General features: G+C 34.8%; 1 protein-coding gene across 1 annotated transcript; it reads right to left on the bottom strand.

Moving 5' to 3' along the window:
* Positions 1–24,648: 24,648 nt before the first annotated feature.
* On the bottom strand, positions 24,649–25,110 carry LOC141619835 (uncharacterized). The gene has a single exon (XM_074436857.1). The coding sequence runs from the start codon at positions 25,108–25,110 to the stop codon at positions 24,649–24,651; it is 462 nt and encodes a 153-aa protein (XP_074292958.1).
* Between the last annotated feature and the right edge of the window lie 46,979 nt (positions 25,111–72,089).

Below are 72,089 nucleotides of genomic sequence, written 5' to 3'. Positions count from 1 at the left end.
AAGTTCATTTCCCTTTGTAGTATAGTCTTGTATATATATTATTTTGTATATATTGTGTTTGTTCATCCTTGTTCACATTGATCGACTACGCCACATCCGAGACATGAGGATATTGAAGACCGCATGGTATGATATTTCCAATCTCCTTTTTCCTCTTTATGTTAATGACTATGTGGCTTTATTTTGATTGATGCGGTATAAACAATGTGAATCTAGGATTTGCATTTAGATTATTTGGCATATTAGTTGGTAGAAGCATATGCATTAGGTTGTATAAATGTTAGTTGCATTATGGCATGTAGTTTGCATGGTTAGAAAATTTTGCGAAACCGTCTATTTGGGAAGCTTGACAAGTGTACATAGGCCCTAGTAGATGCTTTTTCTTCTTAAGACTTTACTTGTTAGAATACTTGTAAAACACCCTAGGATGTGTCATGCTAGTATCCTTTGACCCATGGATTAAGGCCTAGTCAAGAGTACCTTGTGGTGTGATAACTCCATGGCTACCGTTTATTCCAAGGCGACCCTTGAAACCATGAAACCATCATCCATGTTCTACCACAATTTTGTCATAAAAAATTTGAGTTCAAGAAATGAAATGAAAAGTAAAAAAGTTTGCACAAATTGCATAAAATGCAAACAGGAGTAACAAAAATAAAAACACATATGCTTCAAATATAAAGCACCCTCGTTACTAATTGGGGTGACTTTGAAAATGTTCAAAAGAAAATGTAAAAGTTGAAAGTTATCAAGTATTGAAATGCCAAACATCAAAAGAAATGGCAAAAAGAAATGTTCTCAAAATGTTAATGCCACAAGAAGTTGGAGGGAAAAACAACAACAAAAGCAAACTCCCAAATGAAACTCAAATCCTATTGATCCCTTTATCTATCATATCATTTTTGTGCATGGTAGAGAGGGGACGAGCCTTCTTCTTGTCTAGGCAAGAGGGGGAATTCCGCGACCCTCCAGTGTTTCTAACACCATAGGGAGTCTATTCTTGACAAAAGCGTTTAACGATTGAGGACAAAGGTACCCTAGCTTGACACAATTTGGAAGTGATTTATTGGTATCCTTCTAGGCTTAGTAGTTTGAAGAACCATATCTATGAAGGAGTGTGTACCCTTGAATCGCTTCCCCTTTAGATAATTTCCGCCATTTAGATGAGGAAAGTGGCTATTCCTTTTGTAGATACATCCATTACTTGATTTTGTGTGCTTTAATGATTGGATGTGTCGCCATTTTGGCAAGACCCACCTTGCCTTACAAGAAGACATCCTACCTCATGGTTGTCTTGTTGTGAGTTGAAGGGGTGGAGTGAGACCCGCTAATTGTCTCATAGCGGCTATATTAGTAGGTTAGTTTAAATAATGGTCCTAGTTTTACCACCTCTTTACTCGGGACGAGCAAATGTTCGGTTTGGGGATATTTGATGTGACCAATATTTGAGCATATTTAGTCCCCGAATTAGCCTCGTTCCTATGCTTTTTAGTGCATATTTGGGTCATTTACTATCTTTAGTCCTTTGTTTTGCATATTCTTTGAGGTTTTGTTTCCTCGGTAGTAGAGGAGTGCAAACCTTGCATTTTCGTGGCAAAATAGAGCTAAATTGATCGAATCTAATGACCAAGCATCAAAGTGAAGACAAGACTAGAAGACCTTTGTAAATAATGAAGTAGATGGGCAATGATGAAGAAGATCCTTGCATCTCCGACAAGATCCCGGAGGATTGTTGGAAGACGAAAAGAAGGAAAGAAAAAAAAGCTCACTAGACTGGAATCCGCTCGTCCCAGCATCGGGACGCTCGTCCAAGAGCCACAATCCGTGCGTCCCACCTACCAAGCCGCTCGTCCACCGCCTTCACAATCCGCTCGTCCCGACCTTTTGGACGCTCGGATTATTCTCCAGTGCAGCCCGGCTTCGTCTTGTTCTACTCGGGATGCGCATATTTTCGAAAGACTAGCAAAAAGGAGACTCACATCTTTCTTCGAGAGGAGCATTTCCTCAACTTTTCTTCAGGACTTAATCGTCATTTAAGCCCTTTGTAACCCTAATTTGTGCACCTAATCCCCATTATAAATACCCCATTATACTAATTAGATTATCATGTTTTTCTTATCAATCTTTAGTGTAGTCTATATTATTGTAATCTCTCTTTAATCTTGTAATCAACTTTTAATAAAGTATTAATACAAATATCATTTCCTTAATTTCTCTATTTTTCATCCTTTATTTTGGGTAATTGAAGATTATTTGGGTTTATTTGGAGGATTGACAACCATCAAATCATTCATCAAGTACTTCTATTATTCTTTGCTTATTATTTTGGAATCATCATTAGGTATAATTCTCTTAATCCTTTTTTAATTATTGTTAATCATCTTTACTTATTCATCATGTTTTGCTTTGTTGATATGATTGACAACCTTGTTAACATGTTAAACTTGATAATGAGTGAGTAGTTTTCTTAACTACGGTTAACGGGGAATTAGGGGAAACCAACATGGGGGATGATTCATGCTTAATCTAATATGTTCACATAATTTATTTGCTTGCTTGTTGTGATCTCAACTTATGCACATGTTATGTTTGATGAAATGCGAGCCTATGAATCCTTGCATTTTTTACACATCACTTACCTTTTTAATGAGACTTGTAAGACATAAACCAACTCGAGTCTCGTTAGACCATGCATATAGTTGAGTAGGGAGGATTAAGTCGACTTGTAAGTGTTGTACAATCTAATCGATTCGGCTCCGGGACCCAAACCTTCCTAGGATTGTAAGATATAAACCAACTCGATCCTATCACAACAATAATTGCTTGCTTATAATTTGAGAATATGTTTGTATGATCAATTCCCATGAATCCCCTATAAACCCATGACACCCTAGAGCTTTTAATCAATTTTTTGCACCTCTTTTTAATCATCTTGCTTGTTTACTTTTATTGTTATTTAATTTAGTGATCTTCTTATTTCAACCCCAATTGTGACACCCTTAGACACCACTACTTGCAATCGAAAATCCTACATCAATACATGTCCCTTGGGATCCGACCTTTACTTACCTCTTTACTAATAGTAGAGTTGTTTGTGAAGATTATAATTATTGTTTTGGTCTAGGTACTCCTAACGACAAGTAACCGAAATATAAGCTCAAAGCGGACCGACTAGGACTTTTGATGAGTTGGGACTAGATAAAGCATCATAATAAGTTACAGGTTTGTTACTTTTTTAAAAATAACATGACTCCTGTCTACTTAGATTTTCGAAGAAATAATTACTGATTTTTACCAAGAAGGAACAACTTCCTACGTCTTATTCTCAGTTTGTGGCTTTTGAACATTTTCTCCCACTCTATCAATAAGAAATAATCCTCTTTTCTCTAATAGACCGTATCACAAGCCACAAACCCTTTGTTCTCGTGATTATGTAGGAGAAGAGACCATATGTTTACTATCGAAAAGGCTATAATTTAGGTACCATGCCTAACCATATCTCATATGAATTGTAGATAATTGCTTTAATCATGATTTGAGTTAGTGGAATAAATAAATACTAGACAAATTGTGATAGAAACTACTTCCAACTTTATAATAAAGACTCAATCATATCGTATAGGATTTTTTGTCACTTTCAATATTATGAAGGTGAACATGTGATACCATATCACACTCCTTTTGGTGCATAAAAGTCTTCACTTTATTGTTCCCTATTTTAACAAAGTACCAATACTTTGGTTTTAATCTCTAGGTTTTGATACTTTAAAACATTCATTTGAACGTATTCAAAGAATTTCTCTTCTTACCTCATTAAGTGGATACCAAGTATCTACCTAGTTCATTGGTAAAAGAGATGAAGAAGTAATAACCCTTTCTGATTGAATTGTATTCGACCATACACTTCAAAGTGTAAATAGGGCGAATATCTTGTTATATTCATAATTCTTTTCTAGAAAGAAGTCATGAATTAATATTGCTTTGAATACAAGATTCGCACATACCAAGAGATTCCCAATCAGATGGTTGGGACACTAGTCAAAACTAGTCTCTAAATGCAATTTCAATCGAGAATCGAGAAATAATTGGGGTCACCAATTTGAGTCTTATACAATGAGTACACTATAACACTTATATGTCTATGGATGAAATGGCAACTACCCTAGTTCCATTCATGTAAATTTCTAAATTTATTCTTGCTAGTCGTCGTACGATTATTCAATGTTAGGATTCTAAGGGTTTAAAAAAACCCTCGGATTGTGTTATGAACACATCCTCCTCTAAATACCCATTTAGAAAGGTGGTTTTGACAACCTTTTGCCATATTTCATAATCATGAAATGTGGGATTTACTAACATTGTTCACAAATTTGTATCAAATACTCATGACGCGATAATTCGCAAGAAGGCTATGTCAATGTCATACATATTAAGAAGGAATATGTTGGTGTCACACGACCAACTTCCTTGATCTTTACTTATTTTGAAATTTGTCTCTATTTTAGTGTCTAACACCTTCTCTTTCGAGCCTAGTACTATCCTTAACAATTAAGATAGATACTTTACTTCTTATTGCTCCCACTTATTTCAAGAATTTATACTCAATGAAGACTTATCTTCATATAAATTCCTAGTTAATCCTTCACAAGGATGAACTTTATAGTGGTATTTGGTTAATCAAAATTTCTAACAAATTAATTTACCAATTTTATATCGTCATGTGCTTAACAACTTAAGTGTTTGATGACAAATGATTGGTTTGAGCAATAAGACTTTTGAACCATGGATGCATAGAAGACATTATCAAAATATATTTTGACTAATCATTACTTCTATTCACATTTCTTTATAAGAAATCATAGGTATGTAAGGAATTTAAGATGTTAATCTTATATTTGCATAGGACGATTCCTATCGAGTTATATGGAATAGAACGATTCCTATGGATCTAGTCCACAACCTATGATACAGTTCATTTTAGAAAGAGATTCTATTTGTCGTAAGTAGTAGTGGTTTACGGAGACTCGTGTTACAATCGAATTGATATCATATATGAGTAGGAGCGATAATAAAAAACAACATAAAACAACGAAATAGTGGAAAAATCAAACATTCATCGTTATATTTAAAACATTTAAGAATGTTTTAGCATTTATATAGTGACCTCTACCCAACTATTATAAATGATCTTGAGATCCAAATTCATATCAATTCGAGCACGAAGAGCCGATTCATCCCTAATCAACATAACTCGGTGGATTAACTCTTTAATCGATTCTACTTCTAGAACTCTCGGTCGATAAAATTACTTTAATATTTATCTTTAGCCCGGAACACTTGTGACTACGGTTACGAATACTTCCGTTGAGCTCAATCCAAGTTTCGATGTAGTAACAATTTACCACCCACTTACCCAACGTAACAAGTTTAGCAACCCGGTGAGCCGAGCCTACTTCCTTATGAAATTAGGATTCATGGTTCTACTATTTAGTAAGGCTAATGCTCAATTATTATTTAGTGAGAAGTCATGTCAATTTATTATCTATCTCGTTTTAAGTGAACTATAGCGGTGAACTACGATAATCATAATTGACACGGTCAATGACTCGATAAAATAATATGCATGTGTAGTTGTGGCGATTTGGATATGCATGCAAACATATAAAACAAATGCAAAGCAAAAAGATAAAATCCTAGTATGGCCTTCCTAAAATAGTATATCAAATAAACTATTTACAAATTCGGAAACCAACTCCTTTGGTCCCTTGAACTTCATTTGGCACGCACTCCAAGGCAACATCGTCTTTGTCAGAACGGTTTCTTGAATGGCACCGTCTTCAAGGAACTCCGGGATAAATAAATTACATAGCTTTTCTTCTTTATACATTATAAAAAGGAAAAAATTAAAAAATAAAAAAATAAAAGTGATACGAGATCACATTAATTACAACCGAATCGATATCCCCATTCATTTCGGGAAATACCAATTAAAAACAAAGGCCATACTAAGTACAAATTACATAATTCAAAATTCTATAAAATAAAATATGACAATCATAACAAAAATGCAGCATTAATATATGTATGAAACATGTCATGTGATGTGCCAAATCGCCCTATTTAAGCTAATATCGTATATTCGGTCCGATTTTATGGATTATGGTGACTATTAACTTATTAAAATCACACAATATTACATAAATCAAATCTATGTCCAAGTTAATTACCCCAACCTTCTTAGGACTCAAAAAGTTTAGTCTTCACTAAATATTTGACAATAATTCAACTTGATATTTTATTATTGCTCTTTAAACACCATTATTCATAATAATAAAGAAATAATTCCCATTTCAAAATCATAATTTTGTATATTCTGGAAAATTTCCAACATTTCAAAATTTTAATAAATATTGCCCTTAGATAGTTTTAATTTATTTCACAAATAAATTGTATAAAACATAATTTTAACCCTTTAATTCCAAATTAAACATAAAATTATGCAATAAATCAAAATAAAATTTTGAATATTCTAAACAAGTTTCTAGAACCTGGAAATGACAATTTTTTTAAAGTCCAAAAATCGAATTTACACCTATGACTATTAAAGTTGCTATTTATCAATTTTTACAATATAAAAATCAATAATCAAACAAAATTTAATATGCAACTTTAGATCTGATGTTCATATCATATATACAACATTGGAAAAAAAATTCATGCCATAAAATATATCTTAGCTATTTTTTACTAAAATAGTCACTATTTATGAGATTTTTACATCTAAAAATCATAAATCATGCAAAATAAAATCATTTTATCTCAAAATTTACATACAGTGTGTAAATATTGCATGTGACAACATACTAAAATTTAATGGGTAGAGACAAAGTCTAACCATTTTTATCAAAATACCTCCTTTTAATCAATTTTATCAGGTAAAAATCATAAAACATGCAATATAAATCCGTTTTATACGAAATTTTACATACAATGTGTAAACTATGAATGTGAGGTCATGGAAACATTTCATGGTCAGAATCATAGTCTAACTAATTTTAGCATTTTAAATGTCATTTTATTCAATAAAATGTAATAAAAATACTAAAATCATATTAAAGAGCAATAAAATACCATAAATCATCAAAATGACCTAAAATCAATTTATTACCAGAATGTTATTCATGGAAAAAATTTTGTGGTGATTATCCACATAAAACACAAAATACAAGTTTTATATGATAACATTTTAACTCGGAAAAACAAAACCGATTATGCATGCAACAACTCTGCTCTGATGCCAATTGAAGGAATCATATACCTCTTATTATACACTTTTAATAACTATGTGATTATTAGTTAAGTCATAAACTAAAAGGAACTTATGCATGAATAAAAATTTAAATAAAAATAAGAAGAAATCGATTAATCTTACATTGATGGCTGAGTGGTTTATACTAATCGGTCTCATACCAAATTAGTCTTCTTTAAGAAAAACCAAGTGTTCCAACAAAACCCTTAGATTCAATAGTAGAATCTACTACTCAAGGATTTGTACCAAGGAAATCACTCTTAAAACAAATACTAATTTGTTACTAGAAATTAGTATATGTAACAGAAAATAACAACTAATATTATTAGTATACTACTTCTAGTAATGAGAGAATAATATTAGGGATTTTGTGAGTTTTACTTCATAAGCCTTCTAAAACAAAGTTAGAGAGAATATTCAAATTATCAATATAATTTCTTTAGGTAAGAATGAATGAATGAGAAAAGAAGAGAAAAACTCTATCTTTTTCTTATGGGTGGCCGGATGGCCTTGGGTAGTATGCCCAATCCATGCTCATTTTTGTTCTTCTCAAGATGTGGAGTGTAGGGCTAGTAATTAGGTCTTTTAGAGACATGATCATTGTACTTAATTCTCAATTAGAGCAACAATTAAGTCCTAAAACACCCCAACCCCCTCCACTCACACGGCACCCTTACCTAATATGGATCCATTTTAACTTTGTCAATTGTCAATTTTGTGTAATGTGACATATTGGACATGTTACTAGACATGTTAATTAAATAATGCATTTTTAGCTCATTAAAATCATTATATTAATAATATAAATCACATACAAAAATTAACTAATAAATCTTGATTACATGCACTTAAAATGGGTCATATAATTATAAATTACAACAACTTGTATTTATAATAAAACATTCATTCTTATTTTAATTGTTTCATAAACAATAAATAAATCTAAGTAATAAAACAATTTAAATTACTTAGACCGAATCTTATTTAATCAAATTATAATAAGATACGTAATCTAACTCACAAAATCACTTGTCGAATTTAAGGAATTAATTAACTTATATCAGTATAAAATTAATTAATTATCTATTAAGAATGTTTCCCTAGAGGTATGACCTTAAGGGATCAACTAATCACCACCGTCATACGACAGTAATGTCAAACTCTAGTCAGCCAATCATTACCGATTAATGTGGATCAGTTGACAATAAAATGTTACATTCCCTTATATATTCTTAATATGAGATTTAAACATGTGATCGCATTATTGTCGAGGACACATGCTCCAACAGTTTGGCTCCTTAACAATCCGCGGGGATCGTGTTGGGGATGCAAGGATCTTTTCATCATTGCCCATTTCACTTTATTTATTTGCTTAGGCCTCTAGTGTCGGTCTCCTCTTCAATGCTTGGTCATTAGATGCGATCCATTTAGCTCCGTTTCGCTACATAAATGCAAGGTTAGCGATCCTCTCCTACCAAGGACACAAAACCTCAAAGAATATGCAAAATGGGAAACTAAAGATAAGAAATGACCCTAATATATGCTAGAAAGCATGGGAACAAGGTTAATTCGGGGACTAGATGTGCTCAAATATGAGTCACATCAACTTGAAGACGGGATTTCAAAGAAGAAAATAAAAGAAAAATAAATTTAGAACTGAATATACTAAAATATGGCAGACTAGGTGTGATAATACGAATAATAATTGATTTAAATCCTAATTAGGAGCTACGTCAAAGCGAGGAAGAGTTCAGGGACAGAAACCAACCCAGAACAGGCGCCAGATCTACTGCGTCCTCTGGAAGAGGTGCAGCACTTCCTGTGTCTATTCTAGAGCTGGGCTCTGGATGTGAGGTCAGAACCGCAATAATGTTATCGTTTGTTGGTAGATTTAAGATCGATTATTGATATTAGACTCGAGTTGAAGTGTTTTAACCGATTATATGCATCTGGACAAGTCATAAAACGAATTAAAAAATGAGAAATTACAGTGGTTTACATGATTATGATTAACTCGTGTCGGAAATACAAAAGGGAGAAACTTGAGATTAAGAACGGAATAAACAAATAAGACTCGAAAGAAAACTTATGTATCTAGTTAGGATTCCAGAACCTCGACATGAATAAGTCGAAACCCTAAAGAATCGATTTGAATTAAAATGGCGAAAACCCGCAAGTATTGAATTACTCGGGATTAAGGACGAATTGAACTTTGAAATAAAAAGGATTGTTAAAAACACGATTTCGGTAGATATACACTTCCTTATTCCGTAAAACACAATATTGCGGAAGATATTTCCTTAAAATATTAAATTTAGATAGGAATAATTATCCAGAGAACTCTAGAACATTCCGGAATATTCCGACTCGGCATTTAAACTGTTTATAGAAAATGAAGCGGTTTTTGACCCGGACTCCAAACGAACTCTAATTACTGTCAAAACGACCGTATCAGTGCGTAGATGACGACCAAGGGATTGACTCGGGTGTTTGAGTAATCACTTGTCGATGAACTTACGGACTGTCATAAATCGTTCCGCGTATCAAACATGCGGCCCAATCATCACTGGGTGGTTGGCGGGATGTGTAGAAATGAGGTATCTACAAGCTTGTTCTTCAATTACAAGAAGCAGTTTGGTCATCGTGAAGAGAGAAAGAAATTAGAGACAAAAATTAAGAGACAACGTAATTTTGTTAAATGACTGAGGGTTGGACGGAGATCTGGTATGATCTCAGGCATTCATTTATTTAAGATCTAAGGGCTGTGAGAGGTTCTCACGGTTCTCATTATACTAGAGGTTCTCACTGGATTCCGACTATATATATATATGCAAGATCCGGTGAGTCCGCCTATATATTTGAGTCTATGAGTCTATAAAACAATATCACGCACTATATAAAACAATATTACTAATTTATTTTTTTCGAAATTTTTTTTTTGAATGTTTTTTTGAATGTTTTTTTTTTTTTTTTGTGTGTGAGCTGTGATATTATTTAGTATAACGTGTGATATTGTATTATAAAACCATATCACGATTTTTTTAAAAAAAAATTTTTTATCAGTTGTGATATTGTTTGGTATAACGTGTGATACTGTAAGCTGTCATATTGTGTAGCATAACGAATGATATTATATTACAAAATAATATCACGATTTTTTTTAGGAGTATAAGCTGTGATATTGTTTAATATAACGTGTGATATTGTATCATGGACTCACGGACTCAAAAAGATAGGATGGACACATGTGATCCTAATTTTATATATATATTTACAAAACCATCATTGTGTTGTTATTGTGGAACTAAGCAGATTCATACCTCTTCAGTTTCTTATTCTTCTTCATCGTCATCCGAAGGTGGTCAGTCAGCAAAAGGAAGGTTACAAGTTCGGTTGTTGTGGTGTACCTACTTTTTACAGTTACCGCACCTTCTCTTTCTCTTTTATGGCTTCCTTATGCCCTTTTCTTTTGATGTCATCAATCTTTTTCCACTGCCCTTGTTCTTTGCCTGACGTGGTGGTTGTATGTTGATTTCATTTGAAGCTGTGATTCCAAGAAGATCCTCTATTTCATTGTTTTTTGTTTTTGGCTCGATTGTCCCTGTGATGTTCTCCCTGAATTATTTCAGCATTTTCTCTAGTTGTTTCATATGTTTAACTATAGCAGTATTGTCCAGCACCCCCACAGTTGCATAAATTTCAGACCATACCTTTGACATCTCCATTTTCTTGACGTCAGCTTCATTGTAATCTTCCACGACCTTCCCATTTTCATCATGGACAATAGGCCTGTACGATTTCTTTGTCCATCGGGAAGCACGTAGCCTTTAGGTATCTTGTATACCTTTCTCCCGTTCCATACCCACATTATATGTCTGCAAACAAAACCAAACGTCTTAAATAGATTACTTGCACATTTGGTGTTGTTATTTTCACGGTTATATTTGACGAGGAATTTTCTGTCTTTCAGTTCGTTAATAACCTCGTGGTAATATACTACTCCTTTTGTTGTCAAATCTCCGACTCCCATGGTGCAGATGACATGTTTTACTTCTTTTTGAAATTCATAAAAGATAGCATGTGTGTATACCAGTGATGCATGCTCCTCTATCTACATTGGGCCTACTTTCTCAAGCATACTATGCTTATTGGTAGTGTCCAGCTGCCTCTGTGCATATCTCTGCTGTTCTATGGCAGAATTGAACCTCGTCCAGAACTCAACAAGTATTCCAAAATGGCTTTCAAACCTTTTCAGGTAACTGTTTGAAGTTTCAGATCTTTAAGTTGCCCTAAACAAACATCCCAGAGGCAGATCCCGAAAGTAGGCAGGTATCCACTTTTGCCTTAATGAAAAAAAATGTATTTCAACTAGCGGTTGTTCTGCAGCTCATGCTGTGAAACCACGACATTCCAGTTTTCTTCAAACTCATGGGGTTCTAAATCAATATCCCAAACAAAAGCATTTAACTCAGTCATAAAATCTGCTTCATTACAGATTGTTCTTCCTACCTTTTCTGGCACTTTCTGCATTATGTGCCACATGCAGTACTTATGGATTGCAATTGTGAAAGTTTTTGGGCATGCTTTTTTAATGATAGGGCACTGATCAGTTGTGATACATTGTGGTTGCTTCTGGACATCGCATATAAAAACTTTCCAAATATCCATTCAAAGGATTCTTGACTCTCGAATTCAAGTAAGCCAGCTCCGAAATTCACGGTTTTTTTTTGTTGTGGCCTACTCCTATGAATGGAGTAAAAACCATGAAGTACTTGTTTGTCCCGTAAGTAGGGTCAAAGGAGATTGTGTCTCCAAATATTTTGTAGTTGCGTTTGGCTTCCTGATCAGCCCAGAAAACTTTTGTCAACCATCTGCTCTCATCCAGGGTATAAGCAAAATAGAAACCTTGTATGGAGGGTTTATATCACCTCTGTAAGAAGCCCTACATACCCTTTTCTTACTTTGAAGTTCTTGAGTTCGTTTAAGTATGATGTGGGTGAAAAGTCCGTCCGTTTTCGTCTCATGAACACCGACCATTCTTTGATCCTTGACCAATTTGCTGAGCATTTGGGGTTGGAACCCGAAGAGGAGGGGTAGTTGAGAGACGTAGTGACTGAGAGCCGGGCTCCTAGTTACCTTCCTTACATCACAGGTCGAACCGACCCTACCTCTAGTGCCATGTTTATTAATGATGTCCAACACGCATTTCTTCGCATCTTCTTGAGGATGATAACCTAATTGCTATATGGCTGGCAGGATGTGAGAAAGGTTAACACCCTTGAAGTAATGCCCTTGATGTTTTACCTCAACCCCCTTTGGAGGGAGTTATTTTAATACAACGCTCCCGACGTAGTTTGTAATTGTCTAGCACTTATGGTCCGTTCTAAGACCCGTTACCTTAGCTGCGGAGCCATAGTCACCCATTTGGCCTAGAGATTGACCGACTTTGTAGCTCCTGCCGAGTCGAACTCCGTCTTTTTTAGACTGCCCCTACCGTAGATGAGGCTTACATGTGCCACACCAAGTGGTTAAGGACATTGGATGACAGAACCTTAGCCTGATGGGTGAAGGGAACTAGGTGGATGAGATTGCCTGATGCTGAGAACCTACATGTGATTGACCACTTGCGGAAGTACGACCCGGGAAGTGGGGGAACCCGAGCCCCAGCCACAGTTCTATCTTACCTCCCCCGAGATCCTTATGGACTTGCCTGAGCCGATTATAACTTCTAGTAAGCAGAAGTTTGTCTTGACACCTCGTGATCCTCGTGGAGTGAGGGTGACTGGAGAAGTAGCGACCGAGCCTCCTTACACCTCCCGAAGCTTCTACCCGTACCGGTACCCGTCCTATCCTATGGTTAGGGTCCCTTTCCTTCCCCCTTACCCGGTTTTTCAAAGAGCAAGGCCAAGGGTCTTTTGCTCTATAATTTATCTTATACACTACATCAAAACATAGTGTATTATCATTCATTCAACATCTAAAACTAAGAATTTTAGAAAGATAAAATCTTTCTTCTCCTCCCCCTCTCTTAACCGAATTATTGAGAGACCAAATAATATTTTGGGTCAATTTTTATACAAAATTAATATTGTTCTAGTAATAATAATATTAATTTTATTAAGTTGTTACTTTGGGTATAAATTCTTGGGAGGGATTCTTTACTTGAATCCTTGTTCATCCACTTAAGGAAGCTCAAGAACAAGTGAGTAGGAGAACTCACTTGTGCCCATAAAATCCGAAATCCTCAATGTATGATGATGATTTCTTCTTTAAATATTTTATTGTTTGCATGCATAAGATTATCTTTTAATTTTATGACTAAATTAAATCTTACATATATGAATATGTCAAGTAATGAGATAAAGATTTCTAACAAATATAAACTCCTAAACTCGAGTTCGTATTCATGACGAAAACCCGCAAATATTGATGTGAGTTGTATTTCCGCACATTTAGTCCCTTAACTAGCCTCGTTCCTATGCTTCCTAGCATGAATTAGGATCACTTCTATCTTAACCTTCCTACTTTGTATATTCTATGAGGTTTTGTGCCCTTGGTAGGGAAGGAGCGCTAGCCTTACGTGAACGGAGCAAAATGGAGCTAAATTGATCTCATTTAACAACCAAGCATCAAAGAGGAGACCGATACTAAAGGCCTAAGTTGATAGAACAAATAAATGGGAAATGATGAAGGACCCCAACGGCTCCTCAATGATCCCCACAGATCATGAGGCAGCCAAATGAAGAAGAAAGAAATCTGCAAGGAAGGACGGGTGACCCAGAGCCAGACCGGGTATCCCATTACTAAGAACGGGCGTCCCACAGCACAGCCCGGGTGTCCCCAAGGCAGGGTGAGCGTCCTTTGAAGCAACATGAGCGGGCAACAGGAACATGTCATGCATCCTAAAGTAGGACTTGCAAGGCGTTAAACTCATTTAAGGGGCTTAATCGTCATTTAAGACCTTAGTTAACCTAATACTTCTACTTAGTATAAATACTCTCTTGTAATAGAAGATTAGCATCAAGTCATTAGAGTAGATTAGGGATCAATTAGCTTAATTATATCTTAATCCTTCCTTAATTATTGTTCAAGAATTCTTAGATCTAGTTGGGTAATTTGAAGATTATTTGGGATTTATTGGAGAATTGACAACTCTTCATCATCAATCAAGTTCTCTTCTATTATTCTTTCCTTTCCATTTGTTCATCATAAGTTTGGTACAATTTCTTTACTCTGTGCTTAATTATTATTTCTGCTCATCCATCATGTTTACATTTGTTAAGATGATTGACACCATTATTGAAATGTTTTCCATGATCATGAGTGAGTAGTCTCCTAACTAGGGTTAGTGGGGGATTAAGAGAGTTAATCATGGGGTAGATCTTTACTTAATAAGTTTATATGATTGCTTGCTTGTTGTAGTTTCAACTTATGCACATGTGATGCTTGATGAAATGCTTGATTGACAACCTAGCATGATTCTCTTATCCTTTCAACAAGACTTGTAATACATAAACCAAATCAAGGCTTGTTAGACCATGCATATAGTTGAATAAGGAGAATTAAGTCAACTTGTAGGGGCTGTAAAGTCTTGACCGACTTGGCTCCGAGACCCAAAACGTCCTAGGAATTGTAAGATATAAACTAACTCGATTCCACTACAACAATAAATTAGTTGCATCTATAAAACTTATTTGTGTGATCTCATCACGATTCCCCTACGAACCCATAATACCCTAGTACCTTTAATCAGTTGTTTACCCATTTTCTTTACTTGCTTTGTTTCTCACTTGTTTACATTTCCCTTGTTAAGTAGTGTAGATAACAATCTCAACCCAAACCAAATTGTGAATTTAAGGCATAACTACTTACATTTGATAGCTTAATCTAATACCCGTCACTTTGGATCCGACCTTTACTTATCGCTCTACTAAGAGTAGTTTGTTGAGACTATAAATATTTTTTTTTGAGAGCGTACAATGACACGTTCATCAAAATGGCGCCGTAGACGGGGACGATGTTCAATTGAATTGTTATCGATCTTAGTTTTTAGTTGTGTCTTTCTTTGCCTTGGGCAAAAACATTTCCTTAAGGTACTTCTTACCTTTTTCTCTTAGTTTACATTGCAAGATGGACCTTATATATTGTTGTGTAGAGGACCATGCGGGTTTTACTCACATCAAAGACCCTTTGGAAACATTGGAGGCATTGGAAGCAAGTGAGACAAACGGTAAACATTGGGCATTGGAAGTAGATCTCCTTGAGGCCGGTCTAGCCAACAAAGAGCTCACCTACGAGCAATCCATAATGATAGATGGCATCATCAAAGAATCATCACAATCCATCAAGGTGGAACAAGCAATGAGGGGTGATAGGCTAATCGTGTACCTATGCAAAGATAATTACCCTAGACACTAATTAATGTAGCAATAGGGGTCGAACACAAGGAGACGGGAATTGCGTTGCGAAATGCTATGGAAAGATTTCTATCAAGATCGATTTCGTTTTGGGTTTTTTGTTTTTTGGTTGATGGCTAACAATTATAAAAATGCAAACTATATGATAAAAGGGAGTCTAGGGGAGTCGGGTCGCACATGCAAAGGTAAATATACGATCATGTTAAACTCGGTAATGATAACATTGTCAATTGTTTAGGCTTTGAAACACCCACCATACGTTATTCGTGTCAACCATAGACCGGGTCCTAGAGAAACTCTCGTCCATGACTAGGTCGTCCTACTACACATGCTTAGTCTAATTTAATTCCATGCCTCTCGACTTTTAGAACGAATGAACAAACTTAATCGATGATTAAGGCCTTTAAACAAAGATTAAACGTGATGATGCAAACATGTGATAGATTCAATTAGACAATATTATATCAACCTAATTTACCATTTTACATATTTTGATTTTGTATGGCTTCCCTAGCCCCTAGACTAAGGGAAATTAGCTACTCATATGTAATGTAAACTATAAACTTTGTTGTAAGAAATGCTAAACATGATTGAAGAAATGATATGCACTAAATGATATAACATAAAATAAGAATATTACTAGTGTGATATAAATAAGGTGCTAATGATAAACTATGTGAAAACTAAATAAAAATGTAAAATAGTAAACTAGAAATAGAAATACCGTAATGGAAAAGAACTTGCAAGGAAGAAACAAAGTAGAACCAAATGCTTAAATATATAGAGTAACCAAATGTTTGATAATTAAAAGCTTAACAATATTGAAAACAAATATGAAAACTAATGAGAGAAATATTGCTTAAGGCAATTGTAGAGCATATAAGACGTGAGAATAAGATGACCCTAATGACGGATTAAGGCCCCTATTTATAAGAAAATAGGGGCATAATCTAAAAGAGCTAGAGAGGGTCAACCCCGATCGGGGTTGCCAGCCCCGATCGGGGGCGTGGTTGTCCGGGTATTTCTTCTTAATTCCTCCATTAATTGCTCGAGGAATCTCTATGTTCATTCTTTAATACTCCTTAATCACCCGGTAATGCTCTATATTCTTAGCATCCAAAGCTCCTTAGCATCCAATGGTTACACCTTAATATGGACCTTCATTTTGGGCTTGACTTTGCATTTGACTTCATTTGTAATTTCTCACTTCAATCCATTAAATCTTCATGCAAAAACACATGCAACTTCATACACTTAGTCCAATACTTGGTCTTGCTTAGCCTTTGCACTCTAGCTTCCAACTTTGTTAGATTTTAGCTCCTAAAAGCTTAAACTCCTACAAAACATGTGGAAACAAGCAATTGCAACTAGAATAACAAATATTAGCTCAAAACACTATGATAAGTGCTAAATGACATGTAAAATGGAGCTAATAAAAAGGGGGTAAAACAATATAAATTATGCACTTATCAGAGGGTAGAAAGTGTAATAGAGGTGGAAAGCGTAATGGATATGGAAAGTATTCCCAATGAACCGTCAAAGGTAGAAATTGAGGTATAAACCCCATCCCCCAAATTTGAAGTATGCTTACCTTGATGAGTCTAAAACCAAACTCGTGATGGTCAATGAAAAACTTGATTAATGTCAATTGAAAAGGTTGCTTGGTATGTTAAAAGAACATGAAAAGGCTAAAGGTTATAGTCTAGATGACCTAAAATGAATAAGCCCAGACTTTTGCAAGCATAGGATTCATTTAGAAGAAGACCATAGACCTACAATTCAAGGCCAAAGGAGACTAAATCCCCATATGCAAGAGATTGTAAAAGCGGAGGTTATGAAATTACTTGATGCAGGAATCACTTACCCTATATCGGGTTCCTTGTGGGTTAGCCCCGTTCAAGTGGTACCCAAGAAAGGAGGTACCACGGTGGTGAAAAATGACAAGAACGAGCTAATACCCACTAGGAAGATCACCGGTTAGCGAATGTGTATTGATTGTCGAAAGTAGAATTCCGCAACAAGAAAAGATCATTTCCCTCTCCAATTCATTGATCAAATGCTTGAGAGGCTTGCCTCTTGTTGGGATTCATTAATCTCATTTGATTACATATTGAATATGTGAATAATTAATTTAGTCATAAAATTAATTCAGGATCTTATGCATGCAAAACAAATACAAGAGTACGGAGAAAATTGGTTCCTTACATTTGATATTTCGGATATATGGGCACTAGTAAGTGTTGGGAAATGTGTCCTCAACAATAGTGCGATCACATGATTTAAATATCATTATTAAATCTCATACTAAGAATACGTGAGGGATGATTCTTTATACAGTCGACTGACCATCATTAATCAGTAATGATTGGCTAACTAGAGTTTGACATTACTGTCGTGTGACGGTGGTCAGTTGATCCCTTTAGGTCACACCTATAGGATGAGGCCCAAATAGATATTTAATTAATTGTATGCGATACAGATTAATTAATTCCTTAATTATGGGAGTGCAATTTTGCGTCTTATTTTAATGTGATTAAATAAGATTAAATTTAGTAATTAAGTGTTATATTACTAAATTAGTTGAGGTATTAATATAAGTTTTAAGGTAGAGGTAATTAGTTATTTAAAGTTACAAGAAGTTGTAATTTTAACTAACTAGTAATTATGGGACCCATTATATGTTGTTATAATGGTAGTATACTACTCAATAGTGGAGTGTATATTATATTATTAATTGTAATATTTAAGTGTTAAATGATTACATTAATAATTAATTATGTAAGATAGTTAAACATATGACTTATAAGCATTTGTGTGACGAATGACAAAAGGCAAAAATGGACCAAAAATTGTCCAAATTTTCGGCCATATTAAGAGCACAAGAGATGCTCTTTTGTCTTATGTTGATATTGGTTATTGTGTGATTGTGACATATCACACTAGCCTTTACATGCTAAATCATACATCTAGGCTTCCTACACTCTACCTACACTTTACAATAGAGTAAAAACAAATGCAAAAGATTCCCCACATTCACATATGGCCACCGGTTTTTGGCCTTTATAATGGGCATTTTGTTGCTCATTTGTGATGTTGTTCTTTTGCTTGTATACTCTCAATATTTTCCCTCACATGCAATTGCATAAATCTCTCATAAATACTAATACATTAAATCTATTACTAGAAGTAGTAATAATAGAAATATTAGTATCATTAAGGTAACATTTCTACTACATATCTAGTTAATATTAGTAGGAATTTTTGGGATTAATCTTGGGTGCAATTTATTGGAGTGGCTTCTATATTTGGAGTCTTAGGAGGATCATCCATCTCATTAAGCTCAAGAACAAGTGAAAGAAGGTGACCTTACTTGTGCCCACATTTTCGAACCAACCTACAATGTAAGAAACATTGTTTTTCTTATAAATCTTTCATTTTGTTATGCATGCACTAGATCTAAAGAACAAATAATTAACAAGTTAATTATTTCACTATTAGAGGAGTCTAATAATAGGTATATGAACCTAACAAGTGGTATCAGAGCATAAGGATGTTGCATGCATAATCGGTTATTGTTTTTCCGAGTTAAAAAGTTAACATATAAAACTAAAATTTTGTGATTTATGAGTATAAGCCACGAAATCACCATGCATGTTATATATTCTGGTCCTAAAATGTTTTTAGGTTATTTTTATAATTTATGTAAATTTATTGCTCATTTTAATGATTTTTAGTGATTTTATTACATTTTAATGACTAAAATGGGAATTAAAATGCTAAAAATAGTTAAACTAAGTTTCTGACCTTGGATATTTTATATGACCTCAAATGAATATTTTACAAGTTGTGTGTAAAAGGTCGAGTTAATTTGATTAATATTGCATGATTTATGACTTTTATGAGATAAAAATGGATTAAAAGAGGTAAAATGGTTAAAAAATAGTTAAATTTCGAATTAAGCCATGATATTTTAATATGATGTCACATGAATAATTTACAGAGAGTATGTAAATTTCTAGATTTAATGATCTTACTTTGCATGATTTATGAATTTTTGAGTAAAAATGGCATAAATAGTGACTATTTTAGCAAAAATTAGCTAAAACGTATTGCATGGTTTGAGAAAATTATTTTAAGTTTAATTAATATCCCACTATTCAGATATAAAGTTGTAAAAATTATTGGATTAATTTTCGGATACTTTATGTATTTTATGAGATAAAACCGATAAAATGCAACTATATTTTCTCAAAATTAATTCGAAAATTTTAACCATGATTTTTGACATTATGACGGTCATGGAATTATTCCAGAATGTTCAAAAATTTAAAATTCAAATTTTGAAATTTCTATAATTTAATTTGGATTTATTTCATATAAATAATGATTTTAAGGTAAAAAATGAGCATAAAATTAAATCAAGTTGAATTATTGTCAAAAATTGAGTGATGACTAATTTTTGAGTCCTAAAACGTGTTAGGATAATTAACTTAAGCTTAGATGTGATTTAAGTGTTAATTAGTGATTTTAAAAGGTTATTATCACGCATTTCCATAAAACCGGGTTATATGTACGACATAAGTAAAATAGGGCGATTTGGCATATCATTTGGCATGATAGGTACATATTATAATGCTGCATATTTCAATTGTTGAATGTCTTTTATTTATATAATTTTGAATTATGTAATTTTATCTTAGTATGGCCTTAGTTTAATCAATATTACCCGTAATGAAAGGGAATATTGATTCGGTTGTAATTTAATGTGATCTCGAATCACTTTTATTTTTATTTACATTAGTTTTTCCATTTTACAAATGTATAATAGGAATATCTTTGTATTTTTATTATTATTTATAATTATGGAGCATCTTCAAAGGCGGTGCCATTCGGAAAGGTGATCCGACGAAGACGGTGTCTTGGGAGGCGTGCCACTTGAAGATTCAAGGGACCAAAGGAGTTGGTTTCCGAATATGTAATAGATTATTTGATTTTATATTTTAGGAAGGCCATACTAGGAATTTTATTTATTGCTTTGCATTTCTTTTAATATGTTGCATGCATTGCCAAATCGCCATAACAACACATGCATATCATATCGAGTCATCGACCGTGTCAATTATAATTATCGTAGTTCACCGCTTTAGTTCACTTAACACGTGATAGATAATAAACTGACAAGACCTCTCACATATTAAAAATTGAGAAAAAGCCTTACCAAATAGTAGAACCCATGAAGCACCAATTTCATAAGGGAGTTAATCCGGCTTCACCGTAATACAAACCTTGTTATGTTGGCGAAGTGGGGTAGTAAAATGTTATTACATCGAAATTTGGATTGAGCTCAACGGAAGTATTGTTGACCGTAGTCGCATGTGTTCCGGGCTAAAGATGAGAATTATAGTAATTTTTATCGACCGAGAGTTCTAAAAGTAGAATCGATTAAAAGGTTAATCCACCGAGTTATATTAATAAGGGATGAATCGGCTCACCTTGCCCGAGTTGATATGAATTTGGATCTCGGAATCATTTATATAGTTGGGTGGAGGTCACTATATAAATGCAATACTTGTAGTTAAATTTACGAGTATTATTAAAACGATAGATGATAATTAATTCCTTCATTTTCTATTTTGTAGTCAAATCTGTTTTATCAATCGCAATGGCAACTCCAATCACGTCTGCATCCACTAGTTCCGCCACGCTTACCAATGTGTCATGGCTCCGATCCTTCATGGATCGATGTAAGTTAGAAAAGAATGGATCTAATTTCGCCGATTGGGACGCGCAAGGTGACGACAAGCTTCGTTATCTTACCGAGGCATATCCCACCGAACCTAATACTAGGTCCACCCCCGCCGCTAGGCAAACCTCTGAGATTTACCAAAAGGAGTCGGCCGCGATCAAAAATTTGTTGATCTTTTCTATGGAGGCCGAACTCCAACGAAGTGCTATAAAGATTAGCACCGCTCATGAGATCTACATGAAGCTTGTGAACATGTTTTCACGAGCTCCTAGGGTCATTCAATATGAGGCGGCTTCCGCATTCTTTGATCTTAACATCAAAGATGGGCCAAAAGGTGAGCCCACATGTGCTCAAGTTGATGGAGCATGTTGAGACCTTGAAAATGCATAAGGTGGAAATTCCCAATGAACTCGTAATTGATCGAATTCTTCATTCCCTCAGCAAAATCAAAGCATATGTTCAATTCCGGGTGAATTTTAATATGCAAGATAAGAAAGTTTCTCTTGATGAGTTGCACAAAATGCTTGTGCAAGCTGAAAGGGACATGGGGCTAAGTGTTAGCACCACAAAAGATGTGCTCAATGTCAATCATAAGAGCAAGGGAACCTTCAAGAAAGGCGGGAAGAAGGGGAAAAAGCGAACTCCCAACAGGAATATAGCTAAAGCTTGTGAAGCTAGCACCTCCAAGCCCAAGTACAGTGCCCCATCCGGGGACAAGTGCCACTATTGTTTCCAAATACCTTGGCGACATCAAAGCTGGAAAGGTTATTCCAGTAGGTATATGACTATCCCTATCTTTTATGTTTCAATCTCAATTAGTATGTGATACAAGTTGTGATGATTACCCCTTTTTATTGTAAATAGGGCCCCCTCCTAGCAAGGACAAAGGCAAGGAGAAGCAAGCCTAGAGGATCATGAGGGAAGCTAGAGTAGCCGACCATGGTGATGGATCAATGGAAGCTTGGCTTTTATTTGCTTTGTCTTTAATTTTATGATGTATTTCATGTTTTTAGAACTATTTTGATTTCCTTGTGTGACTTGGAAATTGGCTTGTATCCTTTAAACACGGGTTGTATTTTGGATATTGGTGATTTGGTTTTCAACCCAAATCACTCGTTTTATTATGTTATTTGTTCTAAAATCATCATCATAAATTACTTGCGTAGAGAAACATTAGATTAACAACTTAAATTGATTACATAGACGATTATGATGATGGGATCATTATATGTCCATAAGCTATGAATTTGATTCTCCTTATGTCATTATTACTAAAAGTAACAAGTTACTTATCAATTATAAGGTTGTAATGAGTTTCTGAACTCATCAAGTAGGGAATTTACGATACCATATGGACACATTATTCTAAACGGATGGTCAACCATGAGATACCTAGAATAGAGAGTCTATTAAACCAGATTACATGGATCAGACTGTCATATAATATTATCAAGCTACCATGTTAGGATGGCCTTTTGAAAGCTAATACATTGTCTTGGATAACTCCTAATACTCCGTTAAATATACATGTTTGTAACACACAAAGCTATCTCTCAAGAAGATAGATGTATTTCTGAGAGATAGAGTGGGAGTAGATTGAATCGTCACAAACATCACTTATAGTTGAAATGTTACTTTGTGAAAGTAATGAAATTATAGAGTGGAAGTTGGTATTGAACTATAGTCTATGAAGATAGATTGAGAGCATTGTTCAGTGGGAGTTTATCGCACATGTCTTATTGTTTAAGAATATTACTTTGTGAAAGTGATAGTATCATGACCTTCTTACATACGAGCCGAAGCATTACAATCCGAAAATTGTTACTCAAGAGTAGTTTTACTTAAAGGAAAGGGTCTCCTTAAAGAGAATAGAGCTTTAGAGTACTTAAAAGCATAGATTGACATAAAGATGTTGATCAAAATTAATTATGTTAGGAATTGCCGCATTTCATTTTAATGAAGAATGGCAAATGAGATTAAAATTCGCTTTTCTAAAATGGGAATTTAAAGAAAAAAGTGTTTGAAACACAAAACCTTAGATGAAGATCTAAGAATCCTAACATATTATGCGTAGCTATCTTAAGTGATCACACGATGGTCTTAAGCTAGCATTAAAGGATTATGTTTTTCAATCATGTGATAATAGTGGATGGTTTCATTCACATGATTGATGAATCATGATTATACATGAAGTTAAGTGGGAGCTAGAATTGTTTCTCTATGTCTTATATGTTGATAACATATTACTTATTGAGAATTATGTACCAATGTTCTCTTCTGGCAAGAGTAATTGGGACACTTGGAATGGGATGCAAAATATTCTAGATTTTGAATCTATGTGAGAGTATATTGGCATAGAGTTGAGAGTCTTATGAGGATAAGTTCTTCCGTATCTGTTTAACATCAAAAAAGTTGAATGGGTTATTCATGATGATGAAAGTGGAATTACTATGATGGAATCATAGTCGTTCACTGAACCCATTAAGTTGTTTATTACATGAAATCGATTGCTAATGTTTCCGCCATTAGAACGATTATGTATGCCAACAGACGCACGTGCTGTGATGTACCATATGCTAGGTACATTATGAGTCAATAATAAGTTAATTCATAAGATGGGCTTGTGAAAGCCTTAAAGTACAATTGATGACTTGTACACATGTTTGGATGATAAACTAAGTTAAGGTGTTGAAGGGTTGCACCAACTTTAGTTTCCAAGCTTAAAAGGATTTGATGAAATCCTAAGCTAATGTTATTGACAAAGGAGTAAGAAACTAAGAAAAGTGTTTTTAGTTTCGCGCATTGTAGATTCCACAAAAGGAATCTAAGTAAAATTGTGATAAAATAGTCAACGAAGGGATTAAGAGCGAATCCCTCTACAAATGACTTTATCACAAGTTATGTCATAACAGTGGGAGCATCTTTCAAGTTAAAGAGCCCAAGTCTAGTAAGAAGTCTAGACATATACTTAGATAAATTCATGTCATTAGAGATGACATTGAATGGAAGGAAATAACAATTAATAAAGTTGGAATATATGGATATCGGGTATATCTACTTGCCAAGCTTATATTTTTTTTGGTGAAAATGTGAAAATATATTAATAAAGGATAATTAAGTTTACACTATCACCACCTACATGACATTTTCCAATCTAATACATCAGATAATCAATACTAATCATATACTGGTTCCCATGGTAATTTAGTCATCTTCAAACTCCATTTTCGTTCTTGGCACCTTCCTTGTATATCTTGCTTTACTTTCCTCAGGAGAAATCTAGGCGCCAAAACTCTATCTTCAATTCTCGCTATGTTCCTTGCATTCCATATGTGGTACCATAAAGCAACAATGGCTGCCCCAATAATCTGCTTCTTCATCAGAGAGGGGCATCTCCAAGCAGTAAACCAATCCACCACACTTGTCTTAGAAATTGACATACCAAGCCACTCATTGAGGAGATCCCAGCAACGTGTGCAATAAGTACAATAAGAGAATAAATGTTGATGCGTTTCATTCTGTAATGAGCATATTGCACAAGCCATATCAGTAGTGATACCAAACCTAAACAGCCTATCCCTAGTCATCAGACGACCCTGCACTATAAGCCATCCAACAAACGCATGTCTGGGCACCATGGTCTTGTTCCAGATCAGAGGATGCCAAGCTTATATTGCATTTTAACTAGTGTTAATGATACACTAAAGATTATAGAATGTGAAGTAGTAATAGTGTATTGACTATTCATATGTGATAATCACATTTATCGTTTGAGTTTTATTAAACTCACCCGCTACCTTGTCGTATCCGAATGGGTTGTAGAGACAAATTGAACCCCATTAAAGTGAACTGGATTGACATAGTATTCGCCCCTAGTTACTTATATGAGGTGACGTCTAGAAGTGACTAGAGTGTGATGCGATTGATGGCAAGTTCAAGTGTCATAGAGTCATATGGGATGACTAGTCGATCACATAGGAAGACTGTATGGGACAATCTGTCGGGCAGTGACCGCTTATAGAGTTCTGGTAATTCATAAAGCCTGGTCGTGGCAAGAGCTACTATAGTATTCTTATGAGTCAATTCTTTTGACTAGAGACTATTCGCCCAAGTTGGCACAACTTCTGATTAGCTTTGATTTATACTCTAAGATTTAAAAAATGAGGTCAAACTGGGTATATTTTGGGTTATGATGGACTGTGGCTGAACAAAGGGAATAGGGCGATAGGAATTATCCACCCCTTGTCAGGGTTGTTTGAAATCTCAAGGCCACTCGAGGAGTAGTTAACTGGAAATGCGTGGCCACGCTCGGAAGGTATCCATGATAGATAATTCCGGTCAAACAGTTAATCTCCAGATCGAGAAAACCACTTAAGATATGATCAAGTGTAAGTACGACCTGCAAGACACCTTGCATTGAGTGGGAGATTGTAATAGGACAAGAGAATTGGTGACGCACACTTGTCGAGGACAAGTGGGAGATTGTTGGGAAATGTGTTCTCAACAATAGTGCGATCACATGATTTAAATATCATTATTAAATCTCATACTAAGAATACGTGAGGGATGATTCTTTATACAGTCGACTGACCGTCATTAATCAGTAATGATTGGCTAACTAGAGTTTGACATTACTGTCGTGTGACGGTGGTGGTCAGTTGATCCCTTTAGGTCACACCTATAGGATGAGGCCCAAATAGATATTTAATTAATTGTATGCGATATAGATTAATTAATTCCTTAATTATGGGAGTGTAATTTTGCGTCTTATTTTAATGTGATTAAATAAGATTAAGTTTAGTAATTAAGTGTTATATTACTAAATTAGTTGAGGTATTAATATAAGTTTTAAGGTAGAGGTAATTAGTTATTTAAAGTTACAAGAAGTTGTAATTTTAACTAACTAGTAATTATGGGACCAATTATATGTTGTTATATTGGTAGTATACTACTCAATAGTGGAGTGTATATTATATTATTAATTGTAATATTTAAGTGTTAAATGATTACATTAATAATTAATTATGTAAGATAGTTAAACATATGACTTATAAGCATTTATGGGACAAATGGCAAAAGGCAAAAATGGACCAAAAATGGTCCAAATTTTCGGCGATATTAAGAGCACAAGAGATGCTCTTTTGTCTTATGTTGATGTTGGTTATTGTGTGATTGTGACATATCACACTAGCCTTTACATGCTACATCTTACACCTAGGCTTCCTACACTCTACCTACACTTTACAATAGAGTAAAAACAAATGCAAAATATTTCCCACATTCACATATGGCCACCGGTTTTTGGCCTTTATAATGGGCATTTTGTTGCTCATTTGTGATGTTGTTCTTTTGCTTGTTTTCTCTCAATATTTTCCCTCACATGCAATTGCATAAATCTCTCATAAATACTAATACATTAAATCTATTACTAGAAGTAGTAATAATAGAAATATTAGTATCATTAAGGTAACATTTCTACTACATATCTAGTTAATATTAGTAGGAATTTTTGGGATTAATCTTGGGTGCAATTTATTGGAGTGGCTTCTATATTTGGAGTCTTAGGAGGATTATCCATCTCATTAAGCTCAAGAACAAGTGAAGGAAGGTGACCTTACTTGTGCCCACATTTTCGAACCAACCTACAATGTAAGGAACATTGTTTTTCTTATAAATCTTTCATTTTGTTATGCATGTACTAGATCTAAAGAACAAATAATTAACAAGTTAATTAGTTCACTATTAGAGGAGTCTAATAATAGGTATATGAACCTAACAGTAATGCCGCCTACCTTAGCTAGTTCTTGAGCTTTTCTTATGGATGAACAATATTCAAGTGTAGAATTTCTTTCCAAGGATTGTACCAAGATAATACCCCTAATAGTTTAAATTAATATGAGACTAGTATTAATAAAAACTACCTTAAAAATTGACAGAAAATAATTGTATTATGCTCTTGAATATTTCGGTCAACATGGAGGAATTTATGAGCTCTCCTTGTTCTCTCAAAAATGTAGAGTAAACGGAACCACTAGTAAAAATATAACATGTATACTTTTTCAACTTATAGAATGAAAAATATAAGAGAAAAACTCTTCTTTTTCTCTTTGGGAAACCGGGTAGCATGGGAGGAGAGGAGCCAATGCCTGAGCTTGTTTTCTTCCCAAGAATAATAGATTTGCATGGCTATGAAAATGAGTCATCATTGTGTTTCTTTTGAATAAATAAATTAGACAACCCAAACCTAATGCTTCCTCCATAAAACCGGTTATTACCCATAAAAGGGAGGTCCATTTTATTTTTGTCATTTGTCAATTTGTGACATATGTGACATGTTACTTGACATATTACATTATAATGTATTTTTAACATATTAAAAATCATCATATAATTAAATATGTCACATACAAAAATAATTAGTAATTCATAATTACTTGTACCAAAATGGGTCATATAATTATAAACTACACCAACTTGTATTTATAATAAATTATTCATTCTATTTTTAATTGTTTCATAAACAATAAATTAATCTAAGTAATAAAACAATTCGATTACTTAGACCGAATCTTATTTAATCAAATTTCAATAAGACACGTAATTTTACTCACAAAATCACTCGTCAATTTTAAGGAATTTAATTAACCCGTATCGTCATACGATTAATTAAATAATCAATTAAGAGCATTACCCTATAGGTATGACCTTAGGAGATCAACTGGTCACCACCGTCGTACGACAGTAATGTCAAACTCTAGTCAACCAATCATTACCGATATGTGTAGACCAGTTGACTAAGAAGTATTACTTTCCCTCATGTATTCTTAATACGAGATTTAAACATGTGATCTCATTATGATCAACAATGTGATCGCATTATTGTCGGGGACACTCCAACAATCTCCCACTTGTCCTCGACAAGTGTGCGTCACCAATTCTCTTGTCCTATTACTATCTCCCACTCAATTCAAGGTGTCTTTTAGGCCGTACTTGCAAGTGATCACATCGAGAGTGGTTTCCTCGATTTGGAGAACAACTGATTGACCGGAATTGTCTACCATAGATACCTTCCGATCATGGCCACGCATTTCCAGTTCATTACTCCTCGAGTGGCCCTGAGATATTGTTATAACCCTGACAAGGGGTGGACAATTCCTATCGCACTATTCCCTTCGACTAGCCACAACTCATCATAACCCAAAATAATCCCTTTTAACCCCATTTACGAAGGTCATAGGAATATAAATCAAAGTTACTCTGAAACTGTGCCACCTTGGGCGAACAGTCTTTAGTCAAAAGAATCGACTCATTAGAATACTATAGTAGCTCTTGCCACGACCAGGCCATATAATTTGCCAGAACTCCATATGCGGTCATTAGGCCCGACAGAGTGTTCCAAACCGTGTGCCTCTGTGATCGACTAGTCATCTCTTATGACTCTATGGCACTTGAACATGCCATCAATCGCATCACACTCTAGTCACTTCGAGACGTCACCTCATACAAGTGACTATGGGCGATTACTATGTCAATTTAGTTCACTTTAATGGGGTACAAACTTGTCTTTACCACCCATTTGAATATGACAAAGTAATGAAAAATTAAAAGACAAATGTGATTTTGCATATGAACAAATCAAACAACTCTTTTATTTCATATCAATATCTAACATAAAACTGGCATGCGTTTAAGTCCCATGGACACAACATGTCCATCATGTTTAGCCTGCGATAAAGGCTTGGTGAGCAGATCAGCAATGTTATCATCCGTCCCAACCTTAAAAATCGCAATTTCTTTCCTTTCGATGAAATCTCTAATTACATGGAATTTTCTAAGTACATGTCTAGATCTATTACTATACTTGGGCTCTTTAGCTTGGAAGATTGTCCCATTGTTGTCACAATAGAGAGTAATGGGATCATTGGCGGTAGGTACTACTTTTAGCCCTTCCAAGAATTGCTTGATCCACATAGCTTCCTTGGCAGCTTCTGATGCTGTTGTGTACTCAACCTCCGTTGTAGAATCCGCAATCACAGCTTCCTTGAAGCTTCTCCAGCTTACGGCACCACCATTGAGCATGAAAACAAATCCAGCTTGTGATTTCATGTCATCTCTATCTGTTTGAAAACTGGAGTCCGTGTAACCCTTAACACAGAGCTCGGAGTCACCTCCAAACATTAAGACAGAATCCTTACTCCTTCGCAATAAGTACTTAAGGATGTTCTTGACGGCAATCCAGTGACTCTCACGTGGATTTCCTTGATATCTACTCGTGATGCTCAAAGCATACGAGACATCTGGACGAGTATATATCATGGCATACATGATTGATCCAACGGCGGAAGCATAACAGATCAACTTCATGAGTTCAACATCTTTGGGTTCGGTGGGTGATTGAGACTTGCTCAATATGGTCCCACTAACCATCGGAACCAAGCCTCTTTTAGATTGGTCCATGCTGAAGCGTCGAAGAATATTATCAACATAAGATTCTTGACTTAATGCCAATATCCTTTTGGGTCTATCTCTATAGATCTGGATACCTAATATGCGTTGTGCTTCTCCTAAATATTTCATTTGGAAATTATTTCCTAGCCACTCCTTGACGGAAGACAACATAGGAATATCATTTCCAATAAGTAGTATGTCATCCACATACAATATTCGGAACACAACATTGCTCCCACTGAACTTCATTTATAAACATGGTTCCTCAATACTTCAAGTAAAACTTTCTTTTATGACATGATTAAATCGATGGTTCCAACTTCTTGATGCTTGCTTAAGACCATAAATGGATCTCTTAAGCTTGCATACTTTGTTAGGATTTTTAGGATCCACAAAACCTTCGGGTTGTATCATGTACACCTTCTCTTCTAAATGCCCATTCAGAAAAGTGGTCTTGACATCCATTTGCCATATTTCATAGTCATGAAATGCGGCGATCGCTAACAGTATCCGAATTGATCTTATCATAGCCAGGGGGCAAAGGTTTCGTCATAGTGAAGACCATGAACTTGAGTAAAACCTTTTGCCACTAGCCTAGCCTTATATACATCATCATGTCCTTCTATGCTATTCTTTACTTTGAAGATCCATTTGCACTGAAGAGGTCTTGCCCCTTCAGGCAAATCCACCAAGTTCCATACTTGATTTTCATGCATAGAATTCATTTTGGATTTCATGGCTTCAAGCCATAAAGCTGAATTGAGACTAGAGATTGCAGCTTTGTAGGTGGCGGGTTCGTCATTTTCTAAAAGTAACACATCGAGGGTCCCATCCTCTTCGGTAAGTCCAACATATCTATCAGTCTGGTGAGAAACTCGACCCGACCTCCTCGGTTGAGGAATAACAACAGAATTAGACGACGAAGGAACGTCTTCTTGCATCTCTACTTCGGTTTGTGGCTCTTGAACTTCATCAAGTTTAAAATTTCTCCCACTTTGTCTCTTAGAAATAAACTCACTTTCTAAGAAGACAACCTCACTAGACACAAACACTTTGTTTTCATGAGGTTTGTAGAAGTAACATCCTCGGGAGGTAATGGGGTAACCTACAAAGATGCATTTTTCGGATCGTGGGGCAAACTTGTTGTCGGTCTTTGCCTTGAAGTAAGCATTACATCTCCAAATCTTCATATAGGATATATTAGGAACCCTTCCTTTCCACATCTCATATGGAGTCTTTTCGGTTGCCTTTGTTGGACTATTATTCAATGATTTGATTGCGGTTTGGATGGCAAATCCCCAAAACGAGTCGGGTAACTCGGTTTGACTCATCATAGATCGAACCATATCTAGTAGGGTTCGATTTCTCCTTTCGGCAACACCATTAAGTTGTGGTGTACTGGGTGGAGTGAGTTGTGACACGATGCCACAACCTTTCAAGTGTGAATCAAATTCATTACTAAGATACTCTCCACCACGATCGGATCGTAGTGCCTTTATCCTTTTGTTCAATTGGTTTTCTACTTCATTTTGAAATTCTTTAAATTTCTCAAAAGCTTCACTCTTATACTTCATTAAGTAGATATACCCATATCTACTTAATTCATCGGTGAAAGTTATGAAGTAATCATAATTTCCCCTAGCGGTGATAGTCATTGGTCCACATACATCGGTATGTATAAGTCCCAATAGTTCACTAGCTCGAGTCCCTTTACCACTAAAAGGATAACGAGTAATTATTCCTAGGAGGCATGATTCGCATATACCATATGATTGAAAATCAAATGGTTTAATAACATTAGTTGAAACTAATCTTTTGATGCAATTCTCGTTGATATGACCTAATCGACAATGCCAAATGTATGATTCATTTGGATCACTTGATTTGAGTTTCTTCGATTGTATATTATAGATGTCTTAACTTGGATTAGAAGTTTCTAGAACATAATGCCATTAATAGAAGAGCCTCGGCCTATGACCAAGTCATTTCTTGAAATAATATAACAATTGTTTTTAATGGCAAAATTAAAACCCTCTATGTCTAACATAGCAATTGAAATAATGTTCTTAGAAAGAGAAGGTACATAAAAACAATTATGCAAATACAACTCAAATCCATTTGCTAAAACAAGCACATAAGTTCCCTTGGATGTAGCCGCTACCCTAGCTCCATTCCCAAGACGAAGATCAACATCGCCCTTGCTCAGCTTTTTCACGTTTTTTAGCCCCTGTAAATGATTACAAAGATGAGAATCGCAACCGATATCTAATACCCACGTTGTGGTAGAAGTAAAATTTACATTAATAACATAAATTTCAGAAGGAATTTTACCGAGTAGAATAACAAGTCCATCCCTAATATTTCCATAATATATGGGGCAATTCCTCATCCAATGTCCCATGCCATGACAATAATGGCATTCATCATCAACTTTGGCTCCTTTGGTAGTCCCACTAGCCATCTTGTTTCCATTGTTGAATCTTCTACCTTTCTTTCCCTTCCTTTTGAACCACTTTCCTTTTGTTGCAAGAGCTTGCTTGGTAGAACTCCCACTAGTTTCGACATCCCTTTCTTCCAAAGATAAGGATCTCATATATTTAGTCATAGTAGGAGGTATGGTGGAAGTAATGAAATTAAGGTTTCCATCGGAACCGATCCCAAAATGAAGCTCTCTAGTAGTATCGAGATTGTGGTTGGAGCAAATATCGTCAAATAAGTTATGACATGACTCAATGGTAATAGGTGTTGTTGCATTAGTAGGATCCATTGCGATATATAAACTACAAACATGGAGGCAAAGGAAATATTAACATTTGTCATTTGATCAAACTTGCAAACATTTTTAAACAAGTTTTAAATATTTATATAGTGACCTCCACCCAACTATTATAAATGATCCCAAGATCCAAATTCATATTAACTCGGGCATGGTGAGCCGATTCACCCCTTATCAATATAACTCGGTGGATTAACTCTTTAATCGATTCTACTTCTAACTCTCGGTCGATAAAATTACTCTAATATTTATCTTTAGCCCGGAACACATGCGACTACGGTCACGAATACTTCCGTTGAGCTCTATCCAAATTTCGATGTAATAACTTTTTACTACCCACTTACCCAACGTAACAAGTTTAGCACCCCGGTGAGCCGAGCCTACTTCCTTATGAAATTGAGATTCATGGTTTCTACTATTTGGTAAGGCTAATTCTCAATTATTATTTAGTGAGAGGTCTTGTCAATTTATTATCTATCACGTTTTGAGTGAACTAAAGCAGTGAACTACGATAATTATAATTGACACAGTCGATGACTCGATAAAATAAAATGCATGTTTAGTTATGGCGATTTAGTGATGCATGCAAACATATAAATAAATGCTAAACATAAAACATAAAATCATAGTATAGGCTTCCTAAAAAGAAAATTTAATTAACTATTACAAATTCGGAAACCAACTCCATTGGTCCCTTGAACTTCACTTGGCACGCATTCCAAGGCAACACCGTCTTGTCGGAACGCCTTTCCTAATGGCACCGTCTTCAAGGATCTCCGGAATTACAAGTAATAATTAAAAATTACCCAATTTCCTATTATACATTTGTAATAAAAATTAAATCTATTAAATTACAAAATGGTGATACGAGATCACAAAAATTACAACCGAATCGATATTCCCATACATTCCGGGTAATATCAATTAAAAACTAAGGGCATACTAAGTAAAATTACATAATTCAAAAAATTATATAAATAAAAAATATGACAATAATAAATAAATGCAGCATTAAAATATGTATGAACATGCTTAATTTTATGCCAAATCGCCTTTAAAGAGCTAATATCGTATATTTTTCTCGGTTTTATGGATTTGAATGATTATTAACTATTAAAATCATGAAACATTTCATAAATCACATTTATGTTCAAGTTAATTACCATAACCTTTTAGGACTCAAAATTTAGTCTTCATAAAAATTTCAACAATAATTCAACTTGAATTTCTAATATTATTCATTTGGACTCAAAATATATATAATAAACTCCAAATTAATTTCAAATAATTTTAAAATTTGAAATTTAAACTCTTGAACATTCTGGAATAATTCCATGACATTCATAATGTTCAAAAATTAGGTTAAAAATTTCGAAAATCTTTCGAGAAAAAACATCGTTGCGGTTTATCGAATTTGACAAATAAAATCATTAAAGTATAAGAAAAATAATTTAATAAACTTTTCACTTTTAGATATGATAAGTGGGATAAATAAGCAACATAGGACGTTTTTCTTAAGTCATGAAATATGTTTTAGCATAATAGGCTAATTTAAGTCACTATTTATTGAATTTTTACTCAAAACTTCATAAATCATGCATAAGGAGTTCAATTCGTCTAAGATTTTTACACACACTGAGTAAAAATGCATGTGACAACATATTAAATTTTTATGACCAGATTCGAAATTTAACTCATATTAACCTAATAACCCATTTAAATTCAACTTTAACTTATAAAATTCAAATTTTATGCAAAATGACTTTATTTTACACTAAATTTAACATGCAACCAGTAGATTATATTTATGAAATCATATCCAAAAATCACTGAAAAATTCAAAGTTTAACTCTTTTTCGTTCAAAATTGACATTTTTCTCATAAAAATCACATTTTAATGCCAATAATATATATAATGAACAATAAAATCCATAAATCATCCCATATGACCTAAAATCCATTTAGGACCAGAAACGTTTAACATGCAAAATTATTTTGTGATTTATCTTATAAATCCTAAATAACAAGTTTTATTTGTTAACTAATTAACTCGGAAAAACAAACCCGATTTTGCATGCAACAACCTTGAGCTCTGATACCACTTGTTGGGATTCATTAATCTCATTTGATTACATATTGAATATGTGAATAATTAATTTAGTCATAAAATTAATTCAAGATCTTATGCATGCAAAACAAATACAAGAGTAAGGAGAAAATCGATTCCTTACATTTGATATTTCGGATATATGGGCACTAGTAAGGTCGCCTACCTTAGCTAATTCTTGAGCTTTCCTTATGGATGAATAAGATTCAAGTGTATAATCTCTCCCCAAGGATTGTACCAAGATAATACCCTTAATAGTTTAAATTAATATGAGACTAGTATTAATAAAAACTACCTTAAAAATTGACAGAAAATAATTGTATTATGCTCTTGAATATTTCGGTCAACATGGAGGAATTTATGAGCTCTCCTTGTTCTCTCAAAAATGTAGAGTAAACGGAACCACTAGTAAAAATATAACATGTATACTTTTTCAACTTATAGAATGAAAAATATAAGAGAAAAACTCTTCTTTTTCTCTTTGGGAAACCGGGTAGCATGGGAGGAGAGGAGCCAATGCCTGAGCTTGTTTTCTTCCCAAGAATAATAGGTTTGCATGGCTATGAAAATGGGTCATCATTGTGTTTCTTTTGAATAAATAAATTAGACAACCCAAACCTAATGCTCCCTCCATAAAACCGGTTATTACCCATAAAAGGGAGGTCCATTTTATTTTTGTCATTTGTCAATTTGTGACATATGTGACATGTTACTTGACATATTACATTATAATGTATTTTTAACATATTAAAAATCATCATATAATTAAATATGTCACATACAAAAATAATTAGTAATTCATAATTAGTTGTACCAAAATGGGTCATATAATTATAAACTACACCAACTTGTATTTGTAATAAATTATTCATTCTATTTTTAATTATTTCATAAACAATAAATTAATCTAAGTAATAAAACAATTCGATTACTTAGACCGAATCTTATTTAATCAAATTTCAATAAGACACGTAATTTTACTCACAAAATCACTCGTCAATTTTAAGGAATTTAATTAACCCGTATCGTCATACGATTAATTAAATAATCAATTAAGAGCATTACCCTATAGGTATGACCTTAGGGGATCAACTGGTCACCACCGTCGTACGACAGTAATGTCAAACTCTAGTCAACCAATCATTACCGATATGTGTGGACAAGTTGACTAAGAAGTATTACCTCTAACAAAATCTTTTGCTACCTTGACGGGTATTCGGGATTCTTTCAAATCCCGATACACACGAATGACCAACACAATACCACTTTCACATGCCCCTACGGTACCTTTGCCTATAGGAGAATATCCATTGGGCTATTAATGCTCCTGCCACATTTCAACGTTGCATGATGAGTGTCTTTCCGACTACTTAGAAACCATAATGGAAGTGTTTATGGATGATTTTAGTGTCTATCGGAAAGATTTTGAGTCATGTTTGCATAATTTGTCACTTGTCTTGCAAAAAATGTGAATATGTAAGCCATGTTTTAAATTGGGAAAAGTGTCATGTCATGGTCAACGAAGGCATTGTCTTGGGTCATTTGATTTCGGAAAAGGGCATCGAGGTTGAAAAAGCTAAAGTTGAGGTGATAGAAAAATTACCGCCACCAGTGAATGTCAAAGGGGTGCGGAGTTTTCTCGGTCACGCGGGGTTTTACCGACGATTCATAAAAGATTTTTCCAAAATTTCAAAACCCCTCTCTCAACTTTTGCATAAAGATGCCCAATTCCAATTTACTCATGAGTGTGTTGAGGTTTTTGATAGGAACAAAGAAGCTGTAATTTCGGCACCGATTATTCAACCGCCAAATTGGGAGTGGTCTTTCGAGATAATTTGTGATGCAAGAAACTATGCCGTTGGCGCGGTTCTAGGCCAACGGGTTGGGAAAGCTTTACATGCCATATACTATAAAATCAAAACCCTTGATGCTACACAAGTCAACTATGATACCACGGAAAAGGAACTTCTTTCTATAGTGTATGCTTTGGACAAGTTCTACTCCTACTTACTTGGATCAAAAGTGATAGTATTCTCGGACCACCGTGCTCTTTGAGATCTCTTGGTGAAGAAAGAATCAAAGCCACGCTTGTTGAGGTGGATATTGTTGCTCCAAGAATTTGACTTAAAGATAAGAGACAAGAAGGGAGTCGAGAATGTAGTTGCGGATAGCTTGTCAAGGATTCGGTTTGACAACAATGAAGAAGATACACCAATCAATGATTCCTTTCCCAATGATGTTCTAATGGCCATCCACACACAACTCGAACGACACACAACACCATGGTTTGCCGATTTTTCAAACTACATTGTAGGAGAAGTTCTTCCCCCGAATTTGAACTACAATCAACGAAAGAGATTCATGTTTGAAGTGAAGAGGTATTTTTGGGATGATCCCAATCTCTACAAAGAATGAAGTGATGGTCTATACCGAAAGTGTGTGCTACAATGGGATGTTTAAGGAGTTTTAGAGGGTTGCCACTTATCCCCATATGGAGGACACCATGAAGCAAGAAGGACGGTTGCCAAAGTCCTACAATCGGGCTTTTATTGGCCCACCATGTTTGAAGATGCTAGAGAGTTTATGAGTCATTGTGATCCTTGCCAAAGAACCGAGAACATATCTTGCAGAAATGAGATGCCACAACGAGGCATATTGGAAGTTGAAATCTTCGATGTTTGGGGAATTGATTACTAAGGTCCCTTTGTATCGTCCCAAGGCAACAAGTACATTCTAGTTGTCATTAATGACATATCAAAGTGAGTAGAAGCAATTGCTACTCCAACCGACGATGCAAAGACAGTGACCAAGCTCCAAAGAAAAGTGATCTTCCCAAGGTTTGGAGTCCCTAGAGCTATTATTAGTGATGGTGGAACACACTTCCATGAGAAGAAACTTGTATCTCTCTAGACAAAATATGGTGTTCGACATAGATTCGGCTTAGGATACCATGCTCAAAGAAGGGGTCAACTCGATGTTTCCAATAAAGAGATAAAGCAAATTCTTGAGAAAGTTGTTAACAAGACTCGTAAAGATTGGAGCATGAAACTTAATGACACTCTTTGGGCTTATAGGACGGCCTATAAGACCCCCATAGAAGCTTCACCTTACAAGTTAGTCTATGGAAAGGCTTGTCACTTGCCACTTGAATCGGAATACAAAGCCTTTTGGGCAATCAAAGCTCTCAATCTTGATCTCAAACTAAGTGGAGAGAAGAGGATCTTGCAAATTGAAGAGTTGGAAGAGTTTCGACTTCACTCATATGAGAATGCAAAGATCTACAAAGAACGCACCAAATTGCTTCATGACAAGAGAATGAAACAAAAGGCATTGCACAAGGGAGATAAAGTCCTTCTATTTAACTCTAGATATCGACTCTTCCCCGAAAAGTTGAATTCACGAAGGACGGGCCCCTTTGTGATCACTAATGTTGGAAATTATTGAGACTTTGAGATAATGTCAGAGGAAGGAAATCGGTTCAATGTCAATGGTCAACAGATAAAGCCTTATTATGAAGGATCTTTCATAGGAGAAGTTGAGGCCATCTGCCTTGAGCCTCTCCAACCACCACAAAGCATTGAAATGGAGGAGAGTTTGGTGGAGTCCTCCCTAAACCACCACTTGTAAATATACTAACTTACTTTCTTGCACTTAACTTCATTACATTGCATTTTAATTCCTTGTTATATGAATAATTTTTGACATGAGAGCAAGTGAGGGGGGGTTACTAATCAAATTTGATGTGTGAAGGATATGAAATTCAAGTGTGAAGAAGCTTTTCCTAGGCTAAGAGAGAGCCTATGTCACTCAATGAAGGAAGAGGAAGCCTTAAAAGAGCTAAAAGGAGGATCCCCACAAGTTGTCCTCAACTCGTGGGAGTTGGAGCCAAGAAGTCTCAAAGAAAAAAAAGCTACAGCAAAACACGGGCGTCCTGGAATCGACTCGGGCGTCCCGATTGCTCAAAACGGGTGAAGCATCCTTGGGGACGCACGTCCCTACCTGCTTCTCAAAAAAAAAAATTCAGCTGTAGCAAAATACGCACGTCCTGGACTCAGGACGGGCGTCCCAGCACTCAGGACGGGTGGACCGCCTTGAGGATTCACGTCCCCCTCTGCATCTACAAAAAAAATTCTGAAGCAAGAAACGTCCGGCTCCTTCATCGAACTGCGCGTCTCCCTCCCGTGCTACTCTTCTATTGACTACAAACCCTCCTTTCTTTTCCTCATTTCCACCACACATATTAAGACACATCAACTTCTCTCTTTCTTCTAGTGAACCCAAATCTCCCTCACGAATACTCACAATCACCCAACCTCATATCCAAACAAATAAATCAACCCCCTAAACTTTAGCTCACCCAAAGCTAGGGTTTGAGATATTCCACAAAGCAAAGAGATCCAACTTAGAGTAATTTGATTTCACTCTTAAAACAATCAAAGTTCTTGACTCAAATCAAAATGAAAGCAAAAGAAGGTTCATGACAAAGGAGAAAAGAAGAACAAGGATAATTAGGAGTTCTTCTACCTCACAGCTCAATACAAAAAGAAGGGAAAATGAGGAAATTATTAATCTCTCTCGACTTGAGAGGTTCCCCAACATCAAGTTTGTCAATGATGCACAAAGAATCGTCTTCCACTGACTATTGGGTAAGAACATCCTTCCCACTAAGTTCGTTTGTCATGATACCTTAAGGAAGTTAGGAATTTATTATCAAACCGAGGCATTGTTCGACTTGTTCGGACTCTCAACTATGTTTCATATGCATGAACTTACATATCAATCGCTTGTGCTTGAATTCCTAAGCTTCTTAAAGATTTCCACTCTTAACAACACAATATGCATTGAATTCCAGTTGGAAAATGTCACAAGAATGATGACATTAGTTGAATTTGCGGATGTATTGGGCTTAGATGTGTCGACCACTCGGTCATCCAAGCCTAGAAACTATAGTGTGGAACCTCTTTGGAGAGCCCTAACGGGACGTCATATGACAAGGATAAAAGATTGTTCGGCTTCCTGTAACACCCCCATTAATTTAGGAGCCTTTAGCAAGACATTCCCAAATAAATATGATTGTTACCATCTCGGTTTCCCGAGGCACTGAATAACAAAGTCCAACTCACCAAAGTACTTTAAATTAAAACTTAGCGATTACATGTTTATTACAACTTAGCCAATTAAAACTTAATATAAAATAATTACAACTCGCAGCGGAAATAAATAAAGTGATTAAATAATCTATGTGGTCTAGACTTCTAGGTAGAATAGCCAAGTCCTCACGCATTCCATAAGCTCCCAAGTCAGCTAATCTTTAGTACCTGTCAAATCTGCTCCCCATTAGGGTTTATCATAGGTGTTCACGAATACACAGTCTGTTGGGAAATGTGTCCTCAACAATAGTGCGATCAAATGATTTAAATATCATTATTAAATCTCATTTTAAGAATACATGTGGGATGTAATATTTTACAGTCAACTGGTCCACACATATCGGTAATGATTGGCTGACTAGAGTTTGACATTACTGTCGTGCGACGATGGTGATCAGTTGATCCCCTTAGGTCATACCTATAGGGAAATACTCTTATTTGATTATTTAATTAATCGTATACCGATACGAGTTAATTAAATTGCTTAAAATTGACGGATGATTTTGTGAGTAAAATTTACGTATCTTATTGTAAATATGATTAAATAAGACACGGTCTAAGTAATCGAACTATTTTATTACTTGGATGAAATTATTGTTTACAGAAACAATTGAAACGGGATGAATAAATTATTATAAATACAGAATGTTGTAGTTTATAATTTGGAAACATTTTTGGTACAAGTAATTACGAATTACTAGTCGATTTTGTAAATGACATATTTTATGAGTATGTTGATTTTTAATATGTTAAAAATACATTACAAATTCACATGTCAAGTAACATATCACATATGTCACAATTGACAAATGACAAAATAAAATGGACCTTCCATTTTATCTTGTATGTACCGAAAATTAGAAGGAGATTTAGTGGAATAATTATGTTGATTATTTTAATGTGAGAAAACATAATTATTAAAGCCTAATCTCTAGCCTTGCAAGCCTAAGCTTTTGAGAAGAGCAAAAACTAAAGGCATTGGGCGTGCTACCCAAGGCCATAATTTCGGCCACCCTAAGGAAAGAAGAAGAGTTTTTCTTTTTGATCATTATTCATTCACAATTCATACATAACATTTCTAGTGTAAGAAATGGCTTTCTCTCCATCTTGTGTGGAAACTCTAGAGAAATAAAAATCTCAAAAATCATTCTCTCTCAACCGAAATATATGAGAGAACAATAATATTTTGTGTCAAATTTTAAGAAAGACTAATCTAAATACTAGATCATATTATTTTAGTCTTTAAGATGTATTCCTTGGGTATATGCTTTTGGGAGGGATTCTACATTTGAGTCCTTGTTCATCCATTTAGGAAAGCACAAGAACAAAAGAGAAGGAGATCTCTTTTGTGCCCATATGAACCGAAATCACAATGTAAGAACATGATTTCTCCTCTATTTTCATATTGTTTGCATGCATAAAATCCGTATTTAATTTTATGACAAATTAATTTCGACATATATGAGTATGTTAGTATGTATAAAGATCTACATTTCCTTCAATTGGTATCAGAGCCACGGTTGTTTGCATGCAAATCGGTTAAAAGTTTTTCCGAGTTATAAGAATAACAAATAAAACTTGTAAAATTTGTGTTATTATGAGATATCACGAAATTAATCCATGCATGTTAATATTTCTGGTCCTAAAATGTTTTAGGATATTTTGGTTAATTTTTCGGATTTTTATTGTTCATAATTTACAATAATGGCATTTAAATGTGATTTTATGAGTAAAAATGTCATTTTTGGTCTAAAATTAGCTATACTTCGAATTTTCCATTGATTTTTGGATATGTTGTCACATATATTATTTTGAGATAACCTGTAAATTTTCATAATTTTTGGACTTGTTATGCTCGAAAAATGAATTTTTCATTATTAAATTCGGATTTAAGTGAAAAATAGGTTAATATGAGTTAAATTTCGAATCTGGTCATAGAAAATTAATATGTTGTGACATGCAATTTTACAAGATGTGTGTAAAATAATTGGCTATAAAGAAGTCTTTTTGCATGATTTATGGATTTTTGAAGAAAAATAGCATAAATAGTGACATTATTAGTGAAAAATTAATAAAACATAATCTATGACTTAGGAAAAACGTCTAATGTTTCATTTTATTATTTTTTTCAGATCTAAAATTGAAAAGTTAATGAAAATAATTTTTCCATGTTTTTTATGATTATTTTATTAAAAATCGATAAACCGCAACATTGTTTTTCCGGGAAAATTTCGAAATTTTTAACCTAAGATTTTGAACATTATGAGTGTCATGGTAATTTTCCAGAATGTTCATGAGTTTAAATTTCAAATTTTGAATTTATTTGAAAAGTTTAATAGCTTATTTTTGTAATTTTTGGTCCATTTATGAACAATTTTGTTAATATGGGTTAATTATGGTCAAATTATTAGTGAAGACTAAATTTTGAGTCCTAAGAGGTTAGGGTAATTAACTTATGCATAAATATGAGTTTATGTATTTTGTGATTATAAAATGTTGAAATCACGCAAAACTCAGAAAACCGAGTAATATACGATATTGGCTAATTAAAGGCGATTTAGCATAAAATTGAGCATGTTCATGCATATTATAATGCTGCATTTTCTTTATGATTGTCATAATTTTAATTTATGTAATTTTGAATTATGTAATTTTACTTAGTATGGCCTTAGATTTTAATTGGTATTTCCCGAAATGTATGGGAATATCGATTCGATTGTAATTTTATTGTGATCTCGTATCACCGTTTTGTAATTTAATAGATTTATTTTATATTAGTTACAAATGTATAATAGGAAATTATGTAATTTATTATGTAATTTTATTCATTCCGGAGTTCCCAAAGACGGATTTCTTCAAGAATGGCGATACATAAAGACGGTGTTACCTCGAGATGCGTGTCACAACCGAAGTTCAAGGGACCAATGGAGTTGGTTTCCGAATATGTAATAGTTAAATAGTTTTTCTATTTTAGGAAAGGCCATACTAGGATTTATTTATCTTTATGCTTGCATTTTATTTTATGTCACATGCATCGCTAAATCGCCATAACTAAGACATTCATCCTTATTTTATCGAGTTTATCGACCGTGTCAATTAGAATTATCGTAGTTCACCGCTTTAGTTCACTTAAAACGTGATAGATAATAAATTGACATGACCTCTCGCTAAAACAATCAATTGAGACATAGCCTTACCAAATAGTAGAAACCATGAAAACCTATTTCGCGAGGGAGTGCGCTCGGCTACCCCGGGGTACAAACCTTGTTACGTAGGGGAAGTGGGTGATGAATGTTAATACACCGAATTCATGTTAATAAGGGGTATTTCGGCACACCGTGCCCTAAATTGATATGGGTTTGGATTATGGACACATTTATTCGAAATTTGGGTTGTACTCAACGAAAGTATTCACGACGATTTCCGTATGTGTTTCGGGCTAGAGATGAATATTAATGTAAACATCATCGACCAAGAGTTCTAAAAGTAGAATCGATTAAAAGGTTAATCCACCGAGTTATGTTAATAAAGGGTAATTCGGCACACCGTGCCCTAAGTTAATATGAATTTGGGTCTTGGAATCATTTATCATAGTTGGGTAGAGGTCACTATGTAAATGCTATACTTGTTTTACAAGTATTAATAAAACGATAAATGTTAAGTTTTCCACTATTCCGTTATTATATTGTTCTATTTCTTTACCACAATTCATATACGATATCATTTCGATTTTGATACAAATCTCCATTAAAACATCGTAACTAAAGACAAAATTTGAATTTGCTTCTAAAACCTCAAACGAACCATTGCTAAGGATCTCTTGTAAAGAGTATAGATTAAAGTTATTCATTATCAAACAGGTTTTTGATTCTTGACTAACACTTCTACTTACAATGGATTATGTTTCATATACTTAATTGAATTAAGTACCTTGAAGCGATAAATTGTTTTGGTGATTAGTTTTGTCAGAATTCGTAATTGACCAAAATAACGCAACCACTTCAATGAAAGTTTTAAGACTAAAACGATTAAATTGAAGAATAATCTTTATAAGATTCACCTTTGCTTCTCTAAGTAAAGACTCATTGAAATGAGTGGGGGCATTCTCTTAAACCGTTAAGATGAGGACGAGATTAAAGAAGTAAAATTAGAATGGAATTGATACAAGGTTATGTTAAAGGTAAAGTTGTTGAGAATGACAATACTAAACATATCAATCCCGACAGATAAAGTTTCCATTGTCTTAAATGTTAGACACGAGAAAGGAAACTACCCCAAATTATTGAAGAATCAACAAGTTAGTTGTGGGACATCTAATGGAACCTTCTTCGTTAAATGTTTATTTGATTAAACATAAACTTTGCTAGTATTACTTCGTCAATATTAGAAACCGGTGGTGGTTTTCATCATTATGTTTGATACATAGGATGATTAGAATATGACGACTAGCAACAATGAAGTCGAGAGATAGAGTAATTGTGTACTCGATCTAGTTTTTGGATTTAAAGTGGTACTTAATTGTGACTATTAAGTGCATAAACTCTAAATAAGAATATAAACTTGTTAAGAGACAAAAGAGGTTTTCACTTTTGTGACCCTATACACCACGATTTGATAAATGGCTAGCCCATTATCAAGGTGATTATATTCTAAACCAAACTAGAATGACATATCATGTAGATGATGTAAGATTCAAATTGGTAACCCAAGATTAAACCTTAATTTTTGGAATGATAAACGCAAAGAGTTATCAAGTACTCTTGAAACCATTAGACTATTAATGGTATATGCATATCTTGTATTCAAAGCAAGATATCTCGTGCCTTTTGGTTGAAAAAGGAGATCGAGATTGTAAATCATTGATCCAAAATAGGTTGATCATTTTCTTTTACCAACGATTTAAGTTGACACTAGTGTGTTCACTTAATAAGGTAAATAGAGAAATCTTTGAAGAAGTTCAAGAGTTCAAGGAATCACGATTTAGTCGTGATGAGATTATCAAAGTGAAGACTTTGATATAAGCCAAAGGAAATATGATATAGTATCACAAGTTAATCTCTCTTAGCACGCATTATGAAATAATGTGTGAAAATTCAAACGCTATTCGATAAGGTTTGGACTTCAATCAAGTTACTTTGAGTTACTTGATCCTTTTGGGGATTTTATCATTTTTGTCTAAATTATTTTTCCACTAAAGAATCATATGAGATATGAAATGGTAAGAGTACCATGGTTGTAAGTTTTCACAAGAAACAAATGCTCATTTTTCCCTTTTTCAATTATCACGAGTACACCGGGTTTGTGGCTCGTGAAGCTGTCTTTCTAAAATACAAGTTTATTTCTAGAAGACAGAGTGGGAGAAAATTATTCAAGAGCCACAAAGAATGTTATGTCGCAAGAAACTGGTCTTTCTTGGCTACATGAGACGTTTTGTGTAAAATATTGTTTCTTTAAAACCTAGGAGGTTAAATTAAATCACTTGTTAAAAATGATGAATTCATGCTACTTTTAAGAAAGTAAAGAGCTTATAACTTACAAAAGAAATTGTTTGATTCAAGTTGATTACTTCTATAAAGTAATGAACATATGACTTAATACAAGGCTTAAGTCACAACTCAATACAAGGCTTAGAGCCATGAAAATCCGAAATAGAAGGGCTTGATTAGTGACAAAGGGTTTTGCACTAATAAAGAGAGATTTCAAAGCAAGATTGGTTGCAAAGGGTTTTGCACTAATTGAAATGCTTAAGTCTATTTGGATCTTCTTAGGGATTGTGTTTCATTATGAGGTTATGAAATACATAGCGAGTGAATCTAAAACCCACTTCTTCAATAGAAGAAATGTATTCAATACATATCATGAGTTTAGTAGATTCTTGCAATCCTAAGATAATGTGAAACTTAAGAGAGGGTCTTAAGTAGGACATCAATGAGTTAGAATCAACATTTTGATCATGTGATAAAACATTTCTCGATAAGTCGAGAAGTTGTGTTTATACATGAAGTTTAGTGGGAGTTACGGAAATTTTAATTAGTCCGATATGTGGATGACATATTGATCATTAGGAATGATTTAAGACTTTTGGAGTATTACAATACATCTTCAATATCCAGATTTATGAAGATAAATCCACATGTTATTAGCGTCAATAAGAAGTCTTATGTTAATAAGATTCATGACTAGTTCAATTAAATTGAACATATTTGATTGATTCCATTTGCTTCCGCTGCCGGATCAATTAAATGAGAAATGATGTATAACGCTTCATATGCTTTGAGTATGATGAATTGTTTTCAAAATCGAATTTAAGTAATCTTTACCAAGTAAGCTATAAAGATTACCCTTAAGTGCTTGCAGAAGCATTAAGGCTATGATGCAAAGTGTTTATGATGCAATTTTGTGTAAGGGTGTTACACCAGTGACAATTGACAATTGAGATTGCGCATGGTTTCCGACAAAACCATAATCAAAACACATTAGGATGGTTAAGATACCATTGTGGTTATGTTATTTAAGAAATAGATTTTCTAGAATCGTTCTAGGCAATAAAGAACAATAAGAGATATTTATAACGGAAATTGAGTACACTTGCAATCATGAGATGTGCAAGAAGGATGAGTCCCGCACACTATGAAAACAGTGGGAGCTATTCTTAGGCTAGAGGGCCTATGTCTTGATTGGATCTCGACACGTACTCAGAAAGTTTTGTAATGCAAATGTATACATTACAAAGGAAAACGAGTATGTAGTGAGGTTGAGTAAGGTACAAGAAGTTGATAAAACCTACTAACCAAAGCCTTCTCATAGGCTAAACATGATGAGTCATGTCATTTCAATTGAATTGAAATGAACAACTACGTACAAGATCAAATTAGATTATAGAACATGAAATAGTAATCAGGCATTGACTATTCATGTGTGATGATCGCATTTGTCGCTCGAGTTTTATTTTAAAACTCTTTTATTATACTTTGTTACATCCAAACGGGTTGTGGAGACAATTGAACCCCGTTAAAGTGAACACGGATTAACATTGTATTTGCCCATAGTTACTTGTATGAGGTGACGTCTCGAAGTAACTAGAGTGTGATGCGATTGATGGCAAGTTCAAGTGCCATAGAGTCATGTGAGATGACTAGTCGATCACATAGGCAGACTGTTAGGAATATTTTGTCGGGCCTTATGACCGCTTATAGAGTTCTGGCAATTTATATAGTCTGGTCGTGGCGAGAGCTACTATAGTATTCAAATGAGTCGATTCTTTTGACTAAAGACTATTCACCTAAGATGGCACAGTTTCAGATTAACTTTGATTTGTGTTACTACGACCTTCGTAAATGGGGTCAAATGGGCATATTTTGGGTTATGATGGCTGTGGCTAGTCGAAGGGAATGAGTGCAATAGGAATTGTCCATCCCCTTGTCAGGGTTAAAACAATATCTCAGGGCCACTCGAGGAGTAATGAACTGGAAATGCGTGGCCACGCTCGGAAGGTATCCAGAGTGGATAAATCCGGTCAATCAGTTATTCTCCAGATCGAGGAAACCACTCTCGATATGATCACTTGCAAGTACGACCTAAAAGACACCTTGCATTGAGTGGGAGATAGTAATAGGACAAGAGAATTGGTGACGCACACTTGTCGAGGACAAGTGGGAGATTGTTGGGAAATGTGTCCTCAACAATAGTGCGATCAAATGATTTAAATATCATAATTAAATCTCATTTTAAGAATACATGTGGGATGTAATATTTTACAGTCAACTGGTCCACACATATCGGTAATGATTGGCTGACTAGAGTTTGACATTACCGTCGTGCGACGGTGGTGATCGATTGATCCCCTTAGGTCATACCTATAGGAAATACTCTTAATTGATTATTTAATTAATCGTATACCGATACGAGTTAATTAAATTGCTTAAAATTGACGGATGATTTTGTGAGTAAAATTTACGTATCTTATTGTAAATATGATTAAATAAGACACGGTCTAAGTAATCGAACTATTTTATTACTTGGATGAAATTATTGTTTACAGAAACAATTGAAACGGGATGAATAAATTATTATAAATACAGAATGTTGTAGTTTATAATTTGGAAACATTTTTGGTACAAGTAATTACGAATTACTAGTCGATTTTGTAAATGACATATTTTATGAGTATGTTGATTTTTAATATGTTAAAAATACATTACAAATTCACATGTCAAGTAACATATCACATATGTCACAATTGACAAATGACAAAATAAAATGGACCTTCCATTTTATCTTGTATGTACCGAAAATTAGAAGGAGATTTAGTGGAATAATTATGTTGATTATTTTAATGTGAGAAAACATAATTATTAAAGCCTAATCTCTAGCCTTGCAAGCCTAAGCTTTTGAGAAGAGCAAAAACTAAAGGCATTGGGCATGCTACCCAAGGCCATAATTTCGGCCACCCTAAGGAAAGAAGAAGAGTTTTTCTTTTTGATCATTATTCATTCACAATTCATACATAACATTTCTAGTGTAAGAAATGGCTTTCTCTCCATCTTGTGTGGAAACTCTGGAGAAATAAAAATCTCAAAAATCATTCTCTCTCAACCGAAATATATGAGAGAACAATAATATTTTGTGTCAAATTTTAAGTAAGACTAATCTAAATACTAGATCATATTATTTTAGTCTTTAAGATGTATTCCTTTGGTATATGCTTTTGGGAGGGATTCTGCATTTGAGTCCTTGTTCATCCATTTAGGAAAGCACAAGAACAAAAGAGAAGGAGATCTCTTTTGTGCCCATATGAACCGAAATCACAATGTAAGAACATGATTTCTCCTCTATTTTCATATTGTTTGCATGCATAAAATCCGTATTTAATTTTATGACAAATTAATTTCGACATATATGAGTATGTTAGTATGTATAAAGATGTACATTTCCTTCACAGTCAACCACGAGGTTGAGTAGGAATAAACGCTAACAACAAGAACATGCGATAAGCAATCCAATTCCATTCACATTGCACAACTCCATTAACAACGTGCTCCTTCTCATTCCCTAGCACACCTCCCTTAACAACGTGCTCACATTACTTTGGTACCCCTCCCTTAACAACGTACCGCCATCATGTAATAGTACCCCTCCCTCACAACGGACATATTACCATCACCCTAGAGTACAAACTCCCTCAAACAGCTTTCACAATAATCACATTCACAATCAACGATAACAAATAATTCAACTCATCACAATTATTTATATCAACCAACACAATGCAATATAATTCTCCCTTCCAACAATTACGATAATATCAACCAACACAATAGACATAAGATCAATTCCACATTAACATAAACCATCCATTAAACCAAATATTATCGAACAAGAATTAAGTAGGATTTATCCCTACCTTATAAGCAATTCCAAATAATGCAATCTACTAAAAAATATTCTTCAACAAACCCGTTCCACAAGTCCGTCGCCTATAGATAAATAATATAATTACTTAATTATTTACTTTATTCAAATAAAAACATTAATTATCAATTAATTAATTACGTTAATTATAATATCGTATAATTATAAATTCCGTTTTAATAACAAACCCGTCCATCCAATGAATTCGTATCAACCCGTTACAACAACCCACGCCACAACACAAACATACCCATCATTCAAACACTTCCGTATGTAACCCGTGAACAGTGCACACGCACCCCCTTTTGCATCCACCATACACGTCCTACCTGCCACCTAGAGGCACCACCCCATCAACCACCACTAGCATGCACCCTCATGCCCCCCGACGACCTCCAACCACTAGCCCAACCATCCCCTATAACTCACAACCCCACGCCCTAGCAACCTCACTCATGAACATTACTAATTACCGAAAACCCGACATCAATATACACCGCGTGTAAAACACCTCGCAAACACCACCACAGCCACCACTACCACCTTTGGCCACCACCGTTGACACCTTTGTCCCACGGTGACTCCAGGAGTGGTCCCCCTTCCCGGGTACAGTCACAAACGCAGTCACGGTTCTTGTCTTAAGACGGTCACGCCACTACCCCTATTTTCCCCTGTTTTACCGCCACCACCGACACCAACCACCGGCTGCCACCACCCCAATACCTCCAATTTTGTCGACTACCCCACCCCGTCATAACCCCACCAAGCCCAGGTCAAGACTCGGCCAGTTGGTGGGTCAATTTAGGATTTAAGTCCCCTTTGCCTAAAACCCGCATAACATAGACCTGCCACCATAATCACACAATAAACCACCCATAACAGCCAAAAACGGTCAATGAAGGGTCATGTCAGAATCACGGTGGTCCAAGGTCGTCCTAGGTCAAGTTTACGAGTCCTATGGTGGTCTATAAGGTGTTATACTATGAACATGTTATATGGTTCAATGTAGATAAAATACAAGTTGAATTATTTAAGACGATCTTACCTTTTTATCGTTAATTGCTCTTCCGTCTTCTAAATCTCCTTGCTCTACTTTTTGAATTATTTTTCAGATTTATTATGTATATATAGTCTAGGTTTAGGGAGTATATGAGGCCAATTAGGAAACTATTGTCTTTTCTAATTATTAATAGGATAATTATTGATATAATTATTATTACCTTTTCTTATTATTAATTCCTTATTAAATCCCGAAATTATTCCCGACCATAATCATACTAGATTAATAAATTTCGGTCCATATAACTATGGCACACTGCCCAAAGCTCAATTACTTGCTAAGCCCAATTCCCGACTTGCATACTTATTTTATTATTTAATTAACGTCTTTCTTGCAACTATTATTAGAAATCCCATTAACTAATTATTTAAATTACATAAATCATTCTCATAATTTATTATTAAATTACGAGGTATTATACTTCCTACATCCAAAACTCCATTATAAGATTCACTTATCGTTTTATCACGAGCACCCTACTAGCTCCACGTGACCCGACCATAGTCAAAGAGCTTGATCTTACCTTCATGGAATCATATTTGCAATTTCAAGATAAGAGTGGCTACAATTTCAATGCTCCTTTGGTATCGCTTGAAAGATGGGCACGCTTTCGGAACGGATGTGACAATGGGATAAGGCATATTGTCAATGGAGGCTTAATAACAAAAATTGCAAAATGGTCCAACCCAAATTTCAAGAATGATAACTCATATGTCCATATTCCGGGCAACACAAGGCTCAATGAACGTTTTCTTTTCCAGCAACATCATTGGATAGCCTACTAAGGGTATGAAAGGAAAATCAAATGGTTAACAAAAGGAAGCGCCCGATTAACTCTTCCAATGGAAGGATTGACAAGGATTTCATCGAGGAGAACGCCCCTTTCTCGATTACCGTCCTACCTAGTGCCTGGAAATACAAGACAAGAAGACTAAACCCCACCCCCTACTCAACAACAAAAAGAGCATGAGCAAAAGAATGAAGGGGAAATAATCACTATTCCTCCATACCCCTTCCCTTACCAACCCTACAACCACCCTAACCCGTTCATTCTCCCAAAGGATGACTTTGCTACGGGTCTACTTCAAGCAATGCATAGACAACAATACAATGATAGGGTGGTGATGTCACTCTTATTTGCGCACATTTAGCCCCCTAATTGAGCCTATTTTGCATACTATTAAAACATTTCATGGCCATTTTATCCGTCAAATCCTTTCTATTTTGCTCTCCTAGTGCATTTTGTATGTTTTATAGGAAAGAAGATAATGAGGCGGAATTCCCATCTCCCGTGCATACTTAGAAGCTTGTCGATGATATTGGATGGACTAGTATGAAAGAGGAGGCAAGAACGACGACCAACAAAGAAAGGAGTATGCAAAGTCTAAAGGGCGTGAAGCAAGGACCACTCTGAGGAACAATCCGAGCGGCTTAGGCAGAAGACGCTCGTCTCCTCCTCCCATGATCTGAGCGTCCCGTGCAGAAGACGCTCGTCTCCTCCCCTCACAATCCGAGCGTCTCCCCTCCTGGTCCGAGCGGATCGTGACAGCACTAGCGTGATATGCTCATCTTCTCGCAAGACTTGCACTTCTCCACTTTAAAACTTAGCATTGTTATTTACCAATTTATCCTTCCTTAACCTAGTAATGAAGCACTATATATATACTCCATTATGTAATAATCTAGATATAAGCCCTCTTAGAGGAGAAAAACCTTCCTTATATGAGATTAGGAGTAGATTAGAATAGATTAATCTCAATCATTCTACAAAATTACACATTAATCTTTCCTTAATCATTATTCAAGTTTATTATTATTGCGTAATTGAAGATTATTGGGTTATTATTAGAGAATTGACAACACTTCATCAATCAATCAAGTTCTCTTCTTTTATTCTTTGCTTTATTATTTGGATCATCTCAAGTTTTGTATAATTCTTTTACCCTTTACTCTTTATTGTTTATTTCCTCAATCTCTTATCATGTTTACACTTGTTGTGATGATTGACACCATTGATGACATGTTTCCCATGATAATGAGTGAGTAGTTCTTTAGCTAGGATTAATGGGGAATTAAGGGAAACAAACATGGGGAATGATTCATGCTTATTCTAATATGTTTTTTCATAATTAAATTGTTTGCTTGTTGTGATTTCAACTTATGCACATGTTATGTTTGGTGAAATGCGAGCCTATGAATCCTTGCATTTCTTACCCATCACTTATGTTTTCAATGAGACTTGCAAGACATAAATCAACTCGAGTCTCATTGGACCATGCATATGGTTGAATAGGAAGGACTAAGTCGACTTGTAGGTGTTGTACAATCTAATCGATTCGGCTCTGGGACCCAAACCTTCTTAGGGATTGTAAGATATACACCAACTAGATCATGTTTGTATGATCAACTCCCATGAATCCCATATGACCCCGTGACATCCTAGTATCCTTTATTATTTGTCTACACCTTTACTTGCTTGTTTTACTTTGTTGCTTGCATTAGTTTAGAACAAAACTACAAACCCAAATCAATTGTGACACTATCATAAATTGAGATAGATAGACTTAGAACCCAAAGCACACCGTCCCGTGGATCGACCTCGACTTAACTACTAACTAGTTGTATGTTGAGAATTATAAATGTGTATGATTGGGAGACACGACGACACTCACCATCAAAATGGCACCGTTGCCGGGGATGGTGTTATGTGATTAAGTTCTTACTTGTTTGTCTATTTTAATTGTGCTTTAACCTTGAGGAACTTGTTTCTCAAAGTTCGTTTTTATCGTTTTATTGTAGTTTTCATGTTTGTAGTTGTATCTTTATCTTGGCTATGATGATGACTCAAGACTTGACATATGGAGTATGTGGTGGATCTTTTGAGTATGACTATGGGTATGGGGAGTTTGAGGAGAAAGTCAACACAAACCTACCTCAGAACTCATACAATGAAAATCCTAACTACTACCCCAATTTTTCCCACCAAAATCACCACATCCAATATCAACAACAACCATCCACCCAAAACTCACTTTACATCCAATTCCAAATGCCACAATATGAGCACTTTCACACCCAGCCACAACAAAAAGATGAGCCCAACTTTGACATTCAAGATATGGTTCTCCAAATGATGGGAAACTAACAAAATTTCTTCACACAAATGCTAGAGGAGAGCCAAAATAGGGACAATGTTCTTCAAAGCATTGCTACCCATGGTGAGGAGTTGGCAATTCAAATTGCCCAAATAAAGGCAACCCAAGCAACAATCCAAGCAAACACTCCCCACCAAACCTTGAGCATTGACCATGAATGTGAATTTGAGGCAATGACCTTTGATGAAGAAGATATGAAGTGAGAAGAGCCAATCTCTTTGAGCTCTTGTGAGTATGAAAGTGTGGTATTTGATGAGGAAGATATGAGGTTGAGTAAGCCAAATACTCTTAGCCTTTGTGAGTATGAGGGTGTGACTTTTGATGTGAACATTGAGATGGTGGAGGAAGAATTATTGAGGAGAAGTAAAGCTCCTATTTATGATTCATATGGAGAAAGAAATGATGACACATCTATGGAAGAAAATGATGAGGGAAATATGGACTCAAATGATAAATGGAGTCATGGGATTAGCTTTCTTGAGGAACCCATCCTTGAGAAGTTTGACGATTATTTTAATGAAGAAGAAGAATGCCTCTTCCTTATTGAACATGAGGACCTTCTCACACCCACTATGGAGCCCATGATAGTTGGAGATGACATTATGGACCTTCTCACGAAAGTCAAATCATCATACAAGAATTACTTAGTGGAGAAGCTCAAATCCAAGGCTAAGAAGGAGCCTACATGTGTAAATTTGGCACCCACTATCCCAACTCCTAAGACACCCCATCATCAATGCCATGAAAGTTCACCTACTATCCTTGGAGGATTGACTAGTCCAAGCATTTGCGTCATCAACCATGGAAGAAATAGGAGCAATCAGAAAACCCCCTATGACAACAATCTCAAGCTTGCTAGTTTCAAGAGCCGGGAAGGCCATCATCACAAAGCAAAGAAGAAGGGGAAGGAGTTCAAAGGGAGGTCCCTCATGGATTGGCCCTACTCTATTTTTCAATGGTTCAAGACTTATTCATGCTTACTTGAGGACCATTCACAAACCTTTGATCAATTATTGAGAACATTGAGCTCCATAGATAATGGAATTTACCATATGAATGAGTTTGGTGGAGTCCTCCCTCAAACCACCATTTGTAAGATATCATATCTTTTTACTTTGTATTACATTACACTTGCATATACATATACATTTAGCTTACACTTGTATTATATTTCATATTGCATTTACATTAGTTAGTTCATATAGTATAATTTGCATTGTAATATATCTCACATATCCATTAGTTAGTTGCATATAGTTACTTCATGCATTCATACATAGTCACCAATGACCAATCCTATTCTTTTCTACACTAGAAATAGTGTTTAAATTGGTTTGGAGAGGTTTGATCATAGGTGACCATAGTTTACTAGAAATCATGCATCATCTAGGGTAGTTTAGATTGCATTCATTTGTTATATATGTCATATAGAATTGCATTTAGTTAGAACATGCATTCATTCATATCATATCATTGCATTTGTACTTTAATTTCCATAAAACTTTAAAAATCCAAAAACATGTATTTCTTTTTCATTCCTACTCCTACATGTACATTGAGGACAATGTCCAAAATAAAGTGGGGGATGAGAATTTATATTCCAAAAATACAAAAAATTTTGAAATTTTTTTGAAAACTAAAAAATATGTCTTTTTATTTCATAAAATCAAAAACCATAAAAATTTGAAAAATTGAAAAAATCAAAAACATGTTCATTCCTTTTTAGTTTAGAATTGTATATATTGTATATACTTGTATGTATACTTCTTTGTTTATCCTTTTTCACATTGATCGACTACGCCACATCCGAGACATGAGGATATTGAAGACCGCATGGTATGATCTTTCCATTCTCCTTTTTTCTCTTTATGTTAATGATTATGTGGCATTATTTTGATTGATGCGGTATAAACAATGTGATTATAGGATTGCATTTAGATTATTTGGCATATTAGTTGGTAGAAGCATATGCATTAGGTTGTATAAATGTTAGTTGCATCATGGCATATAGATGCATTTAGAAAATTTTTGTGAAAGCATCTATTTGGGAAGTTTGACAAGTGTATATAAGGCCCTTGTAGATACTTTCTCTTCCTAAGACTTTGCTTGTTAGAATACTTGTAAAACACCCTAGGATGTGTCATGCTAGTATCCTTTGACCCATGTATCAAGGCCTAGCCAAGAGTACCTTGTGGTGTGATAACTCCTTGGCTACCGTTTATTCCAAGGTGACCCTTGAAACCATGCAACCATCTTCCATATTCTACCACATTTTTGTCATGAAAAAGGGAATGGGCACAATAATCGTTCAAATTTGAGTTCAAGTATTGAAATGAAAGTCAAAAAGTTTGCAATTGCATCAAAAGAAAAGAGGAGTAACAAAAATGAAAACTACTATGCTTCAAATATAAGCACCCTCACTACAAATGGGGTAGCTTTGAAAATGTTCAAAAGAAAATGCAAAAAGTTGAAATTGTCAAGTATTTAAATGCCAAACATCAAAAGAAATGGCAAAAAGAAAGTGTTCTCAAATGTCAAATGCCACAAGAAATTGGGGGGAAAACAACAAACAAAAGCAAACTCCCATATGAAACTCAAAACATATTGATCCCTTTTTCCATCGAATCCACTTTTGTGCATGGTAGAGAGGGGACGACCCTTCTTCTTGTCTAGGCAAGGAGGGGAATTCCGTGATCCTCCAGTGTTTCTAACACCATAGGGAGTCTACTCTTGACGAAAGCATTTAACAATTGTGGACAAAGGTACCCTAGCGTGACACAACTTGGAGGTGATTTATTTGAATCCTTCTAGGCTTAGTAGTTTGAAGAAACCGTATCTATGATGGAATGTGTACCCTTAGATTGCTTCCCTTGTAGATAATTTCCGCCACTTAGATGAGGAAAGTGGCTATTCATTTTTGTAGATGCATCCATTACTTGATTTGTGTGCTTTAATGATTGGATGTATCTGTTGGAAAATGTGTCCTCAACAATAGTGCGATCACATGATTTAATATCATAATTAAATCTCATATAAAGAATACGTAAGGGATGACTCAATTATATAGTGAACTGATCAATATTAATCGGTAACGATTGGCTTGCTAGAGTTTGACGTTACTGTCATAGGACGGTGGTGGTCAGTTGATTCCTTATGGTCACACCTAAAGGATGATGCCCTTATCTGTAAAGTTGATTAATTGTATGACGATACAAGTTAATCAATTCTTAAAATTGATCAGTTCATTTGTGAGAGAGAATAAACTTATCTTATTGTAATGGGATTAAATAAGATTTATTTTAGTAATAAAAATGTTTTATTACTAAAATTGTTTATTGTTTGAGAAACAATATAGATAAGAATGAATGGTTGATTTTAATTACAAGATGTTGTGAATTATAATTAAATGACCTATTTTATTTATGTGATCAAGTATCACTAGTCAATTTGTTGAATGTAATTTAATTAATTTGTAAAATGATATTTATGTGATAAATATGCATTAAATTAATTAATAACATGTAACATACTACATGTGACATATTGTGTGACAAATGACAAATTGACAAAATAAAATGGTAGTCCATTTTATGTAATATGGAACGAAATATTGTAGGTTGTAGAGGATAATGGGTGATTTATTTTAATGGTTAAAATTGTAATAATCAAACCTATTGAAACATAGCCTTACACCTACAATTTTGAGTAGGCAAAAAGCAAAAATCAAGATGCCAATTCATGGCCTATTTGCCTATGCTCCACCGGTTGCCTCCTCTTATAATAAGAGATTTGTTCTCTTATATTAATATACATATTCATATACATGCAAACTCTCTCACATTCTTGTTCATCTTTCTCTAAAACTTAAGAAATGATGGTCTAATTTGTTCAATCACATTACTAATATTATTAATGTAATATATGAGTATTAGTAATCCATTTTAAGGTAAACTACTAAACAAATATCTAGCAAATATTATTTAGTAGAGATAAGGGATAATCTTGGGTGCAATCAAGAAGAGTGGCTTTTATCCTTGGAGTCTTTGAAGGATCATCCTAATACTCATCATAGCTCAAGAACAAGTGAAGGTAGGAGACCTTACTTGTGCCCACAAAACCAAAATTAACAATGTAAGGGACATTAATTTCTTATAAATCTCTTATTTGTTATGCATGCACTAGATCTAAAGAAAAAATAATTAAGAAGTTAATTAGTTCATTATTATAGGAGTCTAATAAGAGGTAAACAAACCTAACAAGTGGTATCAGTGCATAGGATGTTGCATGCATAATCGGTCATTGTTTTTCCGAGTTAAAATGTTAACATATAAAACTAAAAATTTGAGTTTTATGAAGATAAAGCCACAAATTTTTTTGCATGTTATATATTCTGGTCTTAAAATTTTTTTAGGTCATTTTTATGATTTATAAAAATAAATAGCTCATTGGAATGATTTTTAGTGATTTTATTACATTTTTATGATTAAAATGAACTTTTATTCACTAAAATAAGTTAACCTTCACTACTGGCCATGGTATTTTAGTATGACCTCACATGAATATTTTATGTACGGCATGTAAAATATCATATTAATGTGATTAATATTTCATTATTTATGAATTTTTAGTGTAAAAAGGGCATAAATGGAGGTTAAAATGACTAAAAATGGTTAAACTTACTCTCTGACCTTAAAAACTTTATGTGACCTCACATGCATATTTTACAAGTTGTGTATAAAATCTCGTAATAAGTGGATTAATATTGCATTATTTATGATTTTTATGAGATAAAAATGGATTAAAAGAGGTAAAATGGTTAAAAATTGTTAAACTTCGAACCAAGCCACGAAACTTTAATATGTTGTCACATGCATGATTTACACAGTGTATGTAAATTTTGAGATGAAATAATCTCATTTTGCATGATTTATGAATTTTTAGAGTAAAAATGGCATAAATAGTGACTATTTTAGCATAAATAGCTAAAATGAATTGCATGGCATGAGAAAATTATTTTAGTTTGCATAAATATCCCACTTATCAGATCTAAAGTTGTAAAATTAATGGGAGTAATCTTTAGATGTTTTATGAGATAAAACCGATAAAATGCAACTATATTTTCTCAAAATTAATTCGAAAATTTTAACCATGATTTTTGATATTATGAGTGTCATGGAAATATTCTAGAATGTTCAAAAATTTAAAATTAAAATTTTGAATTTGTGTATTTTAATTTGGATTTATTTCATATAAATGATGATTTTAAGGTCAACTATGAGCATAAACTTAAATCAAGTTGAATTATTGTCAAAAATTGAGTGATGACTAATTTTTGAGTCCTAAGAGTGTTAGGATAATTAACTTGAGCTTAGATGTGATTTAAGTGTTAATTTGTGATATTAAGAAGTTATGATCACGCATTTCCATAAAACCGGGTTATATATATACGATATAAGTTAAATAGGGCGATTTGGCACATAATTTGGCATGAAAGATACATATTATAATGCTGCATATTTCAATTGTTGAATGTCATTTTATTTAAATAATTTTGAATTATGTAATTTTATCTTAGTATGGCCTTAGTTTTAATCGATATTACCCGTAATGAAAGGGAATATTGATTCGGTTGTAATTTAATGTGATCTCGTATCACTTTAATTTTTTACTAGTTTTTCCAAATGTATAATAGGAATAGCTTTGTATTTTTACTATTATTTGTATTTATGGAGCTTCTTCAAGACGGTGCCATTCGGAAAGGTGATCCTACGAAGACGGTGTTCTTCGGAGGCGTGCCACTTGAAGATTCAAGGGACAAAAGCATTGGTTTCCGAATATGTAATAGATTATTTGATTTTCTATATTTAGGAAGGCCATACTAGGAATTCATTATTATTGCTTTGCATTTCTTTTAATATGTTGCATGCATTTCCAAATCGCCATAACAACACATGCATAGCATATCGAGTCATCGGCCGTGTCAATTATAATTATCGTAGTTAACTGCTTTAGTTCACTTAAAACATGATAGATAATAAATTGACAAGACCTCTCACATATAATAATTGAGAAATAGCCTTACCAAATAGTAGAAACCATGAATCCCAATTTCATAAGGGAGTTAAGCCGGTTTCACCGTAATAGAAACCTTGTTACGTTGGGTAAGTGGGTAATAAAATGTTATTACATCGAAATTTGGATTGAGCTCAATGGAAGTATTCGTGACCGTAGTCGCATGTGTTCCGGGCTAAAGATGAAAATTAGAGTAATTTTTATCGACCGAGAGTTCTAGAAGTAGAATCGATTAAGAGGTTAATCTACCGAGTTATATTAATAAGGGATGACTCGGCTCACCGTACCCGTATTAATATGAATTTGGATCTCGGAATCATTTATAATAGTTGGGTAGAGGTCACTATATAAATGCAGTACTTGTTTACAAGTATTATTAAAACGATAGATGTTTATTATTTCCTTCATTTCTGTTTTTGTAGTTAATTATTTGCAATCGATTCATCTAATAAATCCTACACTGATCACCATTAATTCATGGCTCCAATCATTAAATGAAAAATGATTCTCGTATATCGACGACCCGATTAGAGTACTACGCTTTGGCATTGGTGAGGCTGAGAATTTTTGCTATTTTACCACTTCTTCACCTCCCACTCCATACTCATGCCCACCTCTCTGGTAAGAGGATAATATGAGGGTAATTTCACAAATTCCAAGATATCCTTGTTTGATGAAGCAAGGAGAAATATCAAATTGAGTGGGAGTTCTAGTAAGAATGTCCTTGCAACAGAAGGGGGTAATGGTATTTATAAAAGCAAAGAAGGGTAAGAAACCCAAATCCGATTGTGAATTGGAAGTTGATAGAGAGACTACCACAAAACCAATAAAGGTGCCCTATCCTACCATGAATGTCATTATTGTAATGTCATGGGCCATTGGAAGCGTAATTGCCCCAAGTATATGGAAGATATCAAAGTTGGACTTGTTACTCCAAGAGGGACTTGGAAATATGGAGAAGCTAAACAAGGGTGGTGTAGATCTCCGACACTTCAAGCAAATATGTACTTGTTTTAAGTTAATAACTTTGAGTTGTAATCAACATAATGGTGATTATGTACCCATTTCGTCTAAAACATTATTTCAATTTCTATGTTAGACATGAAAGGATTTTATTTTGATGAAAATAGACATGGCTATGAGCCATGTCATTTATCTTAAGATGTACAAGTTTTAGACACGTCCAACTCAAGCAAAGATATCTTCATAATACAATCCAAAAGACTCATAACTAGTAATCCAAATAATTTGTGCATTTGACCTTTTTCGATTAGGTTACATAAATGAGAAACGTATTAAAGGCTAGTGTTGACTAGATTTATTGGGCCATTTGATTTTCAATCATATGGACTATGCGAATCTTGTCTCCTTTGCAAAATGATTCGTACTCCCTTTAGTGGTAAAGGAACACGAGCAAGTGATTTTTTTGGACTAATACATGCCGATGTATGTGGTCAAATGAGCATCGCCGCAAGGAGAGGTTATGACTACTTCGTCACATTTACTGATGATTTAAGTAGATATGGATATATTTACTTGATCAAATATTAATTGAAGCTTTTGAGAAATTTAAAGAATTTCTGAAATGAAGTAGAAAACAAATTTCACAAAAAGGAATTAAATCACTACGATCCGATCGTAGTGGCAAAGATCTAAGTAATAAATTTGATTTATTAAAATATGGATTATGACCTTGTATCACTACCCATAAGATCAAACAAACATTAGTCAAGTTGAGTTGTTGAACTCACTTTTGGGGATTTTATTTTAATCTGGAGGGTCAACGTGGAGATACCTAGAATAGAGAGTCTATTTAACAGTTGACATGGATAAGACCCGTATATAATGTCTGCCGTAAAAGAGCTGGTCTTTTATGAGCTAATGCGTCAGTCTAATGGAACTCCTAGTACTCCACTATATATATGTTTGTGTCTCACAAAGCTATCTCTTTAGAAGATAGAGGTATTTCTAAGAGATAGAGTGGGAGTAGATGAGATCATCACAAACATGTCTTATAGTTAATGTGTTACTTGGTGAAAGTAAAGGAACTATAATTAATAAATATAGAGTGGGGGTATAGTTCAGTGGGAGTTTAGCACCACATATCTTGTTGTTAAAATATTGCTTTGCGAAAGTAATGGTATTGTCCTAAATTGACTTTGTTACATACGAGCCATAGCATTACAATCCAAATATTGTTACCCGAAGAGTAGATTTACTTAAAGGCAAGGGCCTCCTTAAAGTGAATAGAGCTTTAGAGTAAACAAGAGCATAGATCGACATGAAGATGTTGATCAAAATAAATTATGTTAGAAATTTCCGCATTTTATTGGATAATAAATGGCAAATGAAATTTATATTCGCTTTTCTAAAATGGGAATTTAGAGAAGGAAGTGTTTGAAACACAAAACCTTATATGAAGATCTAAGAATCCTAACATATTATGCGTAGCTATCTTAAGTGATCACAAGATGGTCTGAAGCTAGCATTAAAGGATTATACTTTTCGTTCATGTGATAATAGTGGATGGTTTCATTCACATGATTGAAGAATCATGATTATACATGAAGTTAAGTGGGAGCTAGAATTATTTTTCCATGTCTTATATGTTGATAACATATTAATTATTGAGAATAATGTACCAATGCTCTCTTCTGTTAAGAGTGATTGGGAGACTAGGAAAGGGTGCGATATATTCTAAGATTTCTGAATCTGTGTGAGAGAATATTGGCATGGTGTTAAGAGTCTTATGATGATAAGATCTTTTGTATATGTTGTACATCAACAAGGTTGAATGGGTTATTCAGGATGATGAAAGTGGAATTACTATGATGGAGTCATAGTCGTTCACTGAACCTATTAAGTTGTTGATCACATGAAATCATTTTCTGATGATTCCGCCATTAGAATGATCATGTATGACAACATACGCACACGCCGTGATGAACCATATGCTAGGAGCATAATGAGTCAATAACAAGTTAATTCATGAGATGGTCTTGTGAAAGCCTTAAAGAACAATTGAAGACTTGTTCGTATGTTTGGATGATAAACTAAGTTAAGTGTTGAAGGGTTGCATAAACATTAGTTTCCAAACTCAAAAGGGATTTGTTGAAATTCTGGGTTGTCTTATTGACTGGGGAGTAAGAGACTAAGAAAAGTGTTTTAGTTTCGTGCATTGCAAATTCTACAAAAGAAATCTTAGTAAATTGTGATAAGTTGGTCAAGATAGGGATTAAGAGTGAATCCATCTACAAATGACTTTATCACATGTTATACAAAAACAGTATGAGCATCTTTCAAGTTTAAGAGCCCAAGTCTAGTAACAAGACTAGACAAATACTTAGAGATAGATTCATGTCATTAGAGATGACATTGAATAGAAGGAAATAACAATTGACTGAGTTGGAATTTATGGATATAGGGTATATCCACTTGCCAAGCTTTTATTACATTTCAACCAGTGTAAAAGGTACACTATAGATTATAAGATACGAAACAGTAATAATGTATTGACTATTCATATATGATAATCGCATTTATCGTTTGAGTTTAATCAAACTCACCCGTTACATTGTTATATTCAAATGGGATGTAGAGACAAGTTGAACCCCATTAAAGTGAACTGGATTGACATATTATTCGCCCCTAGTTACTTATATGAGGTGACATCTCGAAGTGACTAGAGTGTGATGCGATTGATGGCAAGTTCAAGTGCCATAGAGTCATACGGGATGACTAGTCGATCACATAGGCAGACTGTATGGGACACTCTGTCGGGCAGTGACCGCTTATAGAGTTCTGGTAATTCATAAAGCTTGGTCGTGGCAAGAGCTACTATAGTATTCTTATGAGTCAATTCTTTGGACTAGAGACTATTCGCCCAAGTTGGCATAACTTTCTGATTGGCTTTGATTTATACTCTACGACTTTGTAAATGAGGTCAAACTGGGTATATTTTGGGTTATGATGAACTGTGGCTAAACAAAGGGAATAGTGTAATAGGAATTGTCCACCTTTTGTCAGGGTTGTTTGAAATCTCAAGGCCACTCGAGGAGTAGTTAACTAGAAATACGTGGCCACGCTCGGAAGGTTTCTATGGTAGATAATTCCGGTCAGAGAGTTACTCTCCAGATCGAGGAAACCACTCAAGATATGATCAAGTGTAAGTACGACCTGCAAGACAACTTGCATTGAGTGGGAGATTGTAATAGGACAAGAGAATTGGTGACGCACACTTGTCTCGGACAAGTGGGAGATTGTTGGAAAATGTGTCCTCAACAATAGTGCGATCACATGATTTAATATCATAATTAAATCTCATATAAAAAATATGTAAGGGATGATTCAATTATATAGTCAACTGATCAAAATTAATCGGTAACGATTGGCTACCTAGTGTTTGACGTTACTGTCGTAGGACGGTGGTGGTCAGTTGATTCGTTAAGGTCACACCTAAAGGAAGATGCCCTTATCTGTAAAGTTGATTAATTGTATGACGATACAAGTGAATCAATTCCTTAAAATTGAACAATTCATTTGTGAGAGAGAATATACTTATCTTGTTGTAATGGGATTAAATAAGATTTATTTTAGTAATAAAAATGCTTTATTACGGAAATTGTTTATTGTTTGAGAAACAATAGAGATAAGAATGAATGGTTGATTATTATTACAAGATGTTGTGAATTATAATTAAATGACCTATTTTATTTATGTGATCAAGTATCAGTAGTCAATTTGGTGAATATAATTTAATTAATTTGTAAAATGATATTTATGTGATAAATATGCATTAAATTAATTAATAACATGTAACATTCTACATATGACATATTGTGTGACAAATGACAAATTGACAAAATAAAATGGTAGTCCATTTTATGTAATATGGACCGAAATATTGTAGGTTGTAGAGGATAATGGGTGATTTATTTTAATGGTTAAAATTATAATAATCAAACCTATTGAAACATAGCCTTACACCTACAATTTTGAGAAGGCAAAAAGCAAAAAGCAAGATGCCAATTCGTGGCCTATTTGCCTATGCTCCACCGGTTGCCTCCTCTTATAATAAGAGATTTGTTCTCTTATTTTAATATACATATTTATTCATATTCATATACATGCAAACTCTCTCACATTCTTGTTCATCTTTCTCTAAATCTTGAGAAATGATGATCCAATTTGTTCTATCATATTACTAATATTATTAATGTAATATATGAGTATTAGTAATCAATTTTAAGGTAAACTACTAAACAAATATCTAGTAAATATTGTTTAGTAGAGATAAGGGATAATCTTGGGTGCAATCAAGAGGAGTGGCTTCTATACTTGGAGTCTTTGGAGGATCATCCTAATACTCATCATAGCTCAAGAACAAGTGAAGGTAGGAGACCTTACTTGTGCCCACAAAACCGAAATTAACAATATAAGGGACATTGTTTTCTTATAAATCTCCTATTTCGTTATGCATGCACTAGATCTAAAGAACAAATAATTAAGAATTTAATTGGTTCATTATTAGAGGAGTCTAATAAGAGGTAAACAAACCTAACAGTATCACAATTTTGGCAAGCCCCACCTTGCCTTGCAAGAAGTTATCCTACCTCATGGTTGTCTTGTTGTGAGTTGAAGGGACGGAGTGAGACCCGCTAATTGTCTCACATAGGTTATATTATTAGGATAGTTTAAATGAAGGTCTAGTTCTAGTCACCTCATTACTCGGGACGAGTAAATGTTCGGTTTGGGGATGTTTGATGTGACTCTTATTTGCGCACATTTAGCCCCCTAATTGAACCTATTTTGCATACTATTATAACATTTCATGGCCGTTTTATCCGTCAACTGCTTTCTATTTTGCTTTCCTAGTGCATTTTGTATGTTTTATAGGAAAGAAGATAATGAGGCGGAATTCCCATCTCCCGTGCATACTTGGAAGCTTGTCGATGATATTGGATGGACTAGTATGAAAGAGGAGGCATGAACGACGACCAAAAAAGCAAGGAGTATGCAAAGTCTAAAGGACGTGAAGCAAGAACCACTCTGAGGAACAATCCGAGCGGCTTAGGCAGAAGACGCTCGTCTCCTCCTCCCATGATCCGAGCGTCCCGTGCAGAAGACGCTCGTGTCCTCCCCTCACAATCAGAGCGTCTCCCCTTATGGTCTGAGCGGATCGTGAAAGCACTAGCGTGATATGCTCATCTCCTCGTAAGACTTACACTTCTCCACTTTAAAACTTAGCATTGTTATTTACCAATTTATCCTTACTTAACCTAGTAATGAACCATTATATATACTCCATTTTGTAATAATCTAGATATAAGCCCTCTTAGAGGAGAAAAACCTTCTTTAGATGAGATTAGGAGTAGATTAGAATAGATTAATCTCAATCATTCCACAAAATTACACATTAATCTTTCCTTAATCATTGTTCAAGTTTATTATTATTGGGTAATTGAAGTTGATTGGGTTATTATTGGAGAATTGACAACTCTTCATCAATCAATCAAGTTCTCTTCTTTTATTCTTTGCTTTATTATTTGGATCATCTCAAGTTTGGTATAATTCTTTTACCCTTTACTCTTAATTGTTTATTTCCTCAATCTCTTATCATGTTTACACTTGTTGTGATGATTGACACCATTGATGACATGTTTCCCATGATAATGAGTGAGTAGTTATTTAACTAGGATTAATGGGAAATTAAGGGAAACAAACATGGGGAATGATTCATGCTTAATCTAATATGTTTTTTCATAATTAATTTGCTTGCTTGTTGTTATTTCAACTTATGCACATGTTATGTTTGATGAAATGCGAGCCTATGGATCCTTGCATTTATTACCCATCACTTATCTTTTCAATGAGACTTGTAAGACATAAACCAACTCGAGTCTCATTAGACCATGCATATGGTTGAATAGGAAGGACTAAGTAGACTTTTGGTGTTGTACAATCTAATCGATTCGGCTCCGGGACCAGAACCTTCTTAGGGATTTTAAGATATACACCAACTCGATCTCATCACAATAATAAGTGATTGCTATTTAATTGAGAACATGTTTGTATGATCAACTCCCATAAATCCCATATAACCCCATGACATCCTAGTATCCTTTATTATTTGTCGACACCTTTACTTGCTTGTTTTACTTTGTTGCTTGCATTAGTTTAGAACATAACTACAAACCCAAATCAATTGTGACACTAGCATAAATTGAGATATATAGACTTAGAAGCCAAAGCACACCGTTCCGTGGATCGACCTCGACTTAACCACTAACTAGTTGTTTGTTGAGAATTATAAATGTGTTCTATTGGGAGACACGACGACACCTTCCATCAGCTGGATTCCTATTATGCTCTCTATCCTAATTTCCATAAAATGGCCTGCCAAGGGCGGATTAATGAAGAAAGAGCACTTCCCTCTTGGGCTCAAGTTGAAATACTCTTCCCAAATTCGGCCCAAGGGAATGACGCAGAAAATGGCAATGTTAACGAAAAGGAGGAAATCTCAAGTGAGAGTGACACCGTGGAAGTGAATAGGGATGGGGATGAGTTTATGGACTTTTATGAGAGTGATGAATCCAAAGTGAGTTGGAGTGATGAGCTTGGAGGGGATGATGATAAGTGAAAGAGTTCTTTGGCTTGGTTGAAGAGGGCAAGACGCACCCACCATAGCTTTTGTGAGCTTTTTCTTCCTTTCTCATTTCTTTGTCAAAAATTGATTTGCATAATAATTTAGTTTGAATAATTCTTATTGTTTTGGCTTTTGCCTAGTGAGTGTCCTAGTAACATCAAAGGACGTTTTCAACATTAGCAACATTGATATGATGACAAATTTTACTCTCACTAGAAAAATCCAAAACGACAATTTGCATAGTATAGCATGCATGACCTTGTGGCCAAACTGCCTCCATAAGTTTAACCGGTTTGGGGAAGTTTAATCACAAGCATCCCGAGTTAATCTAAATTAGCTCTTTGACCAATCGAAATCATGCATCACTTAGAGTAGTTTAGCTTGCATCATTTGTAATATATTTCATGTAGTTTGTATTCATGTATTTCATATAATTTCATGCATCTGCATAATTCTCTATGATTTTGTCCATTGAGGACAATGTCCATACTAGTGTGGGGATGGGGAATTCTAACATCTAACCTATTAGTTATAACATCTAACCTATTTCAAAAATGAAAAAAAATTAAAAAATTTCAAAAACATGTTCTTTCCTTTGTAGCTTAAATTTGTATATATATCCTTTTGTTTATTACTCTTATCACATGGGGACGACTACGCCACATTCGAAACATGAGGGAAATATAAGACCGCATGGTATGATCTTTCCAAAACTCCTTCCTCCTTCTATATGTTAATGACAATGTGGCTACATTTTGTTGATGCGGTATGAACCTATGTGTTGTTAAGAATTTGCATTTAGAGTACATCACATACTAGTTAATAGAAACATATGTATTAGAGTTGTATATATGTTAGTTGCATCATGGCATGTAGTTGCATTTTAGAAAATTTTGTGAAAATGCCTATTTGGGAAGCTTGACAAGTGTATATAAGGCCCTTGTAGATAATTTTTCTCCTTGAGACTTTGTTTACTAGAATACTCTCAAGACACCCTAGGATGTGTCACACTAGTATCTTTTGTCCCATGGTCTAAGGCCTAGTCAAGGGTTTGCATGTGTGTCACCTATCCAACCTTATGATGTGAATAGGACTTGATTCACTTATCTAGGGGACTTTGATTGACTTGGTGGTTGGCAATCCAAAAATACTTTTGATCAATAAGTTTGGAGTGGTCATTCCAAACGTTTTGTGATGTGGAATCATTTTTAATCGTCAAGGAAACCTCAAATGTTTTGTATTGTTGAAATGCCGAGAAATTTGATGGAGGCGTATCACATCAATGTGCTTTGGTGCGGGATCCATTGAATTGGGCCGCACACAGTTGTGAATTCGGTCGCCCAAAGACAAAGTTACTATTACCCCAAGAGCTATTGTCTAGAGGTTAACCCCTTGCGTAATAAGCGATTGGCGAAAGCAAAGGAAATTAGCAAATGAGGGACAAACCCCATCTCAAAGTTTTGAAATGTGAAATGCGAAAGATGAAATGAGGCCAAGTTTTGAAAGTTAGTCAAATACACTATTTTTGTTTTGATTGACTTGAGCACTTCATTCCCAAAAATCATTTTTTTATGCCACCTTGTTGAGCTTGGGACAATTCTTGGCCTTTACACTTGTAGAGAATCCGAGAATTGTCATGTCATAGGCAACTTACGTCATAAGGATCATCCTTCCACCCCATCCGGTCGCCCTTGACAAAAGCATTTAGCAATTGTGGACAAAAGTAGCCTAGTTTGACACAACTTGGAGGTGACTTGTTTGTATCCTCTTAAACTTAGTAACTAGGAGAACTAATATCTATGATGGAGTGTGTGCCCTTAAATTGCTTCCCTAGTAGATGATTTCTGCCACTTAGATGAGGAAAGTGGCTATTCTTTTATAGATGCATCCTTTTACTTGTTTTTGTGTGCTTAAATGTTTAGATGCATCACTATTTTGCAAACGCCACCTTGCCTTGCAAGAAAACATCTTACCTAATAAATGTCTTGTTGTGAGTTGAAGGGGCGGAGTGAGACCCTCTAATTGTCTCACATCGGCTAGTAGTAGTGTTAGTTTCAATAAAGGTCATAGTTTTAGTCACCTCTTTACTCGGAACGAGCAAAGGTTCAGTTTGGGGATATTTGATGTGACTCGTATTTAAGCACATTTAGTCCCTTAACTAGCCTCGTTCCTATGCTTCCTAGCATGAATTAGGGTCGTTTCAATCTTAAGCTTCCTACTTTGCATATTCTATGAGGTTTTGTGCCCTTGGTAGGGAAGGAGCGCTAGCCTTGCGTGTATGAAGCAAAACGGAGCTAAATTGATAGCATCTAACAACCAAGCATGAAAGAGGAGACCGATACTAAAGGCCTAAGTTGATAGAACAAATAAATGGGCAATGATGAAGGACTCCCACGGCTCCTCAATGATCCCTACGGATCATGAGGCAGCCAAATGAAGAAGAAGGAAATCTGCAAGGAAGGACGGATACCGTGGTGTAAACTAAGGAGTTTTCATCCTAAAAATATGACCAATTTCTCAAACATTTGGTACCAACCATGTCAAAATTTTGAATTTTATGCTCACTACATATTTTACTTACTCATGGTTACATTAAATCTCAAATAATGATACTTGGGGGAGCTTTACGCCGAATTTTTTTTTTTCCCGTCTTAAAGGTTGACAAATTTCCCGAAAATGTTGTGACAAGTATACATAAGATTTGATTTTACGCTCGTTATGTACTTCATTTACTCCTTATTATCCTAATCTTTGATTATAATGCTTTGCGAAGTCGTGCATAAGATATTTATCCGCCTTAAAATTTTCGATAATGGGTGGTATACCTACCCGGATTTTGACTTTTCCAAGTTAGGTTTCATCCTAATCGATTCGTAATGCTTTGAACTTGGCCGATAGTGACATGTACCATCCTATGACGGATTATTCCGTATTAGAGTTTTCGAGAAATTTGAGACAAATGACCTTTATGTTAAAGTTTTAATATAGCAATTTGCATTTGAGTCAAGTTTGAGTAAAATTTGCATTTGAGTCAAGTTTGAGTAAAATTGCACAAAGTTAGTAAAGCTGCTAGAGTTGAGTTTTGAAGTTGCATCATTTTACAAAGTTCATGATATTTCAAGTGTGCTATTAAGACAATTTGCGATTTGATTATAATACAAAGGAAGTCATGTCGTAATTTCTTTAATTCCGTTTTCGAGTTAAGTAAACTTCTTCTCAATGACAAGCTCGTGTCAAGGGTTTTTTTTGTTTCAAGTGTTGGTCGTTGATTTAAAGCACTAAGAAAAATTTCTATCGGTCCTAAGTCATTCGATTCATACCTCTTTCGTATCCATTCCGGATTGTCTTAATTCTCACCACTCATATTCGGAATTTGACATGTGAAATGGATTCTGTGGCGTGTCAAGACTATCACGGAACGCGAGGAGCAATCAAGCATGAGATGCTCACCAAGAGCCGGTGGTACCTCCAGGGATTTAACCCCCGGGATTTTCGGGCATATAGTTTGTGTGAACCCGAAAGGACGATTTTCTCACACTAGCCCTTAGGCATATGTCTCCGACAAGATGCGCGGAATTTGATATAGTCATCGAGTTTTAGAATTTGAAAACGCGAGGATGATATGTTGATCTATGGAAAGTTTTGAGTTGAGTGAGTAGATCATGAGAGACAACCTATAAATAAGGAGTGGAGTGCGACCGAAGTTGCATATTTAGCGGTTGTTCGGACTCATAGTTAGCAAACGGAATTTAAAGGACGAGTAAGAGTGACCTTATTGAGTATGACTCGAGTATTTTGGGATAGCATATGTTTGAGTTGGGATTTATGGAATGATGAGAGAACAATTGGAGTACCAAGAGTAAAACAGAGTGATGACATGAGTTAATAAAAAGTATTTGGAGTGTGTAAGATTTGCCTTGGAGAATGGTATGAATTGAATAAATGGTTACAAAGGTTTATGAAACCGGAAAATGAGAGAGAACACTAGAATGAGAGATGAGTTGGAGATTTTACAAGTTTTGTAATCCAACATTCTATAAGGAATTTGCTATAGATTTCGGGTGAACCCGTGCGAGGAGGTCGCGTTGTCGGCCGTGACATAAGAGGGATGAGTTTTAGTTCTAATAATTGAGATATATGATGGTCAATTTAGTAATATAAAGCTTGGTTTTTGCGGTTATGAGTGTAAGAGTCTGATACATAATGCGTGTGAGTTTAATCATGTTATTAAGAGATTTAATCACTTGTGTTATATAGTATGGCCACTTAAGCTAAGTGTGTATGCATGAAGTGAGAAAGTAGTTGGGCAAGATTCCGGCCTATGAGCGGTAGTATAGATGTTGTTTGTAAAGTTGCCTCCCAATCGTCATGTGGAACGCCCACGGTGTACATCGTGATCGTGTTGTAGTGCTTAATTAAGTAATGATGTTGTAGTATTCCTTGAGAATAATGAGTGGTTAGGTCGTGTCCATTAGATAGTGTAGGTGTTGTGGATACCGATGTGACTATTACGGTTGTTGGTGACGGTATGGTGATACCGTCGCCGGGTATGGGGGAGGAGGTAGAACAGTTATGAGAAGAACTATGAAATAGTATGTTTGTGATGGTAGTATGTCTCGGACATTTTATTTTCATTGTGTAGTAATGACGTCCATAGGCCAATAGTAGTTTTAAACTTTGTTGTTTGATGGTGTATTAATCACCATCGGAATTTATTAGCATTTGAAAGATGTTATAGGAAAGCATGAAAACGAGTTTGAGAATGAAAACATTCTGCCCAGGTGACACTCGAC

This window comes from Silene latifolia, chromosome X (assembly GCF_048544455.1).
Source record: "Silene latifolia isolate original U9 population chromosome X, ASM4854445v1, whole genome shotgun sequence".
Classification (NCBI taxonomy): Eukaryota; Viridiplantae; Streptophyta; class Magnoliopsida; order Caryophyllales; family Caryophyllaceae; genus Silene; species Silene latifolia.
The sequence above is the reverse complement of the archived record's forward strand: the minus strand, read 5'-3'. Positions and strand labels throughout refer to the sequence as shown.

Bases quoted from the DNA above. Each gene is read 5' to 3' on its own strand.
- LOC141619835 (XM_074436857.1), bottom strand. From the start codon at position 25,110: ATGGTGCCCAGACATGCGTTTGTTGGATGGCTTATAGTGCAGGGTCGT.